At 42.5% G+C, this 60,948-nt stretch overlaps 1 protein-coding gene across 1 annotated transcript; it reads left to right on the top strand.

The window, feature by feature from the left end:
• The first annotated feature begins 518 nt into the window (after positions 1–518).
• On the top strand, positions 519–41,224 carry LOC134568691 (putative ferric-chelate reductase 1). Its single transcript, XM_063427343.1, has 6 exons — positions 519–614; positions 16,882–17,080; positions 18,095–18,231; positions 20,364–20,455; positions 32,705–32,786; positions 40,179–41,224. Exons 2-6 carry the CDS (start codon positions 16,882–16,884, stop codon positions 40,242–40,244), a joined length of 576 nt encoding a protein of 191 aa, XP_063283413.1. The 5' UTR covers positions 519–614; the 3' UTR covers positions 40,245–41,224.
• Positions 41,225–60,948: the final 19,724 nt, after the last annotated feature.

The following is a 60,948-nucleotide window of genomic DNA, read 5'->3' as shown; positions in this document are numbered from 1 at the left end:
GAGGGAGGGAATCCAGTATTCTGCAGTGCCAGGAAACTGGGTTTGTTTTTCTGGCACTGGAGAATCCCTTTAAGTCATCTGAAATCATCACCTTAATTCCCTTTCCTCAGATGTTAAGTTTAGGACTGTATCAAATATTCCATACTCTGCCCTTAGATTTTTAAGCCCAAGATGCACAAATTATGCACAAATGTTTTTTTTTTTATATATTTTGTATTTTATTTAAAAAATATGCTTTCTATCTTTACGCAGTTCAGATTATTTCTGTGTGAGGTAGAAAAGAATTCTGGTATAAATATATAATACATAATATGAGCTAGGAACATGTCTGTGCAGGGGGTGAATTACTATTATCCCAGGCAGTTCAAAACATTAGTTAAAACATGTATTCTTTTGTCTTCGTCTGGTTTTGTGTCACAATTTCAAAGTGAATATGCTCTGTCGGTTTTAAAATATTCCCAGAAAGGCGCAATTAATTGGCTTACTTGTGTAAACTGGGTGGAGAAAGCAAAGGAGAAGAATCCAAAATTGATTTCAGACTCTTGTCTAGAGGAGATTTTGCAGAAGTGGCACAACACCGCAACTTGCAAAAGGAAGAAGTACTGCAACAGAGGGTGAGAAAACGCACAATGGTTTATTGTCATAAAGGTTTACTTACTAAAGTGAAATTTAAAGTCAAAACAGCTGAACCGAAAAAACATTCTCTGGCTACTTTGGGCTTCAGTTTGAAATTCACTCTAGTAATTAAACATAAATAATATCATGAACTGTGGAGTTTATAAAGAATAGATGAGTTGAGAATCTTTTTCAGTTTGTCTGTTTCAACTAAAAATTAGCAATTTTGCTATTCTGGGTTAGAGAATAAGGTGTGTGTGTGTGTGTGTGTGTGTGTATATATATATATATATATATATATATATATATATACACACACAATCTGATTAGGGGGTTAATGGCCCAGATGTGTGACTCTTTTATCCCTGGATCTCTACAGTTAATGGAGGGAGCTGGAGAATATTAGTGTTTTTTTTTTTTTATTATAGTTTACATCAGGTAGCTGTTTTTTAAAGATGAAATATATTATAAAATGAAAGATTAGCAGTATAATGGTCTCCGTCTCCCTCCAGGGGGTGCTGGGGAACAGAACTTTGCGTGGTGGTATTGCATTGAATATCAGAATGTGCAGCTCATGCTTGTTTCTGGCTATGCTTTAATTGTGATCCTGGAGGCCACCAGCAGCACACTGTTCGTGGGTTAAAGAGGAAGGGCTATGTCACGCTTCTGTAGGGGTCTGAAGACCCATTGGTTTCTGAAACCTTGCAGTGGCCCTGAAATAAATCCTACATTTTTTATTTCTTATTTTTTTCTCTATTGAGTTTTCTAGTACAATGAATATATGCCTAATTTCTGCACCTATATGTCAAAGTAGTAATGTTTAATTTGAAATCAGTTATTTAAAGGTTTAGGTTTGTATATTGCTGAAAAATCTCCCAGTTGATTAGAAAGTATTTGTCTAGATACATGTTGTTTGGGTAAAAGCTTTGATCATGTTTATTATGTTTATTACTATAATTATATTATTGTTATTTGTATTATTATTAAGATTCAGGTTGGGGAATCTGTCCTTAGTGATGCCAATAAACAACAGTTACTCTAACAAAACTAAACAAACTAAACTAGAACTCAATATATAGATACATGATAATAGACAATGGGGTATACCGGGGCCACCCTTAAGAGGTGAGCAAGGCTTGTCAATCCCATCAGGCCCATTTAACTATATCCAGGCACCTGCTATTCCAGTGATATATTTTATTAGCTTAAAATCAAACAAAAACAACAACACAACTTTAGCCAGGCAAATTTGTGTGTTTTGAAAAATTCTTTGGGTAACTTCCCAGTTTTGCGTTATAATAATTTGACATTGAGTTAATTGTTCTTTTTTTCCATTGTGCCTATGGAAGAATATTGCTCTGCACTAGGATGGGGAGCCTACTATATGAATGTTACAGGACTCGTAATGTTTCCTGAAGAAGTGAGCCACAGCCTCACAAAACTATTACTAGGTTGATTGAAAGCAGCACTGGTTTGGGAGTTTCGCATGACTGAGGCAGCAGGGAGGAATTGTGCTGGCAATGAAGGTGTGGGAACTAATAATCTATTAGGCATGCAGATATCTGTGAATGCTCTTTGCAGATATCTGTGAATATGCTCTATGAATGCATGCAATAGATGGAGGTTATTGATGTGCAATTTCATAACTCTAGCAGCCATAATTTGTCAAACCCATGAACAAAATGTACCGTGTTAGGTAAAAAAAAAACGGCTCCAGGCCTTGAGATGTCTTCACCACAGACCTGTTTGAGGATGATACAATGTGTGTTGTTTACATTTGACTTAGTTTGCTTCTATAAATGAAGGCGGAGTGCTTGTATTAGACATTTCATAATTAGTTATTCTTACAACATGTTTATGTTTTGTGCGAGTCATACGAAGACTCTTCAGTAAACATGAGACATTCTCTGTGTGAAGAATTGGTTTTTTTAAATCAAATTCCTTTCAGATGTGTTAAAGTCTGGGGGCTTTTCTGGAAAAACAGACGATTCAGTGTTATAATAGTTATAAAATATAAAGAATGATACTGCACTCAAAAAGAATTTTGATATCAAAACAGTATAGATACATTTTATTTTATTTTTGTTATTATTCTTGCTTCGCCATAAGGTTGGAAAGTGCATATGTTTAATGTCTGAAGTACCACACCAAATTAAACAATACTTATTTTATAAAAAAAAATTACATATTCTCTCATAACCTATACCAGCACCTAAGTGAATATACATGCAAAAATAAAACTAAAAAAAATATATATCTAAGAATATGCAGGCAGACTGATACCCTGTAATAGACTCATGACAACTTGTTGCAATAGAATAGCATCCAATAATAATTATTCTCCTTTGGATATAATTTTTAATTGTTTTATTTATTAACTTTGGCTGCATGAAAGGGATTCATTGATGTAATAAATAAGTGATTGATATCATCTCTAACAGCAGCAGAAAGATCACGGTTAGATTGTAGCAGACTGATTAAACATAGGCCTGGTTCGGACAGATCTTGAACCAAACCCAATTCCAACGGACCTGGGGAAATATAGGAAATTTTTTGTCCCTCCTTTTAGTATAATATGGAACTCTCCTGGTTATGAAATATGGATTTGAATTAACTCAGCTCCTCTAGCTGCCAAAGCCAAAGCCAACAGAAAAGCCAACATAATAGCAGTCCATCTTAAATTAATCAAGGAATTAAGGAAATTTAATAAGAGGTCTACATCCCCTGTAGATGTGTAACGTGGAGTATATGGGCGGCAGACTGATAACCCTTTTAGTAATCTCAAATAGAGGGCATCCTGAGTAAGGTTAGGGATAAGGAAATTTAAAGCAGATCCATAGGCCTTGATGGTACTGACCGCTAAACCAGAATGGAAGTTAAGGGTAAGAAATTCTAAAGCTAATAGAATGGTATCAGACCCATGAGAAGAGGATAGTAAAGAAACCTACCATTCTTTATATTCCTCAATCATATATCTATATCTCACCCTATGTCTTAAAGATGAATTAATGATGTCCAGGACCTGATCCAATACCAGGGCTGCGATCCACATCAGCTGCGGAAGCTTGAGCAAAAAATCGCTGGTTCCCTGAAAGGTCCACAGTCAAGCCCAATGGGATCTTGGTTCCCTTGACTAACTGATGGATCAATGGGTACGAGGGTCTGGAGGTCTGGAGGTCTATACCAGGTAAACAAGAACTAAACTCTGTACCCTGTCCCTGCGGATCTTCTGCAGAACTTTCATCAATAAAGATGAAGGGGGAAAAGCACAATGGCCGGAACATCTGTCCATTGGAAAGACAGTGCACCCATTTTCCAGAAGTTTGGGATGGAAACAGGTCTACTTGTCTCTGGCCAAAATTGCTTTCTATCTGTTGGAATAGATCAATTTTTAATTAAACCGTTGCCAGAGACAAACTCTGGCGAGAGAGAGAACCTACAAGCTCATTCACCTCTCCCTTAACGTATTCTGTAAAAACCCAAACCTTGTTGATAAAGCCCAAGACCAAAGATGGGAGGAGTGTCTCACTAGCAGCCACTCTTGTGTGTTATTCTAATATGTCAGTTCTCATGAGGACAATTTCTACCCAAGAACATTCTATTTTGGAATCTGTAAATAATTGAAAATATAATTTAGTGTTTGTGTGTGTCGGGGAAAGGGGCAGTCTGAGAATCCTGGAGTTGTTAATGATAGCATTAATTTATTGACTGAACATTTTGGAAATTACAATAGCATATTCGAGATTTATTAACTTGCTAATGCCTGCTAAAAAGCTGTTACCAAAGTCGGCGAGATAACGGCGAGATTGCTACTGTTCCAATACATACTGACAGCATTTATTAATATTGGATTGGTGAAAATGGGCCCTAGATTTTATGGTAAACAAAGTTTTAGTGATCACAATCCTGCTGGAAAAAAAACTAATCTCAAAGGACCTGACTACACTTTTCTAATAAATAACTATTAACTAATACCCCAAATTATTTTCAGTATTAGCACATGAGCAAAACAAACAACATAAATACTAACAATGACTTAAGGTCAAAAAAATTAACATTAACTCAGAAGTGAGATCATGAGGCGCACAGTGGCAGGTCTTTTGTTTGTACCTCCCAAACCAGTTCCATACCTCTGACAGTTTGCAGGTCCCTTACCGAATATTTAGATTTTTGAGACACAAGCACTCATTGATAGTGATGTCGCGAACATAAAATTCTCCGTTCGCGAATGGCGAACGCGAACTTCCGCAACCGCCATAGACTTCAATAGGCAGGTGAATTTTAAAACCCACATGGACTCTTTCTGGCCACAATAGTGATGGAAAAGTTGTTTCAAGGGGACTAACACCTGGACTGTGGCATGCTGGAGGAGGATCCATGGCAAAACTCCCATGGAAAATTACGTAGTTGATGCAGTCTGGTTTTAATCCATAAAGGGCATAAATCACCTAACATTCCTAGATTGTTTGGAATAATGTGCTTTAAAACATCAGGTATGATGTTGTATCGATCAGGTAGTGTAAGGATTACGCCCGCTTCACAGTGACAGACCAAACTCCTTTAACGCACCGCAAACAACCGCAAACAGGCCATTTGCATAACCGCAAACTCCCCATTTGCACAAGGTTGGATACCAAGCTAGCCATGTCCCGTTCCTTGTCCTCACTGATGTCATTGAAGGTCTCTTCCTCCACCCAGCCACGTACAACACCAAGGTTCCCCGAAAGGTGACAACAAGCCCCCTGTATTTTTTTTTTAAATGTACACTACTGTTACACCAGATATGAGTTGCACTGGTGTGACACTGTGCCCTGGCAGGCCCTGAAACGCACACGTGTGAAGGAAACTGACTGCTATTATATTACAGTCAAAAAAGTTATTTTTTTTAATTTCACCCCAGAAGGGGATGACCCAGCAATGTTGCTCCTACCTGACCGACCCGACATGCTTAATAGCAGTCAGGTAGATAGTAATCAGTCACACGGGCAAACAAGACAGGAAAGGGTTAAATATAAATTCAGAGTCAAGAACAAAGCCATGGTCAATACCAAAATAAACAAAATAGATCAAGGAACGCACTAAAGGGTACTGACACAGAAACCACGATAGGACAAAGTGGATAGGGCTAGGGAAGTTTAAATATCCTTTAACATTTGATTGGCCCACGTCATGCCTACGCCCCCCAAAACGTTTGTGTGTGGGGGTGCTGGAATGACGTGGGCCAATGGGAGCCTAAATTAACTTTTGGCTCCCACTGCCCCTTTAAGAGCGAGCTCGTGACTCGAGCCGTTCTCCTAGTGCCAGGCGGGCCACGTGACCGATCACTGCGGTCAGTGCACGCGGCTAAGTCAGAAGAGGAGATCAAGCCGCATGCGGCTCGTGTGGAGGCAGGAGTGATCCAGCCACGCGCGGCTGAAGCTTAGGAGCCAGGTCGGTCCCAGGATAAGGTAAATACAGCCACAACCACTTATCCCAATCACACACCTTTCCTAACTTCCTATCCCATTAAAAGCATATTACCGCGTATTGAATAAAACAGTTAGACCCCCTACTTCATCCAGGCTGCCGATCGATGGTTCAATATTCTGAGCCCTCTCTGATTTACTGTACACGACTATTCGATATTCCCACAAATTTTATATAGCATTTTATGTTTGTATGAGACCACCTTAAAAATATTGGATATCGCTAAAAATCATGATCACTATATACTTTCTCTACAAACCTCTAAAACGAACCAAACTACTCATCCATCCGCTATACCACTTTATCCCACCTAGAACCAGTGCCCAGTTAAAATACTTGACTCTTACTTACCCACACTCAGTCATGCCACACACATTTCACCACTACTCTCACTGAATCCCTCTGACTATGGCTAAATTCATCTTCTACATCAGAACACTACTCCTAAGATTGGGTTGTATCCATGTCTCGGGTCTTTCATTTAGAATAGGGGCAGCTTGGGTCTCCTTCAACACTGACACTCCAGTGCATATTATTAAAAGATTGGGCAGGTGAAAATCCTCAGTCTACAACTGATATATTCCTCATCCCGAGAAAGAAATGAGGAAAGCTTTTAAAAGTTTGGCTTTGTAAATTTGATGCAATAAGTGTGTTTTTCTTTAATACCTTTTCACCCTCTTTGCATGAACCCGATTTACATATATTACTAATAAATTTCTGAACATATATATTATATTATTCACTCACTCACTCACTCACGCACTCTCTGGGCCGGCCTAAGACATCATGCTGCCTAGGTCCAACGATAAATGACTAATGACTATGGGGGATAATGTATAATAAACACAGGTTACTGGCTATGGGGGGGGGGGGATAATGTATAATAAATGCAGGTTACTGGCTATGGGAGGGATAATGTATAATAAACACAGGTTACTGGCTATGGGAGGGATAATGTATAATAAACACAGGTTACTGGCTATGGGAGGATAACGTATAATAAGCACAGGTTACTGGCTATGGGAGGATAATGTGTAATAAACACAGGTTACTGGCTATGGGGAGGGATAATGTATAATAAACACAGGTTACTGGCTATGGGGGGATAATGTATAATAAACACAGGTTACTGGCTATGGGGGGATAATGTATAATAAACACAGGTTACTGGCTATGGAGGGATAATGTATAATAAACACAGGTTACTGGCTATGGGGGGGGGGGATAATGTATAATAAACACAGGTTACTGGCTATGGTAGGGATAATGTATAATAAACACAGGTTACTGGCTATTGGGGGATAATGTATAATAAACACAGGTTACTGGCTATGGAGGATAATGTATAATAAACACAAACACACACAAAAAAATGAATGCAGCTTCAGAATTATTCTAAATTGTATGCTGTCTAGGAGGTGGGAGGGTCTGGGAGGGAGGGTCTGCTACTGATTGGCTGGAATGTGTCTGCTGACTGTGAGGTACAGGATCAAAGTTTACTCAATGATGACGAATAGGGGGCAGACCGAACATCGCATATGTTCGCCATCCGTGGCGAACAAGCTATGTTCGCCAGGAACTATTCGCCAGCGAACCGTTCGGGACATCACTACTCATTGATACACACATTAACAAGCAATCACAGACACAATTACTTACTGAAACAAGTGTTCACTGGTACACACTGATACAAACACTCACACACACAAGCATTGTGTCACACACACTTACACAAGCATTCAGCGTCACGGACACAAGCACTCCATGGCACACACTGATTCTAGCACTTACATACATGTCATACTTTCTTGTATATTAAGCTGTGGGCTGAGTTTGGTCACCTGGGTTTTTAGAAGTGAATTACATACATTTCATACTTTCTTGTATATTAAGCTGTGGGCTGAGTTTGGTCACCTGGGTTTTTAGAAGTGAATTACAAGTCGCTCCTCATGTTCATGCAGTCTAGCTCGTCTGCCAAGGGATGATGTCAGCATCCCAGCTGCCTTTAAGAAACCATAGGGCACATTGTGAGGGGGTGATTTACTGCTTCTTCCTAGCCCCACCCCACCATTATGCAGCCATATATGTTATGTAATTATTTGCATAGATTGAGGAAAAGTTTATTTGGCAGCTACTGTCCCATAATAAAGCAGCCCATTGTGAAATCTCCCTTTTTCCTGCTTAGCCAGTTTGACGCAGCCCTGGGCTCACCGGACAATTTGACTGATTCGCAGTACTGAGTAAAACTGCTACTTAGGCATCAGAGACTATCTTTCTCAGAAGCCGGTGGGGCGCCTCATCAGACAGAATTCCCTGTATATCACTTACACAAGGTAAAGGACAAATAGCACTGTAACTAAAATGTAACATCATTCATTTCTGTGGAAAGATTCTATTTTTGGAACATTATTATTTTTTGTAGAGACATGTCCTATTATACTGGAATGATTGTTTCTTGTATGCTTATTGTAAATGAATGGGCACAAGTATAGAGTGGAGTTCTTTCATACTCGAAATTTCAATTCTTGTACACAGAATGGGAGGATAAAGTAGAGAGTTAATTTTCCTTTTTTTTTTTTTTTTTTTTACCAATATTTGCTTTTATTGTTGCACAGATTAAACATGTAATACAATGGTACAGTCGTGACATTTTCAGCAAGAGCAACCAGGACATAAGTCCGCAAAGAGGCAAATATTGTACAATTATACTGTAGCTTATTGGGTAGACAAGGTCACTATTGGCATAAACAGGCCACTTTTATAAAAGAATAAAATTAGGTAAATGCCAGGATTAACATACTAGGCTAAGTAATAGTAGCAAAACTGGCAGATCAAACATGATGTTAAACAGGCTAGATTTGCAGTATAATGATACCACTGATACCCCAATCTGGCTCAGCACAGGATAGCACAAAGTGAAGTAACAGCAAAACAACAGCAAGCGATAAAGTAAAGTAAAAATAAGAACAGTTCAATCTGTACTGATTATAAGTCCGTCAATGTGGAAAGATAATGACCACCATGCAGGAAGCAATCGGGTGGCTTCCAGCAGTGAGCCTGTGATGATAAGTCCCAAATCAGCCAATGTCCTGGCTCAGAGGTAGGAAAAGGTAGGTGAGCAGCACTGTGAGACAGGAGCCAAATAGAGCATCCGCCCTGCCCTATGCCATTATGAGGGCCTGCATCCCAGATCCACAAACCTGGGAACTCGTTGGTGAGTCCAAGTTCTTCCCTAACGGAAGAAGCTCCTGATGAACTGTCGCCATCTGCGGTGATGGTTCTTCCGCCTAGTGTCACATATTCATCCTCACCTTGCAGTATCTATGCTCAGCGGCCATGCATCAGTGTACCTGACTCCTGCAACATGTTGATGTCCACACCAAATGGATCCATGCCAAATGATAGCCCCATGCCCACCCACGGTGATGACGACGTTGGCGTGCATGTGACGTTACGCGGGAGACGTGTGCACGTTCTGGAGTCAAAGGCTGGTTGTCTGAGAGTGTGTTTCTGAGCGTTTATTTTCTGGTTATTAACTTTGGCTTCGTTTGACTTCCCTGTATTCTGGTATCGGTGACTTTTGGCTTTCCCTTATCGTTGTGTTTCATTCTGTATCCCCGACCTCGGCAAATATGCTGACTATTCTCTGGTAAGTTAAGACCGGCCATTCTAAGGCCTAATAAGATGTTACCTTTTAGTCCTAGGTGTGATGCAGTTATACATGCTGGATCAACTTGTAATCCTGACCCTAGGTGGTCAATGCAATAGGAGTTTATCCCATCTGACCTTCAGTCCAGGTAGGCCCAAGTCAGGAGACTCTACTGCTTGTGGGGAAGTTGCGCCTGAAGGGGGGCCCCTGTCACTTCCCGCATATCTCCTCTTCGCTCTCTCTCCCGAGGTTGAGTCGGTGCTGCAAGAAACGAGCCCCTAACTGCTCTTGGTTAGGTGCATTAGTATATGTTCACCTGCACTTTGTTGGACTTTCAGAGGCTCATGCTCAAAAATGAACTGCGCGTCCGCCATTTTGAAGGGGTCCACTCCGGTCAAGGCTTATGCAAGTGCAGGTACTTGGAATCAGCAGAGGTATATGGAGCAAGTCAGTGGGGACTGGGATAACCCCCGGTCCAAAGGGAGGGGCAGCTATATTCAGTTGTTGCTTCAAAAGCCACAGAACTGGGAGGGCAGCCACCTCTCCCCTGCTCAAATTCGTGTAGGCCACAAGACTCGGGCCAGGTGATCTGGTGCTGGAAAGGCTTGTGTGAGGTATCCACTGGTGCACCAATGCCTGCTTAACAAGATGAGTACTGTTTGAGTTCAGGTTAATCAAGAGGCCCTTGATTAGACCTAGATTATCGGTACCCCACACTTGAGCTCTCACACAGCACGTTTTATCAGTTCAGCAGTCAAGCCCCGCCCCTCAGTAGAGAGTAAATTTTTTTTTTTGTAATTCTTTATTTTTGTAGTGCATACGGTTGTAACAAACGCTTAAGAGGTACCCCAAAGGCATTCCTCTAGCGTGATTTACACAGTTAAAACATAAGGGTAAACATTAGAACTTGCACATTTTTTTTTTTTTGCTAAGGAAATATACAGTATTGGTTTACGTTGTTTTGGTTCAAAAAGCAGATTATATTGTTATAAGCTGTTTTAACATTATAGCTTTAACATTATAGCTTCATCTGTACGTGTACAACTATGCTGTATACATGCTTGGTCAGAGTGTGGATTATGTTAGTATCACACGTTTTATAGGGATTTACAGTGTTAGGCTGATAGACAGGCTGATGCTGTGGATGTCTATATCTGTATCATGAAGTGAGGCGCTTACGCATTTCTTCGCTGGTGATCTGGCTTATACTTCCACGTTCGTAAAAAACAGTGGACTATGCAGGCGTGTAACCTCAACGAAGGAGTTTTATGCTGGTTAAGTGTCTGTGTGAGTTCCTGAGCTATCTGTAGTGCGAGTTATGCTAGGCTTACAGGTGATACACAACATTGCTAACAGGTGTATTCATAGTGGGTATGAAATTCAACATGGCATTTCAACATGGATATAAACTAGAGTGTGGGCTCGCTCGGCCAAAGTTGTCAATTACGCTTCTTACAGGGAGGTGATGCTGAATAATAGCACGTCCCCCAGGCCAAGAAAGTCCCGCTCTCATTGAGTCGGCAGGTATGAGTGTATGCCCCCAAGGTCGTGAGTTCCTGCTATAGCTTTGGGCATTGTTTTAGTGTCAATTGTTGTTGGGTCGTCCCTTGACATGGCAGGTAGTCGGTATCCGGTAGGCATGCTGTTCCCCACTCGGGGATTGTTCACCCTACTCCCTGTTTGGGCATTGCGTCAAAGCGGCTGGTAAGTCCTCCATGGGGAGATCTGTATTGTCTCGTGCATGAGGTGCCCCTTGGCTCACCAGTCGCCACTCGATGTCCTGTAAGCGGTTGCCTCCCCCCTCTCAGAGTTGTGGTCACCCGTGGAGGTATGTTGTGCCCAGGTGCTGCTCCCAGTTGGGTTAGTGAGTTAAAGCTGTTGCTGGTTTGGTGCAGCCTGGTAATCCCATATGCTGTTGCACGGCGCTCGGTGGTTAGCCGGTCAGGCTTGCTGTGCTCTGGGATGCTACTGGGGCTTTGGGGTTGGCCGGCGTGCTTCTTGCTGCTTGTGTGGGTGCAGAACCGTGCGCCCGGGTTGGCGCGGTCATCCTCCCGCCTAGTCACTTGCCGGGGCTTGCGTGGGTGGGTGCCCGCCTGGAATACCTGCAGTGGGGTACTATAGTGGCGTCTGCGGGTCGTCGGTCGGATCCACCCGGCCACTGCCCGTGCTGCTTGAAGGTTGGGCATACCCCTGCTGCACTGCAGTTCGTACATGGCTGAGCATAGTCGGTCGAGGGCCTCTAGGAAGAAAGGCTGCGTGTGGCTACTTGTGGCTCCCCTCTGTGAGCTGCGACGGGCGGCCATCTTGGACACGCTCCGCCTAACTCGTAAGTCTTTTGAGTTTCTTTGCTGTTTGGTGCCAGGGTATAGGCTAAGGAGGACCGGGATAACCCCCGCCGGTCCAGAGGGGGGGGAACAGGGCTGTGTTGCAAACTTGGGAGGGCACTAGGTCGCACAGAGCGGGGGATCGGCCGCCTCACCCGTCCGGCGATACTGCTAGGCCGCACTCCCAACACCCTCGATGAACGCTCCTCGTATCCGCGGGCGGCAGACCCGGGGCACTTCGGCTGGTTCCCAAGGTGGGTAAGTCCTCGTTTAGGTGCGTGTGTGGGTCCTGGCTGGCTGGCTGGCGTGCAAGTTAACAGGCGATTTGGGTAGATTGAGCTCGGAGCTCACACGAGGCACGTCCAGCCGCCATGGAATCCAGGCCCCGCCCCCCTCCAGGCCCCGCCCCCCAGAGTAAATTTTAAATGTTTGGACTAGGTTTCAACATCTTCAACTAAATTATTTTTTCACGTGGGTTATTATTGTGACCATTTGCTGCAGCTTCTGTTATGTTAGAGAAACTGCTATGTTAGAGAATCCAGCCTGTAGTGGCTGTCTTCCTGACAGCCGCTAGAGGCGCTTCCCCGGCGCTCAATGTGAAAATCGCATTAAGCACGCAGAACGTCCATAGGAAAGCATTCGGCTCCACTCAGGAGCTGTCGTTGGTGGGGAGGAGAGGTCACCAGCGCCGAGGGACCCCGGCGCTGGATATGGTAAGTGGCTGAAGGGGGTTTTTACCCCTTCAGTCCAGTGGAAGTGGGGACTTAAGGATTATATAGTGTCAGGAAAACAAGTTTGTTTTCCTGACACTATAGTGATCCTTTAATATATCAAGAAAATGGACTGAAACATTGACTATATGCAAATGCACGTCTGCTTACAATAAATCCGCTCTTTTGTTTATTTTGAAGCCCTATGAGTTCTTTCTCTCACGTCTGAGTGATAGTTTTACATAGTTACACAGCTAAAAAGAGACTTGCGTCCATCAAGTTCAGCCTTCATCACATATGTTTTTGCTGTTGATCCAAAAGAAGGCAAAAAAAAACAGTCTGAAGCATTTCCAATTTTACAACAAACTATGAAAAAATTCCTTCTTGACCCCAAAATAGCAGTCAGATGTCTCCTTGGATCAATCAGTTTTCAGTTTTCAGTTTTTTTTTTTTTTCCTGCTTCCATATCTGCACACTTTGCTGGCGCAATGCATTATGGGGCTGGTATAAAAAATATTTCCAGGGCTGCTTTTCATTCCCAGTCCGGCCCTGGTTGTCAGTGGTTATTTTGTTTGCGTAGTAGATTGACCATGGAAAGCTGAAACTTAGCACGAGACATAATAGAATTTTCAAACTGAAACTGATAAAAGTGTATTTAAAGATGAAGTTCTGTAGGCACAGCTAAACTACACACAATAAATGTAAAGTGCTTCAAAGGAAAGTAAGCAATATTCCCGTAATCTAGCACATTTCTACTTATTCATACCAGAATAAAAGTTCTATGTTTTTCTTCTTTAGTGCGTCAGTGGGGCTATTATGGCAGGAGTCGGCAACCTTCGGCACTCCAGATGTTGTGGACTACATTTCCCCAGAACCTTTGCCAGCATTATGGGAAATGTAGTCCACAACATTTGGTATGCCAAACACTGCCTACCCATGTATTATGGTATCACAAGATATCTAAACACATAGCATGCGGAGCTGTCCTAGTGTCAGGAATACAAAACGCAGAGTATAATAAATAGAAAGGATAAACATATACCAGACCTCAGAGTGGCTGGGCTAATGTACACAAGGACAAAGCATAGTTTGGCACAAGCCATTGTCAGGGAAGTGAGAAATTAGGAATAGCAATATAACAATAGCCAAGTCAAAGGAGAATAGGAGGTAGAATAGTCAAACATAGCCAAAGTCTGAACCAGAATAATACACAGAAATAGAACGCGCTATTGGGAACCAAACTGTACTTATAAATGAGACACAGGCAGTAAGAAGGAAGATCTGAGGAAGTAATTGTTACGGTGAAACGCGTCATTACGCTACCAACATCATCTCGCACGCAAGTGGAGAGTAACCCCGCCTCCCGGAAGTATCAAGGGATACCTGCACTTTAGTCCTGGGATACTGGCCACATACCGAGACCAACTAAGAACCTTGCCCGGTGAGGAAGAAAGGAAGAGGGTCTGCTTGCATACTGCTATTTTTTAAGGTTGTGTGAAATAAAGATTTGATCTACATGTTCACCAGCCTCAAGTTTTCTGCCTGCATCTCCTTTGGGATCACTGTTTGGAGCCGTAATAGTTAGCGCAGACTCAGAGTGTGTATCTCTCATGTTTTATTTTTTTTCAGTGTTGAAACAATATCACACCATATATATTTTCTCTATCCCCTCCCCCCCCCTTTTTTTTTGTCATTCAAAGTTTTTATTAAGGTCATGCAATAGTTACAGATGGGTGTGATCACACAGATGTCCGAGTACAGTGACACGTAGTTCAGCATGGTATACAATGCAATAATAGCTTGAGAGCGTACGGTGCATACATGGTAAATTTCATGTCTAACATCGGTTGCTAAGAGAAGTTTTTCCAGTTGATAAGATATTTATGAGGTTATGTTACTCAGTGGGGATAAGTTGTGATTGTGATAAGCCCTCGGGTCCAGCGGGGTTGGCCTTTCATTGGGGTTTCGGTAAGGCCACCTGGGGCCTAGTGTTTAGGGGTAAGGGAGGGGGGCCTGTGGCAGCAGGGGGGGAGTTTGTCGGAGACATTGCTGCGTCCGGTACGTAGGAGAGGGAGTTGGGGGATTAGCAGTCTTTTAGTTAGCGTGTGGTGGGGGGCCGTCTCTGGGGTGTTGTCTCGTGTGTGTGTGTTGAGTGGCGTAGTTGTGTCTCCGGGGGTTAGTGGAGTTGTGATGTGTGGTGTCCTTCCTATGTCCCGGGGGAGGGGGGGGAAGTGTGTGTATCTTGGTGTGTCAGTTGTCTTGTGCAATTACTTGTCTAGGCGTTGTTTCGTCCCTGGCGGGCTGTGTGTGGTCAGAGCCAACCTGAGGAGGGCGGGGGAACAGTAGGGAGGGAGAAGGGTAAGGAGGGGTGGATAGGTTTAAGGTAGGCAGGGTGAGGAGGGTAGGGGTGGGTTAGGGTGGGGTCCAGGTCCCGGTTCCACTCCAGCTCTCCCCGGCCCGGTGTCGGAGGTCGGGCTGGAGGCGAGCCAACGGAGCCAGTGGTACCAGGTGTCGTGATATCTCTGTATACGTCCTGCCGCCGAGAGGACGAGCTCCTCAATACATCTGATGTCCTCCACTCTGGTCATCCACTCCCTCATCGTCGGGGCCGTGGGTCTTTTCCAGTGTCTCGGAATGAGGCTTCGGGCCGCGTTTAGTAGGTGCGGTATCGCTGATTTTTTTAAATTTGTTCATGGGGATTGGGGTCAGTTGGAGGAGGTAGGTTTCAGGTGTGAGTTATAAGTTCGCTTCCATTACGGTCTCCAGGGTTGTGTGGATTTCTTTCCAGAAGGGTTTGATGAGTGGGCTGGTCCACCAAATATGGAAGAGTGTTCCCAGTTCTCTCCCACATCTCCAGCATTCCGGTTCTCGGGTGGCTTTCATAACCGATAGTTTCTCTGGTGTGTTGTACCAGTGTGAGAGCATTTTATATCCTGCTTCTTGGAATTTCGTGGCTATGGAGGACTTATGTATAAGTGTGAACACTGTGGTCCATTGTTCTCCGGGGAGTTCGTGCCCTAGGTCTTTTTCCCAGTATCTAGTGAAGTATGGGAGAGGAGCATCGTTGGGGGGTGTGATTTGTAGGCGGTAGAGGAAGGAGATTGCGTGCGGTGGGGACGGGGGGTTCGTGCAGACTTCCTTAAAGGTAGAGAGTGTTCGTGATGCTGAGTCCAGCCCAGGTATGTTCTTCAGGAATCTCGTCAATTGGTGGTGTCGGAAGCGGAGTGGCGAGTTTTGTGGGTTGTTCGGAACCAGGTCTCCCAGAGGCATGATCACCCCCTTTTTTTAATCTTGTACGATATAGATATCATTTACCTCTTTGAGTGGTTTGAGAAAATAACATTTTATAGATGTGGTAATTTTAAACATTTTTCTACACTTTTTTGCACAGTGCACTTTACACTTGTGTGACACTAATATCAAGAAAATGTTACATAAAGTACTATCAATTGCACTTTAATTGTTGCACTTTATTGTCATTGAAATGTTGCACAAAATAAGTATTGGATTTTTCACTTTAAAGATTTAAAGACACAGCGCACCTTTTTATTTTAACCTTTTGAACTTGCAAGTGTTTGGATTCACTCCCAAAAGGTGCTGCAATATATATATTGTTTTGTATGTATGGCCATGAAATAAGATTTTAAAAGCGCCATTTTCCACCTGTTTTAACGTACCATTTAGAAAACAAATCTGTGTATGATACCTTTTTAAAGGACCACAGTTGTGTTAGGAATAAAAACATGTATTTCAACAGTTATAGTGTCCTAGTCATTGTTTAGGTGACCTGGCCCCCATGGCAAGGGTTTAAAAAATGAGTGTATTTATATTTTTCCCTTGCAGCTATGGTCTCTTAGTTACACAGTTACATAGGCTGAAAAAAGACTTGCGTCCACCAAGTACAGCTATTCTCCTTGGTGAAGCTCCACCTGTTTAGTTGAGACCATCAAGAACTGCAGAACGGCAATGTTTTCAACTGCAGGATTAAAACAGGGTGGGCTGGGCAAGGCGTACAGACAGATTAAGTGGTCTGGGTGCCTATAGTGTTCCTTTTTAGAGTATCTGTGTTTTAATTGCATTTTACAAATTCATTATTTTTAGTGAAATTTACCCACAGATGGAGTCTTCAGTAAAGAACGTTGTGGTCATATTGGCTGCCATCTTCATCCCATGCACTGCTGCTTATCCAAACGGGCTAGTAACAGATTCCTGTAATACAATGGAGCCAAATCACCAATCTACAGCTCAGACATCAGCTGCCCCCTATACTTTACAACTATCTACTACTACATATGGTCCAGAGTCTATTGTCCAAGGTAAATGTACAGTATTTATTCAATAAACAGAACCCAGTCAGTTTTTTACTTAAAAAAAATTAATAAATGATATGCTTGCATATTTGCTTGGGTCTCCCTAATTTAAAACAGTAATACAGGTGTGGACCCGGTTCTCAGTTGTGCCTAGAGTGGTATCAGCTACACCTCACTGATGAGGCCCAAAGAAGGCCAAAAAAGAATGGAGTTACTGCAGAGGGAACTTGAAAGCTATTCGGATCTAGACTGCCCTAATGAGAGGGATTGGTCTGATATGCTAGTGCTGTAAATTCTCTCTGTAATGGCACAGTGGTTGTTATGGTTGTTACCACAATGCCCTTCTTCCTTTTCTCATTGAGTGCACTCACACATATTATGCAACCCTAACTGTCTGTCTGATTAGTGTAGCAGTAGCGTAGTGTAGTAGTGTGAGTAGTGTATTAAGGAAAGAGTTAAAGGGGCTACCAATATGGGAGTTATCTTATGAAATGAAATATGGAGATGGAGATGAAGAATATTAACTCCAGGCATTTAGGTGACAAGAAGGAAGTATTTTGTCTTGAAACAAGCAGCACAATGTCTAGGGCCGGCCAAGAATGTCTAGGGCCGGCTCAATTAACAACTGCAGGGCTTCATGGAAATGCCTAAGCTAAATCAGCAGGGCATAGAGTGCTGGCATAAAGTCTTTAGCGACCAGATATAAATAACAGCAAAGTGTGACATTTGGTCCCCGAAGGATAAATGTTATGAATCCAGTTGTCACAGATTGCTATAAAAATCAAGCTATTTGCCTCCAATTTCATTGTTTCAGTGTAAAAAACGTTGTAATCTAATCAACTCTGGTTTAGCATTTTGAAAGACAATCCCCATGTATACAGAAAACCAGCTTTACGTAAATTAAATATAAAATGAAAATGGAATTAGTTTACTGAATATGTCAGATTTAGGTTCAGATGACCAGTGCTTGATATCCGTCTTTCCACTTGCTCATGTTGTTTGTCTTCATTCATCTTGCAGTCACGCTCGTAGCTTCCAATGACACACAATTCAAAGGTTTTATGATCCAGGCCCATGCAGGAAACAATCCCACCCCTTTAGGAACATTCCGAACCAAAAACCGAGATGCACAATTGTTGAAGTGTACCACGGATGCGGTGAGTTGGCATTTTTTACTGGTGCTGGATGTTCTCATGCATACCAAAAGTCGCCTAATTACGTGGAAGTTCCTCTAGTAGTGATCTGGTAGACAGGTACTATAGGTGAAGTTAACCTTCTAAGGCAATTATTACAGTTTATCAAAAACTGCAATAATTATCATTGCAGGGTTAAGGGACCTGTGACATTGCACCCAGAACACTTCAATGAGCTGAAGTGGTCTGGGTGCCTATTGTGTCTCTTTAAGATAATCAAAATCAAGAAACTTCATAAACAATATTTGCAAATTTATATTCTCATATTTTGAAACTATTGGGGAAAAATAAACATAAAACAACAGGGAGTAGGACTCCTTTCATATATTTAAGTAAACGTAAAAAAAAAAGTGAACAAAGTCAGGGTTATTCAATAACGTGAGCATTCCAAGTGAATTCAGAGTGAAAGTTTAGCTGAACTGGAATCATAGCTGACTTTGAGAATTTTTCCAGTTTGGCTATTTCAGACTTAAATTTTATTGGAATTCTCACTTTTGTGAAAAATCCTGAATAGTGAAAAAACAAACGCAGCTTGCCCCCCAATTACAAGTTCAATAGTAACAATCCAAAATGCTTGAGAAATTCTCTACTGGTGATTGTCCAGATTTCAAATGTTTGTAGATATATGTAATGAAATAATAAATGACCAATAACAGTGCAGATATTCGAATATTAAATGTGAGACACACAACTGAAATATTAGGGATAGCATTTACATTTAATAGAGTAATGTACCAACTCTGATTAAAACATCATACAGCGGTACAATCACCACCCACGGATATATAACTCTAAGTTTCAGTCTCTCAACATGCAGATGAATATGCAGAATAAAAACAAAAGGCAAACAATATTGCTCACTGTAATAAAAGCAGTGTCAAATATAGAAAAAGTTTGATAGAGTAGTAGCACCAATCACGTTATTGTCCTTGGGTGGTATGATCCCCACCAAGGATATAATGTAGAGTAGATTCTTCAAAGATGTTGGTGTGCCAGGAACAATAAAAAATAACAAAGTTTAAAAACATAAACAAAATGTTATAAGTGGTCAGACACACTAAAATAGGTAAATGCCAAATATACTTTAATGCTAAAAACATACAGTTGCAAGAAAAAGGTATGTGAACCCTTTGGAATGATATGGATTTCTGCACAAATTGGTCATAAAATGTGATCTGATCATCATCTAAGTCACAACAATAGACAATCACAGTCTGCTTAAACTAATAACACACAAAGAATTAAATGTTGATATGTTTTTATTGAACACCGGGGAAGCTGCCGGGGAAGCTGCTGCAAAGTGGCAGAACTAACGTAGAGTGTGCCCTGGTACAAAAACTTTTGGGCCCCTGAAGACACATGCCCATCAGGTGGCCCTAATTACATAGGCCACTCCATGAGCCCCGGTATAACCACAACACCAGCACTCCCTGTAGTTCCACTGTTGAGCCTTCCTTATTACAGGCAAGACACCTCTTCACGGAAACTGGAAAACCTTTTCAGGAGATGCAAGATAATTTTCCATGGTGTTTAGAAGGGGTCGTGATGAAGTATGTGTATAGAGGAGTCTGTTTATGGTTTGCTATGTGTAACTAGGGTCTGTAGTGTGAGCGTGTGCTCATGTATAGGAGCTTATGAGATTGTATGTGTCCTGAGAGGGTCTGTAAAGTGTGCGCGTGTGCATCTAGGGGCTGCATTGTGAGTGTATGTGTATTGGGGTTGCATTGTGTGCTTATTTATATCTATATATATATATATATATATATATCTATATATGTTACACACCAAATATACATATATATGAGATTCAATGTGTAATATATATAAATATATAGATCAAGGAGCTGTAGTTAATATATATATATATATATATATATATATATATATATATCACAAGGCTTTCTTAAATAGCTTGACTACATATTCTGGGAGGGCACAAGGGCACCCTAACCATTAGAGCAGGCTGGAGTGGTTATGGTGTTTAGAGTGTTCCTTCAAGTCTCATCAAATCTTATAAATAACAATATGAGACATTTTCCAATATTTTTGTCTAATATATATTAATTCAGAATTATGTCTGCATTCTGTTCCTACAGGCCGCAGTCAGCCACACATCAAGTAGCCAGAAAACAAAGGTAGAAGTGGAGTGGGTGGCACCGAAGGCAAACATGTCAAACCTTCACTTCAGGTATCTGAAATCAAGCTGGTTTTCTACCTCTTCCCAGAGCTAAATCCCTAATATTTGAAAACATTTTTGTAAGTTGAGCTTAGTCTTCTGGATTCGAAAGAAAATCTACGCAGTCAAACATGATTTGCTATGTGAAGCAATTTAATTTTATCAGAAAATGTAAATATTAAGTTAATTTATCAATCCTTCTCTACATTTTCAGATGATATATGATAGGTTCTGGTAATATCAACTTTGAAGCAAATAGTTGAGTGATTTATGGATGTTTCCAGAAATACAGGATGGCTTTATTGTGCTCTACCTCATGCTTCACCATTTTGAATATTACATTATCTAATCTAATCTATCTATCTGTCTGTCTGTCATCTCATTAAAGTTTTGTTCTGCAGGAGGTAGAGTGCAAGTGACAATCTATTGGAACATGTATAAATGCAGAAACACATATAAACACCTGCTGGGCCTCTCTTCCAAGGTTAAAGCACAGCACATGTCTGACTATCATTGCTGTTGTTAATGCTTTCACTTTTCCTTTACTCAGTCTCTCTTACTCTCTCTATCACTCTCCAGTCCATATGAGAAAGGAAGGAGGTAAAGGTTAAAGGAATACACCAGGAGCCATAACAAATTAATGTCAGGCAGGCCGGGACTGGAAATTAAGGACCCATAATTTATGCCGCCGCACCATATGTCTGTCTGGAACCTTATATTACTGAGTGATTGTGTCACTCCTGCATCAAAAGTGACATGAACCTTGCTCCATATTCACAGCCAACATTTTGGCACACAGGAATATGCAAACCAAAAGCAACAAGCATTTAAACCCCTCTTACTCATAGCCAGGTGACCTGTTGTGGTTCTCCTTGACCTAATAGCACATTCCTTGTTTCTTCTGTTTATTTGTTGCTGACTTTGGTTTGTTATTCCTAACATGACTTTGTTATCTTAAAAAAGTATCACTAGTAAGGCGAACACCATTTCCTTCTTCCGTCCAGGGGCACTTCATCAAAACGAATCAGTGGAAACATTAAAATTCATCCACAGGTCCATTCTGAATATTTATTTCCATATTTCAAGGCAATTGTTGAATGTAGCCACATTCCCGAGTTCTCATTGCACACTTTATAGAATACCAATTCCTAGCATGAGATATCTGCATATTCATGATGTCACAGGATGCCAATGAGCATGATTTGTAGATTCCAAGAATGGTCATGTCCTGAATGCAGGTTTTTACTGTTTAGTACTATCGAGTACAGCAACACTGACTACAAATGGAGCAGGTAATACAGGGCTCGAGTCCTGCAGGAACGCATGGGAACGGCGTTCCTGCACTTTTTCCAAAGCAGGAAGGCCGTTCCCACTAGTGATCCTGCAGGACCTGCCCTGCTACCTGCACACAGGGGCCATCACACGCTGTGTTCCCTCTCTACCACTAACTCTTGCGAGACCCGCGGCTGTTAGAGCGTTGCCACAGGTTACCATGGCAACGCTCCGCACAGGCGAGTTTCGCGAGAGTTACAGCTGGAGAGGGAACACAGCGTGTGATGGCCCCTGTGTGCAGTGGCTGCCTCCCTCCACCGAACCACCAGGCGATCTCCCCCCTCCCTGACAAGGTAAGAAGCAGGGAGGGGGGAATAAAACAAAAAAATATAGAAACACAAAGGTAAAAAAAAATGCTTCCCCCCCATCATCCAGCACACACACACACACACACATCATCCAGCACACACACATACACACACACACACATCATCCAGCACACATCATCCAGCACACACACACACACACACACATCATCCAGCACGCACACACACACACACACACACACACACACACACACACACACACACACACATCATCCAGCACACACACACACATCATCCAGCACACACACACACACACACACTACAAACACACTACATTCATTATACACACTATGCACTCATTACAAACACACTACATTCACTATACACACTCTGCATTAATTATACACACTCTGCACTCACTACAAACACACTGCATTCAATACACACACTGCATTCATTATACACACTCTGCACTCACTACAAACACACTACATTCACTATACACACTGCACTCACTGCACACACTGCATTCACTATACACACTCTGCATTCATTATACACACTCTGCACTCACTATACACACTCTGCACTCACTACAAACACACTCACACTACATACGCTGCATTCATTATACACACTCTGCACTCACTACAAACTACATTCACTATACACACTCTGCACTTACAACAAACACACTACATTCATTATACACACTCTGCACTCACTACAAACACTACATTCAATATACACACTCTGCACTCACTACAGTCACACTACATTCACTATACACACTCTGCACTCACTACAAACATACTACATTCATTATACACACTACACACACTGCATTCATTATACACACTCTGCACTCACTACAAACACACTACATTCATTATACACACTCTGCACTTACTACAAACACACTACATTCATTATACACACTCTGCACTTACTACAAACACACTACATTCATTATACACACACTGCACTCACTACAAACACACTACATTCATTATACACACTCTGCACTTACTACAAACACACTACATTCATTATACACACTGCACTCACTACAAACACACTACATTCATTATACACACTGCACTCACTACAAACACACTGCATTTGATGTAGATTAATTTAGAAATAAACAAATATGTTTAAATGTCTATCTGTTCCTGTCCAAATCTGAGATGATTAAATTGCGTATACGCAGAAGTAAGTTCACACTGACACATGGAGTTCAGGTTAAAAGCACTTCAGAAAATTTAATGGCATCTGGGCAAAAAACAGGCTTGCAGGCCCTTATAAGACCAAAATGACATCATCATTGAATATCAGATAATAACAAATAAACATCATTAATTGGATTAAATGTTAAGTCGCTATGTCAATGTCCACCCATCAATATTATTAATTGGCTCAGGGATTTGAGTGACTAGTGGGGCACCCTCCCATCATGGGATGTCGTCTTTACTCGATGGGAGGGGGAATCTGGCGGCTAGCCATTTTGGGTAGTTAGTGATGTCAGACTCGTGATCAGGCTCAGGGTTCTTTTTATGAATAGAACATTTCATTAGTACAGTGTTCTCATGGCCTTCAGATTATACTATGTTGCAAATTACAGGAGATTCAGCAATTCCGGGGTTAGTCATGTCTTTATAGAAAATACAGTCTCTATTCATTATACTAAATGCTGTTAGGAAATTCTGTCATGTAATGTAGACAAAATGGAGGGTCTGTCATAATGTGAGGTTATGTGAGATTAAAATGGAGTTAGTACAATAATTCAATACAGGTGCAATAAAGATTTTTAAATAATTCTACATCAGTCCCCCCTATGAAATGTTAGATTCTAAAAAAGATAAACTTTATTGGTTAGTTCCAGAAGACAGGTTAGCCCAAAGGCACAAAACCCTATCAAGTAACGGTTCTTAAAGTCTTCTTAGTTCTTCAGAGGGACATCATAAAATAGACAAGCTTACATTACCATATGGACCTGTGTTATCTGGAGTATAGGCACAACAAGTCATGGTGACAGGTAAACGTTATTGGTTGCAATAGATATAATAAATGCAAATTAAAATATTATTATTAGCAGTGACGGTTGGGAAAATGGACTCAAACTTTCCTTTTACTGCAAAATCATCTGGTACCCCCCTTGGCACACCTATGGCATCAATATATATATATGTGTCAAACTTTCCCTTTAGAGGGGTGCTCCTCTTTGTGTTCTGAAGCATGAATGTGGTGTGTCAAGAGTACCTTGTCATGTATTATGTGTATGGACATAATAACCTTGGCTAGGGCACATTTGCTTATGCATCGTAGTATTAAACCTGTCCCACGCTACATCAGCGTAGGTGGACTCGGATCATTTAGTCAATATTAATATCACCACAAACTCAGGATGGGCAAATAATCCTGAGGAAGCTTGGCGTTTGGATCTCTTTAGCTTCACGAGGTCTCCTTTTGGGGTCCTCGGCTTTCCATCGATGGCAGGTGGTCAGGCATTATTATGGCCATCAAACACCTACTTGTTGGTATCTTTTTATTTTTTTTTAACAAGTCATTTTTCCTTTAGAGTCAAAAGTGTGTCAAAATCAACAAATGTTACTTCCCATGTTGCAGCGAGAGAGAGTCTTGAATCTGGAATAATGAATCCACTGAGTGATCTCTGCAACTTTCACAATGCACTATTGGGTATATGGTCTTGGTTGTCACATTGATGACCGGCTAGGCTTCTGGCCATCCTGACAAAATGTCTAATATAACAAGTGCATATTTGACCCAGCAGCTCTTTGTCACCTGGATTCTTGAAAGGGATAGTGAGAGTTAGCTAGGTGCTTAGGATTCTCCTCCTCTTCTGCCTGAGCTGTCCTTGGCACAAATAACACAGGACTACTGATGATTAGAGGAGTAATTCTAGGTGCTTTAGAGTATTTAGAGATCAAAGAGTTCATGAGGGTCTTGGATAGGTATAAAGTTCCATGGGCCCACTGCCCAGTACATGTTTTTGGGTAAACAGAACTTGAGAGTGTTGGAGTACAGCCCGTCTACAAGGGTTGCCCCTTTCTATTTTTCCAGCTTTGTATTTCTTCAGGGTCAGCAGCTGCTTGTCATTCTTTCAGAAGCTTGAGATCTGTGGGTAGGATCTACATGGTGAGTATAGAAGTTTCTTCAGCAGACACCCTTCTGTCCACTTCCCTTGGTGCACTTGTGGCTTGGTTGGCAGCTTGGTCAGCTGAGTGGTGCTTCTTATCTTCCAGATTGATCCAAAATAATGTGTTGCACCCAGGGCATATCTTGAGTGTAGATATTGGCATGTCTTCCTTCAGGCATTTTGTATGCCACTGAGAAGGCTGTCAATTCAGCGTCTTGAGCAGATGTGGGTGAGGAAAGTGAAGATGCTTGACGTACCTGATCTTCTGTAGCAACAGCAAATCCAGTATGGTACCTTTCCTCTTTATCCGCAAACAGAGTGGAGTCAGGATCTGGTAAAGCTACTGCATGCTCTGTTGAAAGGTGTCTTGTTTCTTCTTTCATCTGTTCAAAGCAACCATGAGGAGCAGTAGAAGAGGTTTCCTCACCTATTTCTGTGTGAGATTGGGGGGTATTTGTCTTTCTATTTACAGTTCTCTTGCTGACCCCCCTCTGTAGAGAGTTGTAAATTGATTGTTAGTGTTTCATGTTTTGTTCTAATGAGTCAGGTTCCTTTCATGAGATTTCTGGGGACTTAGTGAAGAAAAACATGAGGGACAGCCACCTCCCTTACAGGTGTCTTACTTCCATGGGAATCTGGGTCAGGACCGCACTATTTCCTTGAGAGTTCCCAAAACAGTTCTTTCATGATGAAGTGCACCTCCACCAGTCTGAATAATTTTTCGTTAGAATAATTTTTCGTTAGTGTGGTATTCCCCCCTGGGAAGTGGCGGAAGAGTGGCCAGAGCAACTTTTCTTCAAAATATAATATTGTCAGGTAGAGGCAGAGTTGTCTATGAGCGGAGGAAATTGGTAAGGAATAAGAAGGGAGGAAGCATATAAAGGATATAGAGATGGTAGTGGGGAGATGGAGGAATGAGTAGTGGATAGAGCGAGAGGGGAAGAAGGTAGAGTAGGAAGGACAGGGGAAGTAGGAAGAGGAGAAGGTGGAGTAGGAGGAGGAGTAGGTGGAGTAGAGGGAGGAGTAGGAGGAGGAGAAGGAGGAATAGAGGAGAAGTAGGAGGAGAGAGGAGAAGGTGGAGTAGGGGGAGGAGTAGGAGGAGAAAGTGGAGTAGAGGGAGGAGTAGGAAGAGGAGGGAGGAGTAAGAGCAGGAAGAAAGAGTAGGAGGAGGAGAAGGTGGAGTAGAGGGAGGAGTAGAAAGAGGAGGGAGGAGCAAGAGCAGGAAGAAGGAGTAGGAGGAGGAGAAGGTGAGAAGTAGGAGGAGAGAGGAGAAGGTGGAGTAGAGGGAGAAGTAGGAGGAGAAAGTGGAGTAGAGGGAGGAGTAGAAAGAGGAGGGAGGAGTAAGAGCAGGAAGAAGGAGTAGGAGGAGGAGAAGGTGGAGTAAAGGGAGGAGTAGGAGGAGGAGTAGAGGAGAAGTAGGAGGAGAGAGGAGAAGGTGGAGTAGAGGGAAGAGTAGGAGGAGTAGGAGGAGAAAGTGGGGGACTGTAGTTGAAGGGGAGGGATCGGTGGAAGGAGTAAGCGGGGGTGGGCAGGTAAGGGAGCAGACAGGTGATGTAGCAATGGAGGATACATCAGAAAACAAGACTAGGTAGAAATGCAATGGAGGCTGCAAATAGCCCATGTACAACAACTATTAACTGGCCCTATGCTTTCCCTAGAGAAAAATAATAAAAGGCTAACATGCTCATCTTGTCTGCACAGGCCTTGAACGTTTCACTTCGTGGGTGCCCCGCAGTGGCTAGCCCACCACTTCTCCCACACCAGACTTGTGCCCGTGGAGACAGACGCTATCCCTGACTCTCGTTCTTTATTTTATCAATTTATATCTAACATCTCAAAATGTAATTCTTACTTATATCACAAATATACATTATCACAATTTTTATGTCTCGCAAATGGGATAAAATTTATTCTACTCTTCACTGATAATGTATTTTTAAAACATACAAAATAGACAAATAACATTGTCTTCTGCAAAATAAATGAAAACGATAATGGAGATTTTGTTAAGCTTATAAATAGCTATACATTAATTCACATTTCTTGTTTTCCAGTTTCTGGCTGTTAATGACAATGTACAATGTAATAGAGCAGCAGGAAATGCTAGCAGAGTGCTTGGTTGCATAGGGAGAGGTATTAGCAGTAGGAAGAGCGAAATGCTCATGCCATTGTACAGAACACTGGTGAGACCTCACTTAGAGTACTGGATACAGTACTGGAGACCATATCTTCAGAAGGATATGGATACCTTAGAGAGAGTTCAAAGAAGGGCTACTAAACTGGTTCATGGATTGCAGGATAAAATTCACCAGGAAAGGTTAAAGGATCTTAACAGGTATAGCTTGGTGAAAAGACGAGACAGGGGAAATATGATAAAAGCATTTTAAATACATAAAGGGAAATAACACAGTAAAAGTGGAGACTATATTTAAAAGAAGGAAAACTACCATAACAAGAGGACATAGTCTCAAAAATAGAGGGACAAAGGTTTAAAAATAATATCAGGAAGTATTACATTACTGAAAGGGTAGTGGGTGCATGGAATAGCCTTCCAACTGGAGTGGTAGAAGTTAACTCAGTAGAAGTGTTTAAGCATGCGTGGGATAGGCATAAGGCTAAGCACTTTCTGCTAGTAACAGATCTAGAATCAATACACTATAATGCCCAAAGTCTCAATTCCTATGCATATGCAATAATAAAATATCTGGGCTTACAACAAAAATTCTGTTAGTCAGTCTTTTAATCTTGGAGGCAAACATTATCCAGTAAAAAAACAGATTGGAACACACTCCCACCTTATTCATTTGTTAATAGTTATGCTTATAATGTTAACTGGTTCCTTTTCAATTAGATCAAAACGTTTTGAAACCAATCCTTAATTGTATTACCATTTGTTCAAGAAATCTTTGTTTATTAGAAATTTATTTTAGTAAATGTTCTTTAAGATAACCCCTCTTCCAGCATGTTATCAATTTTTGTACACAAAGTTAAAACACACTTGTTACTTACACGTGAATCGATACACATATATATTCTATCTACATATTAACCATCACTTGTCACAGACACTTTCCTGATATAGGAAAACTAATAGCAGGATTATTTTAGTAATTGTAACTTTCTTGTTCATAATATGTGGGAATTAAGGAAGACAGCATGTCTTAGGATAGGATGAGCATGGTAGGAGTAGATCTCGTCAGTCTTGGATGGCCAGAATTGACACGATATATGGGCGGATATGACCTCACTAAGGGCAGAGTGAGGGCACTTAAGGACAACCTTCTTTTGTTCTAGGGGCCATTTTCTTTTAGGGCATTTCAGCTTAGCTACACTAAGTTATAGCCTAATAAAATAAATCAGAGAAGCAACATTCTGTTAGGCAAAATGAAATACTAAACTATGGACAGACTTGACGGATTAAATAAGACAAATGAAAACATTATACATTTAACAGCCCGTGAAGCTTTGGAATAACATGGTGCAAAAATAAACTCACGGGATGCAACTAACCTCCCCCATCATTCACCAGCTATTAATCACCCAACACGTCCAAATACATATACAACGCCACGGAACCTGCTGGCGTCACACAATATTTTTTAGCAAAAATTCCATTGCTAAGTCTTATCAGTAGTTCTGAATAACTCCCTTCCCCCCAAACCTCCGTCTCACAGAAGGCAAGGAGAGAGAGGCGGGGGAAGTGGGAGTGAGTAACAAGAGAGAGAGAGAGAGACTGCAAGCAGAATCTCTTTAACCATGTCAATGCTGTACAGTAGCAAGATAGAAGGATAGCTACATTACAATTATTGCAAAAGCAAAGAGACACAAAAACACAACATTTAGTAATACTCTCAGTGATTAAAAAAAATACAAAACCCCCACCCTCTACCAGGGTAATGGCTAACACAAAATACAAAAACAATTATTATGATATACATACATTCTTAACCCTTTGTGATCTAGTTCTTCCTCAACCCAACCTTCCTACTGAATAGCTCTTGCTACTCTGTACCAGTAAAGCATTATCTGTAAGCTTGCTTTCTTCTCTGTCAGCAATCTACGCCAGCTTTCTGGCTGCAATCTACCACATGAAGGCACAGCGATTTTACACACTTTAGCAATCTTCAACTAGATCACACGCTAGTCAGCCCTTACCGGGCTTTATAATCCCTGTCTCATATCCCCCTATAAAAGGCGTCCCAGATATAGGGGAAAGAAGATGAAACAGAGTGTCTACAATGGTCGGCTGCCACTCAGAAGGGTGGGTCCCCCCAAGTGCGTCTTCCCAAAACGTAGACTAGTCACTAATTCCGTGTACCCGAGGTGGTAGCCACGGATTGGAGCGGGGTGAGAAGTGTGTGACCAATCACTTCTCTCACAAGAGAAATAGGAGCGGATAGTGTAAAATAATACAGGAAGTATAGAAAAGGTAAAAGTTAAGTGGAATATTAGAGACAGACACAGGAGTTTGAATGACTCCCAATTTAAACAAAAACAACAATACAATTGAAATACAGTGCATGCATCACAGTTCAAATACAGTAATCCCTTTCCTTTACTCATGTGGCCAAAGCCACCTCCCTCAACCTCGTAGTGTCCCCGCTCGGAGAACAACTTTCGTAAGTCTCACTACCAGCGGCCAAGGATAACGACTGACACCGGCCCGAAATCCATATGCCTCCCTCGTTACAGCAGTCCACTAAGTGTGGCCACATCTATCCTCACCCCCGTAGCGCCCCTATGAACCCACTCATAAGTCTCACTACCCCGTGTTGATGGAGACAGCAATGCCTGCCCGAATCCACGCACCACAAATAACAATTGGAATGCCACCAGCCTCAGCGCTCGAAGCTGGATGGTACCACCTCTCTGCAAGCAGAGCTATGTGCACAATGAGGCTAGCTAGGCTATCAAAGTGACACCAGAAGGACCCCCAGGAAACTATGAGTCTACACAATCTCCACAGATCCAACACCCTCTTTTTCCTTACAGCCACAGCCACGAGGCTCCTAAAAGAGGTAAACAGGCAAAGAAGACCCCCAGGAAAACTTCCACAGGTCCACCCCCCTTTTTCCTTACAACCACAGCCACGTGGTTCCTAAAAGGAGTAAACAGGCAAACAGAGGACCCCAGGCAAACACCCCCAGGTCCACCCCCCTTTATCCCAAAAGGGGTAAACAGATAAACAGAGGACCCCCAGGCAAACTACCACAGGTCCACCCCCCTTTATCCCAAAAGGGGTACACAGATAAACACTCTACCCGGGCACTTAAGCTAAAACAGGCCAATACAAACACACCCAGGCAACAGATAGACTAAATGCAGGTAAAAAGTATTAACAAATAAGGTATAGGCTCTCTGGGCAAGATATTACCTGTCTTTGATGTCCTCTTGGCAGCAGTCACAGACACTTGAATAGATAAATCCCAAAGGGGAAAGAAACATACCGGGCTGCTGCAGTCAGTCTCCACCGTGTATTTAGAGGTGATCAATCTCCATCTTTCCCCTGGGATTCACATACCCAGGTCTTCTTGGACGGCTGCCAGATAGGTCATAACCCAGGCCCCACGTTGGATGCGTCAAATTGATGTAGATTAATTTAGAAATAAACAAATATGTTTAAATGTCTATCTGTTCTGTCCAAATCTGAGATGATTAAATTGCGTATACGCAGAAGTAAGTTCACACTGACACATGGAGTTCAGGTTAAAAGCACTTCAGAAAATTTAATGGCATCTGGGCAAAAAACAGGCTTGCAGGCCCTTATAAGACCAAAATGACATCATCATTGAATATCAGATAATAACAAATAAACATCATTAATTGGATTAAATGTTAAGTGGCTATGTCAATGTCCACCCATCAATATTATTAATTGGCTCGGGGATTTGAGTGACTAGTGGGGCACCCTCCCATCATGGGATGTCGTCTTTACTCAATGGGAGGGGGAATCTGGCGGCTAGCCATTTTGGGTAGTTAGTGATGTCAGACTCGTGATCAGGCTCAGGGTTCTTTTTATGAATAGAACATTTCATTAGTACAGTGTTCTCATGGCCTTCAGATTATACTATGTTGCAAATTACAGGAGATTCAGCAATTCCGGGGTTAGTCATGTCTTTATAGAAAATACAGTCTCTATTCATTATACTAAATGCTGTTAGGAAATTCTGCCATGTAATGTAGACAAAATGGAGGGTCTGTCATAATGTGAGGTTATGTGAGATTAAAATGGAGTTAGTACAATAATTCAATACAGGTGCAATAAAGATTTTTAAATAATTCTACATCACATTCATTATACACAATGTGCACTCACTACAAACACACTACATTCATTATACACACTCTGCACTCACTACAAACACACTACATTCATTATACACACTGCACTCACTACACACACTACATTCATTATACACATTCTGCACTCACTACAAACACACTACATTCACTATACACACTTTGCACTCACTACAAACACACTACATTCTTTATACACACTACACTCACTGCACATACTACATTCATTATACACATTTTGCACTCACTACAAACACACTACATTTATTATACACACTGCACTCACTACAAACAGACTACATTCATTATACACACTCTGCACTCACTACAAACACACTACATTCATTATACACAATCTACACTCACTACAAACACACTGCATTCATTATACACACTGCACTCACTACACACACTACATTTATTATACACATTCTGCACTCACTACAAATAGACAACATTCATTATACACACTCTGCACTCACTACAAACACACTACATTCATTATACACAATCTACACTCACTACAAACACACTACATTAATTATACACAATCTACACTCACTACAAACACACTGCATTCATTATACACACCCTGCACTGCACTATATGCATAGGAGTGTAATTTTTTTTTTTTAAGGGAGGAGGTGGAGGGGGGGGGGGGGGGAATCTTGGGTGAGTTCCCACACTTTTTTCCCCAGGACTTGACCCCTGAGGTAATACAACTCTTACAGATGGTGTGAAAACTATTGCATTTGCAGAGCAATATAAGGAGAACATGCCACAGATAAATAGTGCAAAACAAACCACCCAAACTGGAACACTTTGCAATATTGGAAAAGAAAATGAGGGTATATCCCCAAATATTTGGTCAAATCCTTAAGAAAACAGAATAGTAAAATAAGAAAAGAAAAGCAATAAACAGCCATAGCATAAGAGTTAGAGTTTGACCTAAAACAGGATAAAAACCAGGACTATGGGAAAAGCAGGAAATTAAGATTACCAGGTGTGAAAACAGTGTTGGCTTAATCCAGTTCTTGCTGTTTTTGTGATACACGTGATTGTTTAGAGTATTTTATACTCCAGGACATGTAATCACCACAATTAAGCCACAGCTAGCATATCTTCTATTATTTAAAATATACAAAAATATACAAATTGTTTTAATTGATTTCTTTCTTTCTTTCTTTCTTTCTTTCTTCCCAGGGCCACAGTTGTGCAAGTTAGACCAACCTATTGGATGAACATTGCTAGTAAAGAGCTTAATTATAATGATGGATCCCATCTGGTAAGTGAGAAATTTAAACAAGGAGTTTGTTTTGAATATTTTCAAGAAGAAATTCAACTCAAAATGAGTTTGATATGGTGGCTTAAATCTGATTTGTTAAAACGTAACCATGAATCCATAGTGGTCCAAATTTGCAGTTATGGCAAATTCAAGATGTGGGTAGCATAGGTCCAGGTTGACATCGATTCTCTATTCATTATCTTATTCTACCTTCTAGCATTACCAAAATACCTAGTATACCTCAGATGTAACCATTCTTGAGGATCCCCAGAATTGGGATAGGAATGGTGGAGAAGTGTCCCTTTTTTTTTTTTTAACATTCTTTATTTAAACCATAGTCCGACATGGAGAATGCCTTGTAATAGAAAGACAAGATATGCATCCATCGAAATATGAGTGGTATATAACATACAAAGAGTATAAAACTAAAACAGTTGAACAGACTATGGGGTTTTGGTTTGTTTTTTTATAGAGGAACGTGGCTATGTTAGAACTTGTAGACAGTAGGCTGGTAAGTATTTCTGTGGTGATTGGGGGTGAAGTGCTTGCTTTTGGCTATAGGAGTTTGGGGGGCCCTTTGTACCCCAGAGTCTCAGGACAGTGAAGGGGGACATCCTCCGAACTGTCTGTAGAGTCCCATATCAGACCCAACCGCTTAATGCATCCGCCACAGTAAGTCACCAATATCTGCCTTGAGCCAGGCTGATCTTGTCACTGCTTTTTACTTTTCTTCCCCATCTGTTTAGTGTTTAGGAGCACATAGTTACCATAGGGCTCAATTTCAGGCAGATTAATACCACAATACCGGAGCGCTTGAAGCTTGTGATCGTCCAGGCCGAGAGCTAGCTCCACCCCCTCCAGAAGTGTGATTTTTAACAGTTGTTAACCCTCTTTTTGTTTTCAAAATTTTAAGAGGGAGGGGATGTGGGGTGTGAAAATGTATGTGATTGGAAACATTCAATTATTCACTATCAGTTTAGATGTACCGTATATACTCGAGTATAAGCCGACCCGAATATAAGCCGAGGCCCCTAATTTTACCCCAAAAAACTGGGAAAACTTATTGACTCGAGTATAAGACTAGGGTGGAAAATGCAGCAGCTACTGGTAAATTTCTAAATAAAATTAGATCCTAAAAAAGTTATATTAACTGAATATTTATTTACAGTGTGTGTATATAATGAATTCAGTGTGTGTGTGTGTATGAATGCAGTGTGTATATGAATGCTGTGTGTGTATGCAGTGTGTGTATATGAGTGCAGTGTGTGTATGAGTGCAGTGTGTATAATGAATGCAGTGCAGTGTGTGTATGAGTGCAGTGTGTATGCAGTGTGTATATAATGAATGCAGTGTGTGAGTGCAGTGTGTATATAATGAATGCAGTGCAGTGTGAATGCAGTGTGTATGTATGAGTGCAGTGTGTATGTATGAATGCAGTGTGTGTATGAATGCAGTGTGTATATAATGAATGGAGTGCAGTGTGTGTATATGAGTGCAGTGTGTGTATATGAGTGCAGTGTGTGTGTATGAGTGCAGTGTGTATATAATGAATGCAGTGTAGTGTGTGTATATGAGTGCAGTGTGTGAGTGCAGTGTGTATATAATGAATGCAGTGCAGTGTGTGTATGAGTGCAGTGTGTATATAATGAATGCAGTGTAGTGTGTGTATATGAGTGCAGTGTGTGAGTGCAGTGTGTATATAATGAATGCAGTGCAGTGTGTGTATGGGTGCAGTGTGAATGCAGTGTGTATGTATGAGTGCAGTGTGTATGTATGAGTGCAGTGTGTATGTATGAATGCAGTGTGTATGCAGTGTGTGTATGAATGCAGTGTGTGTATGAATGCAGTGTGTATATAATGAATGGAGTGCAGTGTGTGTATATGAGTGCAGTGTGTGTATATGAGTGCAGTGTGTCTGTATGAGTGCAGTGTGTATATAATGAATGCAGTGTAGTGTGTGTGTATATGAGTGCAGTGTGTATATAATGAATGCAGTGCAGTGTGTGTATGAGTGCAGTGTGTATGTATGAGTGCAGTGTGTATGTATGAGTGCAGTGTGTATGCAGTGTATGTATAAATGCAGTGTGTATGCAGTGTATGTATGAATGCAGTGTGTGTATGAATGCAGTGTGTATATAATGAATGGAGTGCAGTGTGTGTATATGAGTGCAGTGTGTGAGTGCAGTGTGTATATAATGAATGCAGTGCAGTGTCTGTATGAGTGCAGTGTGTATGTATGAGTGCAGTGTGTATGTATGAGTGCAGTGTGTATGCAGTGTATGTATGAATGCAGTGTGTATGCAGTGTATGTATGAATGCAGTGTGTGTATGAATGCAGTGTGTATATAATGAATGGAGTGCAGTGTGTGTATATGAGTGCAGTGTTTGTATATGAGTGCAGTGTGTGTGTATGAGTGCAGTGTGTATATAATGAATGCAGTGTAGTGTGTGTATATGAGTGCAGTGTGTGAGTGCAGTGTGTATATAATGAATGCAGTGCAGTGCGTGTATGAGTGCAGTGTGAATGCAGTGTGTATGTATGAGTGCAGTGTGTATGTATGAGTGCAGTGTGTATGTATGAATGCAGTGTGTATGCAGTGTGTGTATGAATGCAGTGTGTGTATATAATGAATGCAGTGCAGTGTGTGTATGAGTGTGTGTATGAATGCAGTGTGTGTGAGTGCAGTGTGTGTGTGTGTGAGTGCAGTGTGTGTGTGAGTGCAGAGCATTGGTGGGGGTGGGCATTTTATTAATTATTATTATTATTTAATTATTATTGTAATATATATATTTTTTTATGTTATTATTTTTTTTTATTATTATTATTTTTTATTATTATTATTATTTTTTATTTATTTTTTCGTCCCCCCTCCCTGCTTGTTGGCTGGCCAGGGAGGGGGGCTCTCACTCCCTGGTGGTCCAGTGGATGGGCTGTAGGAGGGGGGCTGTCAGGAAGCTGTAACTTACCTTCACCGCAGCTCCTGTCAGCTCCCTTCTCTCTCCTCCGTCCGTGCAGCTCCCAGGTCAGCTCCCTCTGCAACTCTCGCGGCCACGCGGAGCGTTGCCATGGTAACCCGTGGCAACGCTCTGACCCCGCGGCTCTCGCGAGAGTTGCAGAGGAAGCTGACCTGGGAGCTGCACGGACGGAGGAGAGAGAAGGGAGCTGACAGGAGCTGCGGTGAAGGTAAGTTACAGCTTCCTGACAGCCCCCGGTCCTTGTCGGTATTATGGCAATGAAAATTGCCATAATACAGACAACTGACTCAAGTATAAGACGAGTGAGTGTTTTTCAGCACAAAAAATGTGCTGAAAAACTCGTCTTATACTCGAGTATATACGGTATATTGTATAAACCATTGTTTCATTTCTAAGCCCTTGATGTTGTTCACTCAAACTATTTCTTTAGTACCACTATACTCACATACTACCTCTTAATTCCCATAACAATCATAGAGGAAAACATGCTTTGAATCACTCATTATAAAACACTTACATTAGGGAACAAGAGATACTGAAAAAATCATCTGGTAACATACTAAGTAACTCATACATGCAAAGTGTATCTGTTGTGACCGTGGCTTAAAGGTGAATACTAATCTCTTAATTAATATATAATAATTAAGCAATAGGTAACAACATTAATATTTTTATAGTTCTTGGTATTATGTGGATAGAAAATACACAAAACCTTGTAATATTAAATGTATATTTAATATGATAATTATAGCATGTAACAGGTGCTAGCAGAATGTCAATTTACTACAATAATTATACAATACAAAACTACTAAACTACAGCATATTACTTACAAAAAGTTATAACAGTTGCCAAATGTTACAATGGATTAAAATGGTGCAATACAAAACATAAACAAACTTAGACAGGCCCCAGCCTGTGGGACTGGGGCTAAACAGTCAGCTGATGGTAGTCTACATTTTACAAAGGGCAGAGAGACTGAATCCCTCCTACATCTGTTTTTTATTCAGTGTATTCCTAAAGTAGGCTGGTCTGTAATGTCACTGCCAGAAGCACATGGCTTAACCCCTTAAGACCGCAGGGCGTTCTATGCCTTCCCTATTTTGGTGGCTCTAAATGTCACAATTCCGGGAACCAAACACGCTAACACACACACAGAAAAGGTGCAGTACCAGACCTTAGAGTGGCCGGGCTAAGCACACAAAGAATAGTCAGGAGACAAGCTGAGTAAGGGGAACCAGAAGACAGAATAACGAGAAACAAGCCGAGGTCAAAGGGTAGGAGAAAGTCACAAAGTCAGATAAACAAGCCAGAGAGTATGTAACCAGAAACACAAGTTCAGTAGCAATACTAGCAAGCAAAGACCACAACAGGGCAGAGAGGAACAGGAAAGGTACGTATTTAAATCCATAGGTTAATTCTGATTGGATAATTTCCAATCAGAATTAACAATCACACGTGGGAGATATCTAGACCTCTCACTGTGATTGAGGCACTGTGCCTTTAACGCCGGGTCAGGTGTCTGACCCCGGCGTTTATTAAATTGGGCGGTCTCCCAGCGTGCAGCGTAGAGGAAGACGCAGGCAGCATCTGTGGCTGGGAGGATGGGAGGATGCCGGCCCGCCGAGCGCACGCCAGGAAGGGGACCGCGGACGGCTGGAGGGTGAGTGCCGCGAGCGGACTGCAGCCTCCCCTCGCAGCCACCCGCGGGATCCTGACACTAAACGCCGCAGGGCGGCATAGAACGCCCTGCGATCTTTTGTACTTACCCGGTAAGTCCCCCCTTACCCGGTAAGTCCCCCTCCGTCCTCTTCGGCCCCCCTGGGCCATGTGATCGTGAGGTCCTTGCGAGGACCCCGCGATCAAATGGACGGCATAGCTGTCCAAGGCATTGACAGCAGGGGGAGTGCCTGGAATGACAGGTACTCCCCCTGCTGCCTGAAAAAAAAATTACAACATGTTAAAACAGTGTAAAATTAAATTATAGATCTAAGTATATATATACACATATACACATACACATAAATATACAGACACTGTCTACGTGTATTTTAACATTAATATATACATAATTATATATATATATATATTAATATCAAAATACACGTACAATGATATTGATTAAATATATATATAATTTTCAGTATATATATATATTTATATATAATAAAAAATAAATATATAAATACGTAAAAAAATAAAATTTTAAAAATAATAAAAAATAGATAAAAAATATATATACATGTGTAATTTCGTTCTAAATGTATTTTAAAATTAATATATATATATATATATATTGATATCAAAATACATGTAGAACGAAATAATATATATATCTATATACATAAGTATATACGTATATATCACTATATATATACCTATATATATATATAAAAATAATAAAAAAATTATATACATATTTATATACATATATATATATATATATATATATATACACACACATATATATATATATATATATATATATATATATATATATATATATATATATATATATATATAATTCTACGTATATATTTATGTAATAATTTTACATAATTAGGTCATTTTATTAATTACAATTTGCAGGACCTGCCTGACAACCCAGGCCGAAGGTTCAGGGAATGTAATTTTCTAGCACTATATTTAACCCTGTAACTTTCCAAGATACCATAAAACCTGTAAATGGGCTTACTGTTCCATACCTAAATAGTTGATGTTAAATGAAAGCCCTGTTTCCCCTGAATAAAATTATATATAATAAGTGTGGGTGCCTTTAATATGAAAGAGGTAAATTACGGTCGGACAGACATATAGCGCAAATGCCAAGTTTTTTTTACGTTTTGTTTTGATCACAACTTGTACATTTGGCTGCGGTCTTAAGGGGTTAAGGAAACCATGTAATGACGTACTGCCCCTAGTTGTGTCTCTAAAGCATTAAACTCATCATGCTTTATTTTATGTCATAAATCTTTATTTTAATATAATTACAGTATCTTTGTATAATAGAGCAGCTAAATATCCATAAAGGTATATACTGGTATATATAAAGTAGACTGCACTCTTATTAGTTACTTTTCTGGCAGAAGAATACAGGCAAAAATATAGGATAGCACTCTCCGGTCTCTTTAAAATAAACTTAACTTTTATGTATGGTCAAAGTTTCAGTTTAAAATAAAATCCGGATAAAAGTTTTGTACTGGGTTTTATCTGTTCTGGCCTCAATTTAATATTTGTGGATAATCTTTTAAAATATTTTTTTTCAAAATATTAAAGTATTAAAAAATATATCACATAAAAAAAAATATCAAAACATTAATATATTACAGAATTAAAATATTTTTCACAATATTAAATCATTTTAAGTCAGTAATATTCCCTTTCCAAATTAAATACTCCCCAAATGGTGAATAAAAACAAAAGCAAAGAGATGGAAGTTAATTGGATGTATAAATATCTAGTTTAATGAACATCCACAAAATATATACAAAATTAATTAAATAATAGGTTATCATTATAAACACAGTCACTGTAGAGCAGAATGGTTTGTGCTTATAAAGCACTGAGTTTGTTAGCCTTTGTGAATTGAATGTTTTCTTTAATATAAAATGCAAAATGTGGATCTAAAGGAGATATCTATTTTGGACTGTATAGCATCCTTAGTATACACTTTTATAAACATCCTCTGACCCTTTGCTGGGTTGTGGCCCTTTCTGTGCTGTTCATTTGGCTCAGATTTTGGAGTTTTCTGTGTTCCTATTTTACTGTTTATGAGCTGGCTTTGTTCTGACTATCCCAGATTGCTGCCTGCCCTGACTTTGGCTTGTCCAGCTGCCTGCTTCCAGTACGATTTTTGCTCGACTGACAACATATTAGAGAATAACTGCCTGGCTGAGTTTTCTGTGCAAATTATCTTCTGGATAAATATAAGATATATTATATGATAATAGTGTGTTGAGGACACACAGGGAGCATAGAATGAATGACACACCAGACACGGTGTTTACTGTGCCTACAGGAATATCACTCTCCCCCAATAACAAACCTATGATGGGCTGAGGGATAATTTCAGAATTGCTAACCCTCTCATGCAGAGTGAGGTTGCTTGGCATTTCTTTACTTTGATCCATTTCTGTGAGCATGATACATCTAATATACTAATGAATATGTTCCCTCTAGCATACTGTAAGTGAGGATAAAAGCTTGTAAGATACTCCAAGGTGGGCACCAACCCATTGGCAAGAGTAATAAGTTATGTCTATTCTCAGAAGAGCTTGTCTCAACCCTTTAACATTGGTCGTGGAATGAGTCCTGGTGCCCGACACCAAAGTTTGTTAAGTAAACACAACTCCTCTATTACATATGTATTCACACTAATTTTATTTCATAGTGTTAACTTTTGTATTTGTTTTGCAGGTGCCTGCCCTAAATCAGATTCTCATTGGTACTGCAATAGTGATCTTTACTCTTTTACGGGTCTAAGGTTGAAGACTCCAGTGAATCGATACAAATTCAAGACAACCAAACAGAACCCCTAAAAATTTTGTTGTTATATATTGTACTTTTATGCCTAGCTAAAGATAGCCCTTTATATATGCCAATAGTTCCATAAAAAGCAAAGCAACAACCATAAAGTAATAAGTGCGGTTTGATTTATTTGATCTAAGTTTGGAAGGACACACTCGTTGGTAGATCCTAAAAAATAAACAATTATAAAAAGTTTAAAAAGGACATTGACATATGTTCTGAGATCAGAATTACTGATGATCTCTGTCCAAGCCCACTTATTGTAATACTTCTCATTAAATCCAATACTTTACTAAACAAACAACTTTAATTGGATGGCTTCTAGTTATTGAAAGGCTTCACTAGAAATTTCCTCTAGTGGCGGTCTGATTGACTGATTCATTGTCTGATTGGCAATCACCACAGGCATTCTGGCTAACAAATGTAAGCACTGTCATTTCTCTCAAACGGCAATGTTCGCATTTGACAAACTGCACTGATGTAGTGGTTTTGGTGCTTAGATTGTCTCTTTAATATTAAATTTAAATGATACAAAAATACATAAACATATTAAAAGCCCTTGGGTTTTAAACATAACATTCTAATATGTGCTCTATGACCAAGTAAAAAAGGTAAAAACGCACACAGTGATTATATTTTACCTTTAGTATATGACAATAATATTTTACAACTTATTGTTAGACCTTATATAGCATAAACATAAAGAGTATCATAGTGTAGTATGTAACACACAATAGTAAGTTTGTAAGGTTAAAATGGAACACTCCCAATTTTCAGAGCCCTTAAAAGTTGGCTCTGAACTGTAGGTGCAGTTCACCCACAATAGTGATTGTTGGTAATAGATAAGGTCCCAGTGGAGCTGAAGGATATCCAGAACAATCAGGAACCAAATAAAATAGAATAAAAGTTAGATAAAACAATAATAATAATAAAAAGCCAGCACCACTCATGTGCACTATGAGCTCACTGCTGGAAGATCTTTCTGTTTACCATGTTGGTGGCTTCTAGCACTGTGTGATGCTGCACATTACACTGTTTCACTAGTTATGTCTTTGTCAGGTGAAAAAACCTGCAAATTCTGCAAAACCTATGGTGCAGGGCAGGGATAGACAAAGAGAGAAACACAGATGTTGTAAATCTACACCTTCCATGATACATTGCCAGGCTTAATGAAGCCTAAACAAACCGACTTTTTAGTCCCACGTTTACTCACTCAAAGCCTAAAATTGAAAAAAAAAAATTAACAACTCTTAAAACCTATACACCCTATGTACCCAAAATCGAAATCTAATCCAAACTCTAACCCTAGCCCAATAGTCCTCAACACCTCTTATAACATAACTGTAACTCATATCAAGCTTTTAATCTTCTTAACATTAAATACCCTATGTTATCTAGCTCTGACTTAACCTATCTCAAGAGCAGGGCAGATTAACTCAGAAAGGGTTACTCTAACCATTTAAGCTTTTCTTTGGCTCTCTCCTCTAGATCCAGATTAGTGCTCTATGAGTTACATAGGAGCATTGGCCATGATTCCCTCAGAGAGTCAGATGAGCACATCACAGATTGAGGTGACCTGGTATCTAAAGAACATGAACCCCTAATTATGAAATATCATTTTTTGAGGGTTAGTTCATTTTACAATTTATGCATTTGGAAGATTTCACAAACAAAATAAGATTTTTTTTTTTAACACACACTCAAAATTATGTAACTTTCCTTTCTTGTATTGGGTCACAATTGGACCTTAAGACAAATAGTGGTAGCATAAATATGCTACTCTGGGTGGAGTAACTATTTGCAACCAAAAATATCATTACTGAGAAACCCATCAATAATTAATGTGTACATTTCCAGCACACAAACGCTTCCCATTTCCCTTAAATATAACCAGTAATCTGTCTTCCAGTTTATTCTAGTAAAGTTACCAAACCAGTTTATTGACATACCTTGACAGTGGGGAAATTATGTAAATGTGTGTTTAATTTGAGCATAGTTACCATTATGTACATTTATTTAACCATCAGCGTTGCTAATGCCAAGTCCCTGTTCCTCCATACTCAGAACATGAGATCAATGAAATTTAAACAGTGCGTATAGGGTTTCTATTTACCATTGTTTGCCCGACATTATATAATGGCAAGACATTACCAGAAACAGCTTTAACATGACCTAATATGATAATAAAACTTGTTCAAATAAGTAAACAGATTTTCTACCATTGCTTGGGCTCTTACTTAAATTAAAAAGAATAGAATGCTTATTGTAAAAGCAATATTAAGCAACTACTTAGAACATCCATTGACTTACAGGGCCAGTTTAGATGATGCATCTTTACATATGAAATTCAGACATGAATAAAGGATATCTTGCTTCAAATAATTAATTAGAAAACTACACATTACAGATTGGTTGAGTAGAGTGTTCCTTAATGGGGACTCAAAGAATCAAAAACAGTACAATCGGGGGGGGGGGGGGGGGGGGCAAACGAGCAAGCTGAGCGGTCACAAGTTAGATAGGCTTCTGCTCTAAAAGCCGATTACCGGGAAAAACTCACAGTAATCGACAATTTACATGGACCGGGGCATAATACCTGGGCCCAGGACGCCCTGACGAACAGCCTGATACTTTACACGAGTGACTGCGGTGATTGGAGACCCAAGGAGGTACAGCACGGCCTGCGGGTGACGGTGCTGGGGAGAGACGCCCGCTCTCCTTGCCCGCACCACGGGGGGTGTGAAACCACTGAAACTCTACCCGTCCCCCTCCTGGACCGGTGGGGGATATCCCGGTCCACTTCTAAGAGACGACCCATCTGCCATTGCATCGAATTATGGTGTTGTACGAGCGGAACAGGCGGGCTGAACCAAGCAAAATGGCGGACGCCACGCGGGATCTCAAGCTCAATGAAGAACAGCCTGACTTGCTGCCTAGGATAGACGATCTATTCAATGCCTTCTGGAGAAAACGTGCACTTAGGGAGCAACAGGCTATGGGACATAAACAAGAGGAACACCCGCCAAAGGTACAACCGACACAGTCCCTTCACGGGCGTACACACCCTCGAATACAGAGGGCCCAAACATGGTGCCGAAGACGGCGATGCCCCGCACAGGCATATCAGCATGCAGGACGAAACCCAACGCTGGCTAAGTTCCAACGCAAGAAAATCTTTAACCCACCTACACCCAGAGAACCGCAGCTAATCCAGAGAAACACAGCTAATCCAGACTCGGTTGGCGCAAAGAACCTGCTTCGCATTCCAGCGCGGGCCTTAGGACAGTCCCGACGAGCTCCACAATGCCCGCTCTATGCCCACACTAAACCTTCGGGTCCCTCTGCCGGAAGGCTTCTGAACCCGACAAAGAGACATTCCTGGCTGGTAACACCGAGACAGGGGGCCGGGAGGGACCTACAATCAAAGGTTCCCAGGGACTGCACTAGGCACTCAGAGGGGATCGGCTAAGCGTAGACACACGGCTGGGGGCTTGCCGGGCATACATCCCGCTAACACTGGACTCCCTCACCGTACCCCACAGCATAAGACCTTAATTTCACATGTTAGATAAATGTGCAGTAATAGTCTTTAACCTGCTGTTACTCTATTTTATTTTACTCTACTCCCTACAGAGTTTCTGCCTATGTTTCTCCTATGTGATAATAACCTAAACTGACACTGCACCCAGGGGTGCATTAACAGCACTCTTGCCAGGTCTGCCAATACGCTAGACCTAGTACACTGCATTTTATACTAACCTTGCAACCCAGCCTGTTTAGTAATTGAAGATTATACTAGCTTTAGTGTACTAATTAGTAATGACAGGAGGCGAATATTTGCATATCTTTCTTTACTGAAAACTCCAGCAGCATAGAAACAGTAACAACCAATGAGAAAAAAGATATGCTGCCCATAAAAGGGCCTGTCTATGACATAATTTCCTCTTTCTTTGAGGCGAAAATAAATAACAGTCAACATATAAACAGATCAAGCTAACAATTCAATAACATGGTAGTAGGATAAACTTTGGTAGATCCATGATATGGCTGTGTTGAAGGTGATTCTTCATCCCGCAGGAGAGATTTTCACGCTGAAAGGAAAAAGAAAAAGGTGAAAGGTTTCTGGCGTGGCAGTATGTCCGCATATCAAAACATTAAATATCTGAGCACTAATGTCTATTAGGTTGTCTAATCTACAGCTAGATATAGTACTGTATAATACAACGTGTGACAATATAAGAAACCCGCCCTCTAGTTGACGAAGTCTGATAGGTTATACAACTCATACATGGTAATGAAACAGCGTATAGATCTGAAAAAACATATATAGACAATCTTCAGTATGCTTTCCTGAGCACTAATACCTGATCCTGTCAGATCCGAGATAATCTGGGTGGGATACTATAGGGTGGGAAATATTCGCCTCCTGTCATTACTAAAATTAAGATTATTAGTACACTAAAGCTAGTATAATCTTCAATTTTACCACATGACAGGAGGCTTCATATTTGCATTTTTTAAAGCTTAGAATTAATTAGTGTGAAGGAAGCATGAGATGTTTGACGGAAGTAGAACGTCCTGAAAGTACTTTCTCGTGACCAGTCTGCGCAGCGCATGATGTTGGTTAGCGAGGCGCCCGCCGTGTGTGCCGAAATGAGCATCAACTCCTGCCAGCGATAGTAGCCAGCGAACCCATCTAGCCAGTGTGGTCGTAGACACCAGTCCGTGAGGTCTTACGTAGGAAATCAAAAGTTGACCCTTCGAATTGTTTCGAAGGGGGGGCTGTGCTTTCGGTATGTCATCAGCGTCCTAACGACTCATAGTTTGGGATCTGATCCAAAGTACGGATATGATACAGAGGTGGAGTCCGATTTTGTCCGTCTTGTAATGGAGAAGGTAACTCCTTCTGGAGTGAGGGAGAAACCGTCCACGTCGAATGCTCTAACGTCTGACACTCGTCGGAACGAGACGAGGCATAGCAACAGGGTCAGCTTGGCTGAAAGTTGCTTCAGTGACAGATAAGGGTTATCTGGCCATGTCCTAAGAAAATCCAGCACCACGTTTACCTGCCAGAGGTTAGAGTATTTGGGTGCTGGTGGTCTCGTTAGTTTAGCGCCCCATAGTAATCAGCATACTAGTGGATCTTGACCCACTGGTCTGCCTTGTACCGGGACGTGTGCCGCTGATATGGCTGATCTGATCACGTTGAGGGATCGGTATGATCGCGCTAGCGCGAATAGCTGGGCTAAGTAGTTAAGGATCAGTGTGATAGGGGCATTAAAGGGATCGGAGTCCCGTTCCATACACCAATCACTCCAGGCTGCCCAGGCGGATATATAGCATTTCCTGGTGCCTGGAGCCCATGAGTTCCATTGGAGGTCTTTAGTCGATTGTGATAGGCTGTGTACTGACCAGGAACCCCTGAAATCGTTCAGGCCACCAGTTCTAGTTGTCTGTCCAGGATGAGGGGGTGTGGTTCTCCCCGAGGCCCTGTCAGAAGTAGTGGGAAGACAGGGAGTAGTAGGGGGTGTCCGTGGGACATCTCCAGGAGATCTGGGAACCACGGTTGGCTCTGCCAAAGGGGGGTTACCAGTATGAGAGAAATCCTGTAGGTGCGTACGTATCGTATTACTCGTGGTATCATGGAGAATGGTGGGAAGGCGTAGGCTCCTAGGGTGGGCCAGTCCTGTAAGAATGCGTCTGCGGCTTCGCCCTTCGGGTCTGGAAGCCAACTGTAGTATCTCGGTAGTTGATGATTGGTCCTGGAGGCGAATAAGTCTATTGTTAGCGGGCATGTCCCCCGTTGTAACTCTTGGAATATCTCCTTGTTGAGTTTCCAATCGCTGGTGTCTCGCCAGTGGCGTGAGAACCAATCCGCCGTCAGGTTGGAGGTTCCTGGTAGGTATTCCACCTGTAGTGTGATGTTCCGTCGCAGGCAGAAGCTGTAGATGTCCTTTGTGGCTTCTGTCAATGCTCGAGACTTCGCTCCTCCCAGGCGGTTGATGTATTGCACCGCTGAGATGTTGTCCATGCGGAGCAGGATACAGCAATTCGACTTGTCCTTGGCCAGGCTGCGGATGGCGAAGGATCCTGCAATCAGTTCCAGGCAGTTGATATGAAGGTTGGTCTCCTCCTCCTGCCATGGGCCTCCCGTGGAGGCGTCTGTGCAGTCAGCTCCCCATCCCAAACAAGCTGGCGTCCGATTCCACGATGAAATCCGGGGATGAGCCGAAGATCGCCTTGCCATTCCAGGCTTGTATGTGCAGTAACCACCACCGAAGTTCCGTTCTCACTTCCGACGACAATGGGATCCAGTGGTCGTATGAGTGTCCGGTGCGGAGGTATGCCGCCTTCAGCCGTTGCATGGCCCTGTAGTGTAGCGGGCCTGGGAAAATCGCCTGTATGGAGGAAGAGAGGAGCCCCACGATCCGGGCGAGCATCCTGAGTGGTAGTGTGTCCATCCTCAGAACCCGTCTGATCTCTTTCCTTATTGAGGCTATCTTTGCTGAGGGGAGGCGTAGGACACAGTCTTTCGAGTCTATGTCGAAGCCGAGGAATTGAACTGACTGGGAAGGAGAGAGCGCCGATTTTGCCTGTTCACTACGAAACCCAAAGATTCCAGCAAGTGAACGACAAATTTCGTCTGCAATCGTAGTCTGGAGGCCGATTCGCTGAAAATTAGCAAATCGTCCAGATATACGAGACATCGTATGCCTCGGGTTCGGATGTGAGCCATCACCCGTCTTAGGAGCTTCGTGAAGCACCACGGGGCCGAACTGAGACCGAATGGCAGACATGTGAACTGGCTCATCCGTCCTCTCCATAGGAAGCGGAGGAAACGTCGGTAGTGTACGTCTACTGGAACGGACAGGTACGCGTCTTTTAGGTCCAGACGTGTAAACCAGTCTTCCTTGATGAGGTGGTCCTGTAGCAGGTGGATTCCCTCCATCTTGAAGTGTCTGTATATTACAAATGAGTTTAGTTGTCGGAGGTTGATAACCGGTCTGTAGTCGCCTGTTTTCTTTTTGACCAGAAAGATGTTGCTTATGAAGCCTCCTCCTTCTGGCGCATCCTGAAGAGTATGTGGATCTCCTCGTCTACCAAGTGTTCTTGTTCCCTTGACATGTGGATCGGAGGAGGGGTTCCGATTTGAATGGGATCCTCGAAGAAGTCTATGACGAAGCCTCGTACTGTCTGTAGTACCCAGGGGTCCTTGGTAATCAACTCCCAGTTCTGAAAGAAAAGGGACAGGCTGCCTGCAATAAAATGTGAAACATTTTGGGATGTATGTGAACTCACCATTGGAGAAGCGGCCGCGTCCTCGGCCTCGAAATCCTCTAGATTTCCCAGTTCCTCGGAACGCATAGGGCCTCTGCGTCGTGGATGGGAAGAAACTTTGGGATTGTGTGAATGGTCTGGAACCTGAGGACCAAAAACGGCTGGTGGCACGGGTCCGCTGCCGACCAGCCCTTCCAAAATCACCTCTTGTAGTTGGAGTATGAAAAACCTGTTTGAGTGATGTTTGGGCTTTATTCAAAGTGGTGAATAGGTTTACGTGTTTTTTCGGCTTTCGGCCCAAATTCCTTCGCCCCGAGATCCAGGAGCTTGCTATCGATGCGGATTAAATCCGATTTGCGTCTTTCTATGCATAATGCGGCGTTAGCGTTGCCCAGTAGACAGACCGATCTCTGAGCCCATTCCTGTATGATATGGGGATCTAGTTGGGAGCCCTGGCTGAGGGCTAGGTCTGCGAAATAGAGTATTTTTGCAATGGGGCCGAGTAAGTCCAGCAATTTATCCTGTGCCGCCTTCATGCCTTTCTCCACCCCTTTACGGGGATCTCGGCCCGAGCGGGACATGAAGACCATCACTGTATTGTCGAATTCAGGCGTAAGTGCCACCTTATCGGGTAACAGAGGTCTGGGGCATTCGGCCCGGAGGCGTGCTCGCACTTCACGTTCCAGCGGTCTGCGCAGCCAGAAGTGGATGAATCTTGTCAGGTGTTCTGGTAGGTTCCATTCGGAGGACCGCGGGTGTCGGATGGTACGCGGGTCAAAGAGTGGATTCCCTTGGTCATCTATAAACACTCCATCTTCGGTCATATCGGTGAGGGTATTGTAATCCCTGTCTCCGTCGGTGGTGTCAAGGAAAGTCTCTTTAACATATCTCGAGGAGGTGGGAGGTAGGTCCTGCCACTCCTCTTCTTCGGAAATTGAGTCATCCCCTTGCCACTCGTCGATCACGTCTAGGGTGCGCGGTACATATGATTCCTCTTCGTCTGAGGATTGAAGCGGTTGGGGTGCGGGCAGTTGTCGGCCCGTGTTCTTGCTCCGTTTGACGGGTATTTTGCTCTTAGTCTTAGTGGACGGGGGGCTCGAAGCCTTGCGATGTCGCTTCGGCTTGGGTATCTCAGAGCCCGAAGCTTCCATCCGTTCTGGGGGGCTCATGTCGCCCTGACTTAGGGGTCGAGCCTTCGAGAGGGCTTTTTCAACAGATGCCGCTACTGCAGCATTAATCATGGCTTAAATGTCTTGACTGGTTTGTGTGTCTTCCAGGATGTTTAGTGTGGTTCTCGTCCTGTAGGGCGATAATGAAAAATCAGCGGAGGCAGTGGAGAACAACTGGGGGCCGCCCAGTTTGAAATTTGTAAGAGAGGCGTATATGTATGGGCTGTCGCCTAATATAGAGGCCGCCCTCAGTATGAGCTCAGTGGTGGTGTATAGTTGGGTTCGCCACAGTTGTACACCAGAGCTGTGTGCACGTTATGTTAATAATCAGGGTAGGATGCCAGTGCGGTAAATTCCTCGTGCATATACTCGGGGTTCACCCCGGGTGGTGTGCCGTGGTAACCAGAGGACACCCACATTAGATAATGGTCAGTGACCTTGCATGCATATCTGGGGGGTCAGCCCAGAGGACACCCACATAAATTTGTACAGTCAAGTACAATGATATAATGTGACCCTTGATGGGTGTTATAATGTAATATGCCCTTGGCGGGAGTAGTGGTACAATATGACCCTGTGCAGGGTATGAAAGTATTATGCCTCTTATGATTGTATGGTTATTAGCATGCAATATGTATATCCTGTGAAGTATAACAGTAGGTTGAAGTCCTGACATTCGTTCAAAACCAAGTTAAACTCCAAACTTTATTATTATTATGCAGAGAGGTCCTTAGGAGGGTCCTTATAAGGATTGATGAGGGAAAGAGCGGAGATCGGGTGATTCCCGATCCGCTGCACTGAATAGAGAGGCGGCCGCTGAGGATCTAGCGATTTGCGAGGTCCAAGATGGCCGCCGGCCGCGAAATTGCTTGCGGTCGCGGGAGGAAGACGCGGCGATTAAAACCAGAATAAAAACACAATTAAAACTACCCGGTCTCCCCTACCCGTCCCTACACAATCCACTGAGCATATGTAGAATCGGTCCGCGTGGCGAGCGCAGCACGGGCAGCCGTGCCGCCCGCGGACCGTCAGACAATATGAGGAGAAAAAGTATCAATGGAAAAACTTATCAATACAGGAGTAGCACGAAATTATAACATAAGGAGGGGATCAGGGGACATAGGAAAAGAGAGCCAGGAGTGGAAAGGTTATGAAGAACAGTATAACATGAAGAATATATAGATAAAATATAAAATGGCACAAAGAGGTAAAAGGGTACTCTGACCTGTAGGCTGGAGCAGCAAAGAAAGAGGAAATTATGTCATAGACAGGCCCTTTTATGGGCAGCATATCTTTTTTCTCATTGGTTGTTACTGTTTCTATGCTGCTGGAGTTTTCAGTAAAGAAAGATATGCAAATATGAAGCCGCCTGTCATGTGGTAAAATTAGTAGTAGCCTGAAGCTACTACTAACAAGATTGCAATCTTGTGAGTTCTATATTATCATCCTGCGTGTCCTCTATGTTTATCTTATAAATGTATTTATTTTTATATAGATATCGCCTACTTTGCTATCATAAGGTTGTATATATATTTTTATATCTGCACCTTAGAAGTGTTCATCTTTTGTTCTGCATCCCTACTTATCTATTTATTACATTATTGTTTTTGGTGTTGTAAGAGGGCACACTTCTTAGTAGGTTTGCTGTTTTTTGTATTTTAGTGGTTTGGGTATCTCTATTGATTTATATATTTGATGCAATTGCTCACAATCAACCTTCCAGACAACTAGGCTCGAATTCTTACAACCTTTATTTCAGCATAAGTTCTCAAGCATGCTAAAAATGTAACGTCAAAGATTGCAATCTCTATGTTAGTCACTCATTTCTAAAGAAATCTCACAATTGCCGATACAACTATGTTATTTGCAACGATCTCACTAACGTTTACAACCTGTTTCATTTAAAAAATGTGCAACTGTATATTGTCACGACCATATATGCATTAACCTGCCTGTGTCTGCTGTCGTGGCACCATGGGCCTGTCTGTAAAATCTATTGCACCAAAAATAAAGATTTATAAAAAAAAATCAGTACAATCACAACACTAATGCTCTTCCTATTCATCCTATTGCTGATGTCTAAAGTTGGATGGATTCATAAGGACAATGTGGAAGGGGCGGAGCTTGACCACCATCCTGCACGGACGCCATGCTTGTGAGCTCCTCAGCGCAAACACCCAAAAACGCAACTAACCCGAAAGTGGGAACCCATACTGACCGCAAAAGTAGCCAGCCACAACGAGCATCGACTCCTGAGGCGATAGATGCCCTTTTTTCAACCAAAGACCCAGCCAAGACGGAAGAGGAGAACTGGGGCCTACCCCGCGTTATCCCTCTCAGGCCTGGAGACGCTGCTCACGCGGCAGGTGAGCGACGACTACCCTCACATCTTACCCGACACCCTGGCCCACATGCCAGCTATGGGCCGCCGCTCACAGAAGAACACGGCGATGGATAACAGGGATATTGGGACTATGTTTCAGCGGCCAGCGCCACCCCAACCCGCTCCTTCAGAGGCTCAGCGGCCTGTCACTACCCCGCGGCCTAACACCTCTACACACTTAGACGAGCAAACTGGGGCTGATAGATCGGTAGCCACTCACCCGATGGCGCCTGCAGAACCCGCCGACTGCACACCGACAACCAGACACGACCTGAAGGTCCTCTTAACGGACTTTCATAAGATACTGGCGAAAGAACTCGCTCCCATAAAAACGGACATGAAAGCAATCACGGACCGGGTACAGACCTCGGAGAGAGATATTGCAGATCTCCAACTACAGGTGACCGAGCTCCAAACTACAGTGCACCAGGTCCGGTCCCAGCACAGGGCCATCACTGCTCAAATCACGGCCATGGAGGACCGTCAACGCCGTACCAACATCAAAGTAAGAGGCATCCCAATGACAGTTACGGTAGACGAACTGCCCCACTATGTCAGACGATTGCTGACTTCCATCCTGTCCCAGACGGTTGCAAAAAAAATAAACATTGCTGGAATTTACCGCCTACCGGGTCCTGCGGGGGCTTCCACCCAGGTGACGAGAGATGTCATTCTTCGATGTGCCACAGCCCATGACAAAATCCTGATAATGACGGCGATTAAGGGGAAAACACCTCTGAGTTTCGAAGAGGCGTCCCTGACATTTTATCAGGACCTCACAAAGGCGACTCTCTTATGGCGTAAAACGCTCACGCCTGTGACCAGCACTCTCCGCTCCGCCAACATGGCCTACAGATGGGGCATGAATGGATCCCTGACAGTGACCCTGAATGGCAGCCCACTTACGCTCACCTCGATTGAAGACGCAACTCCGTTCCTGACAGCCCTGGGCCTAAACCACTCACCGGTAAACACACAAGCAAGAGCACCCCACCCCACTTCCATCTGGGACCCGATACACGCACCAGCCTTCATTCCGAGATCGACAGCTGCGGGAGCTGCAGCACCAGGAATCAGCTCGAGTGACGACCCGACCTGAAGGACTATTTGCCAGATTGGCGACCTGCTTGCATGACCTGCTGGTCCTCAACTTATAGGACTGTCTGATTGGGACTTTATATACGGCTCTCAACCGATGATGTTTTATTCTATGATATTATTATCCTTCTCTTCCCCCATCCCAAACTCACCTTTGCGTTACTGTACCCCATTCACATAAATCTGGAGACACGACAACCCCCAGGCACCACAGCCAAGGCTAGGGTCTCAGCAGTGGCGAATTCCCTCATAACTAGAGAATGTTAATTTACTGCCACGCACAGTCACTGAGGGAACCCTGAACCTCTCCACACACCTCCCCCCCTCGCTACTCCCTAGGTAAGGAGAAACCAAACCCAATACACCGGGTGACTAAACACCTCACGATCATGAGGCCTTAGCTCACCCCCTATGGGATACCCAGCTCTTAGGCTAACACGACATATGCAGCATGCAACCGCACCACACGTAGACATTGGTCCACAAGCTGACCATTACAGTCATGGGTCCCATGACCACAACCCCAGCGTATGGTGCATTCACGCACTTAGCAGCAAGGATGCATCCCTTTTGAAACCCCATCGTACCACAGACGACCCACCAGCTGCCGAGACTCACACGAACCAAGCCTAGCATGTGAATTACCCTCTTTAGCATAACAAATGTACACAAAATATGGCCCCTCTTTATTGGCCTATCGTCTTAAAAATGTGCAGCACCATCATATGCCACAATTCTCACGCTTTACTGTTTGTAACTGTTGCGGCATGGCAAATATTATGTGTTTAAACCCTGCGCACAAAAACGGAAAAATTATAAAATGAGGCTAACAAATGTCTAGAGATGATATACATGGTATTGTAACGACCCCGATATGTATGAAACTTTATTGTCTCCACTCTTCTTTTCTGTACCCTCAAACTTTTATGCCTCAATAAAAAAGAGATTTACAAAAAAAGGACAATGTGGAAGTGTACAACGTTTTTCAACTCGCTCCAAAATTATTTGACAGCAAACATTTTCTACAGCTACATTAATTTAAATAATAACAAAACAAGCAGGCCCTGTTAGCAAAATATATTTTTTTCTAAATTAGTACTTCCTACACTGATCAGCTGCAACATTAAAACCACTTACAGGTCAAGTGAATAACATTTATTATATTGTACAATGGAACCTGTCAAGGGGTGTAATATACTAGGCAAGTGAACAGTCAAAATTTCGTCTATAAGAAGTAGGAAAAATGGGCAAGCGAAAAGATCTGACAGTAAATCTTGTGGGGAGTTCCTGGTATGCTGTGCTTAGTACCTACCAAGAATAATACAAGGAAGGACAACTGGTGTACCAGCATTCTGGTCATTGGAACCCAAGGACCATTGACACACATGAGCAGCCAAAGCTTCCTGTCTTGTTCGGTCACACAGAAGAGCTACTGTAACTCAAATAGCTGAAAAACCTCATAGTGGCCATGATAGAAAGGTGTCAGATCACACAGTGCTTTTAAATTTGCCGCGTTGGAGGACACAGACCTTTTTCTGGTGATAGAACAAAATACAGGTCTTTCATTATGACCTGTGAATTAATGTTTGACTTGAAACCACGCACATTCTAAACAGAGTTCTTTCCTTTCTGTCATCACCCTCCTTTCCAGTCCTCCTCAGGAATGGGAAAACAATCTCCTCTGTGCCGTTCCACCAAGACCATCGGTGTTCTCTCCTGGTTATCAATCTTCCTCTTACACTGCTCAACCTGAAGAACCTATGCAGGTAGGGCTGGTCGTCGCCTGGACCCCATATGAAGCGGTGGAATTGCTGAAGGTGCAGCTGCACCGGGGTCCGCACGCTTACGAGGCCCATTGGATATATATTCCAGTTAAAAATGTCAGCCGCACTGCAAGTAGTGCTGGGAGGAAGTGACGGCCTGTCACTTCCTTCCAACTTACTCCATGTGGAAGGAAGGAGAGACAGGCCATGAAGGGCTATTGCTTCACTTCATCAGAGGCTGCAGTGCCCTGAGTATCGGAAAAGGATCACCATCTAAAGAATCACTAGAACAGGTTGAAATGTGTACTGTTCTGAGTTAGTCTATAATGATTTTATGCTATATTCACTTGTTGGATTTTCTATTGTATCTATTAATTAAAGTGTTTTAGGAAATACTTTTTGCTGAGAAATCTCTCTTTTCATTTGGAATATCTATTTTAGAATACAGTCTTTTTTCCCTAATACTGTTTTGATTTTAGGATATTCTACCAGTTATATTTAATGTGCATCAGTAAATTATATCAGCATTAACTTAGAGGTCACGCCATACGTACATTATCCATACATATAGACTTTGTGTGACTATCCCTATGTTATACACCTTGGACTGATCTTTTACCAACATTTACTGTATTTTTTGTGGACTTACTGCTCAACACTATATTTTTCAAGTATCTTGTGGACTTATTTTACTTCAGTTATCACAGATTGCCTTCTATATTTGTGGACTTATGATTTGATTGGACTCTTAATTTGTGTATTTTATGCATATAACTGTCTATTATTTTTTATACCATTGTCTACTCTAGCTCCTGGACACATTCTTTCATCTTATTTTTATAAGGGTTACTCATTGTTGTATGTGTGTATGTGGCTGTATGTATGTATGTATGTATGTATGCATGTATATATGTATATGTCAGTATATATGTATGTCAGTATGTGTGTGTCTGTATGTGTGTATGTCAGTATGTATTTGTCTGTATGTATATATGTATGTATGTGTCTGTATGTATGTATTTCAGTATGTATGTATGTATGTATGTATATGCATGTCAGCAGGGCCGGACTGGGAAGAAAATTCGGCCCGGGCATTTTTTAATTACAGCGGCCCACTAAAAAGGGGGCGGAGCCAGATAGGGTGTGTTTTGTCATCTCCAATGACAAGCACGCCCCATCACAAAGTGAGCATGTTGTTTCAATGCTCTTCCAGGGTACACCATGTGCAGAGCTCTGCTGAAGAGCTCTGGCATGAGAAAAAGACCCTGTATTTGTTCTGCACAGTGCAAGCAAATGTAATAACATGCTTGCACTGTGTTTGCTTGAAATTTGTCTCTGGTGTCTCCATAGTTGGGATACCAGGAGACAAAAATGCTAGGAAAGCATATTTTGCAGTGTGTGTGTGTGTGTGTGTGTGTGTGATGGGTGATGTTTGCTCGAGGGTGCTATGTGGGTAAGGGTGCTGTGTGTGTGATGGGTGCAGTATGTGTGTGCTGTGTGTGAGTGGGTGCTGTATTTGCGAGAGGGAGCTATGTGTGTGAGTGGGTGCTGTGTTTGCGTGAGTGTGCTATGTGTGTGAGTGGGTGCTGTGTTTGCGTGAGGGTGCTATGTGCGTGTGAGGAAGCTGTGTGTGAGGGTGCAGTGTGTGCGTGTGAGGAAGCTGTGAGTGTCAGGGGTGCTGTGAGTGTCAGGGGTGCAGTGAGTGTGTGTGAGGGTGCTGTGAGTGTCAGGGGTGAAGTGTGTGTGAGTGAGGGTGCAGTGTGTGTGTGTGTGCTGTGAGTGTCAGGAGTGCAGTGTGTGTGTGTGCTGGGAGTGTCAGGGGTACAGTGTGTGTGTGTGTGCTGTGAGTGTCAGGGGTGCAGTGTGTGTGTTGTGAGTGTCAGGGGTGCAGTGTGTGTGAGTGAGGGTGCTGTGAGTGTCAGGGGTGCAGTGTGTGTGTGAGTGAGGGTGCTGTGAGTGTGTGGGTGCTGTCAGTGTCAGGGTTGCAGTGTGTGTATGTGTGAGGGAGCTGTGAGTGTCAGGGGTGCAGTGTGTGTGTGTGTGGGTGCTGTGAGTGTCAGGGTTGCAGTGTGTGTATGTGTGAGGGTTCTGTGAGTGGCAGGGGTGCAGTGTGTGTGTGTGTGGGTGCTGTCAGTGTCAGGGTTGCAGTGTGTGTATGTGTGAGGGTTCTGTGAGTGTCAGGGGTGCAGTGTGTGTGTGTGTGAGTGAGGGTGCAGTGTGTAAGTGAGTGAGGGTGCTGTGATTGCCAAGTGTGCAGGGAGTGTGTGAGAGCAAGTGAGGCTGAAGTGATGTGGGTGATTATATCCCCCCCTCCCTGCTTACCTTATGCCTGGGAGGGGGGAATCCTGCTGCTGGCATCCATCCCTGGTGGTCCTAGTGGTGAGTTAACTCTAGCCTGTGAGGCTAGAGTTCACTCCCGCGAGACCCGGAGCGTTGCCATGGCAACACTCCGAATCTCACGAGAGGAAGCCGGCGGAGCTGTAAGTAGGAGCTCCGCCGGTTCCTCTCCTGGCTCCCTCCCTCTCTCACCCGCCGGCCGCAGGATACTGTATGTGGGCCGGTGAGGGAGATCTCCCCACGGGCCCGCCGTGGACTACGGCAGGGCCGGCGCTCTGATAGTGCCGGCCCTGCAAAGACCGGCAGGAAGATCCTGTGATCTCCCTGCCGGCCTCTGCCCCATGGCCATCGCAGCCCACCGGGCAAATGGCCAGTCCGGGCCTGTATGTCAGTATGTATGTATGTATGTATATGTATGTATGTATGTGTTTGTATGTGTCTGTATGTCAGTATGTCAGTATGTATGTATGTTTGTGTCTGTATGTATGTCAGTATGTGTCAGCATGTATGTATGTCAGTATTATGTCAGTATTAATGTATGTGTCTGTATGTATATGTACGTCAGTATTTATGTATGTATGTATGTCAGTATGTATATGTATGTATGTATGTCAGTGTGTGTGTATGTCGGTATGTATGTCAGTATGTCAGTATATGTATGTATGTATTTGTAAACATAAAAAACACTAATTCACCAACACAAACACCCTGGTGGTTGTTGTGCCAGGAAAAAGAAGTACAACCCTGTAGAAATGTACTAATAAATCAAAAAATTATTTACAACATTATTTATTTATAAAGCTAAAAATCATAGCCTCCTTATTAATAGGTACTCAAGGTAGGTAGGTACTGTAGCCTATAGCAAAATATAAGGCAACTATCAGGGATAGAACAGGAAAGAAAATTGCAATGGAGATATATAACCTGCACTAAATAAGGTTAGTAGAATGTCAAGAGAACCCTATAATATGTATCAGGCAGGCATAAAGCTCTCCATCCATATATAATACACCAGTAAGGGATCCAGAGACCTCTCTACCTATTCCCCCATTCTGAAAACTTATTGCTACCTTAAATCAATCCCTGTTACCTCGGCATCGCATAAAGCTAATGCCTACCAAAACCACTAATCCTATAGTAGAGCTAAATAAACAACAAAGTGCTAACACCCACAAACCAAGTGCACGGTGAAGAGAATAAAATAAAAAAGAAGAACGCCCAACGCGCGTTTCGGCATATCAGGACGCCGTCGTCAGGGGCAAAAGCAAACAAACTAGCCACATCTCCAACTTCCTTAAATACCCAATATGTAATTAGCCATATTGGTATCGGCTGATTCCCATAGAGAATCCTTGCATACCGTTGGTCCGGCCGAAGAACCGCCCAACTGACGTGCGGCAGCTCCCAGTTCAGCCCAAATTACCTCTGTGTATCCTACGTATCCAGTACGTCATCGCTAGGGGCGGTATCAGCCGGATCAGGTGGGCGGAAATCAGCCGCTACTACCACACTCCCCTCTCTGCCAACACGAGTGAGTCATAACGACATCACTAAATGGGCGGAGTTACTGCAACATGTAAATACAGTACACAGAAAAGGGGGTTTAAAACCGGACATACATGCCGTTGCCAATCATCCCTAATCCGACCCACCGAAACGATGGGTCTATGGGTGTCCAGATATTGACCTTTATTCACTGATGCTTAGTACCAGCTTATATCCAATAGTATTTATTCATAGCACATAAATGTGGGATCCATCAACAAGTAATAAGAGAACCTCTTTCATACACAGTATATAGATATGGGTATATTAAGATCCATGACACTAATATTCACCCATCACTTAGGGTAACTAGAGGCAGTGTCAAAGGGTGTTGCTGGTTAACCCATACCTAGCCATAACCCACACTACTTATGAGTTGGAAGAAATTGAATGGAATCCCAAAATATAGTGAGGATAAAGCATGAAAAAGCAGTAATGAGTCCCATAATGTAACTGTCAGATGACTTGTAGTGACCCATATGGCATCGCTGAAGTTATATACGAAGACGTCAACGTGGCTTGATACTCCCAAAATAATAAGCACTAAACAAAAAAATAGTGAATTAATAATAGCTTAAAAATAATAATTAAATAATGATAGTTGATCTTAATTTACATTTGAGAAAACCCACATAGTTACCAAATTAGTATCCCAACCACCTTTCCGTGGGGGCCGAGGGATATGTTCTATCCCCATAAAACGTATACCCACTGAGGAATGGTTATGGCAAAGGTGTAAATGTCTCGATATAGGGGTTTCCAGACGTCTCCTCACTGAATTTACATGTTCCCTGATTCTAAATTTGAATGGGCGAAAGGTCTTACCCACATACTGTCAGGATCGGGACAGGGATCCAACACGCAGAGTACAAACAGTAGCCAGATACGTATACCGGACCTTAGAATGGCCGGACTAACGTAAGTAGTTACCAGGGTGTTTGTGTTGGTGAATTAGTGTTTTTTTATGTTTACAATTATCATTAGGGTTTCCCCCTGTTTATCAGTACAACCCGGTGACTTTCTTTTCCCTTGACTATGGTTCCTTGGGGGGACATCCACTCTTCTTAGCCCAAGTTTGGGGCCGAAGGGCAGTGCACAACTGGACCTGGAGTCAACCTTTAGATATATATGTATGTATGTATGTGTCTGTTTGTCCTTATGCATGTGCGTATGTATGTTAGTTTGCGTCACTATGTATGTCTGTGTATGTCTCTTTCAGCACGTGTGTGTCAGTATTAGTGATGTACCGAACTGTCCGCCGGCGGACAGTTCCCGGCGAAATTAGCTTGTTCGTGTTCGCCGCGGCGGGCGGGCACATGCGCAGTTCGATCCGCCCCCTATTCGTCATCATTGGGCAAACTTTGACCCTGTGCCTCTCGGTCAGCAGACACATTACAGCCAATCAGCAGCACTCCCTCCCTTCCACACCCTCCAACCTCCCTCCCAGCATCCATTTTCGATTCATTCGGAAGATGCATGCTTAGTGAGAGGAGGGAAAGTTTAGCTGCTGCTGATTACATAGGGAAATTGATAGCTAGGCTAGGGTATTCAGTGTCCACTACAATCCTGAAGGACTCATCTGATCTCTGCTGTAAGGACAGCACCTCAAAAAGCCCTTTTTAGGGCTAGAACATCAGGCTGCTTTTTTTTTTTTTTTTTTCCCTGTGTAATGTAATTGCAGGTGCCTGCCTGCCAGCCTGTGTGTCAGGCTCACAGCATATACTGTGCCCACTTGCCCAGTGCCACCACTCATATCTGTTTTAACAATCGGTTAAGCTTTACATTTAAAATAAATATTTTTTTTTCACTGTAATAGAAGAGCAGTTGCCTGCCTGCCAGCTTCTGTGTGAGGTTGGATGCCTTGCCCATTTGCACAGTCAGTGCCACCACTCATATCTGTTTTAACAATCGGTTAAGCTTTAGATTTAAAATAAATATATTTTTTTCACTGTAATAGAAGAGCAGTTAGTTGTCTGCAAGCATCTGGGTGTCAGGCCTACTTCAGCGTGTGCCCTGCACAACCCTGCCAGCGTGCTTTGACAGTTGCCAATCATATCTGCTGTCTCTTTAGCGTGCTTGTACAAAGAAAAAAGGTTTCCAGTGTAAGCTAATAGCAGCCAGTCAGTGTCCTTCAAGCGGCTCTGTCAGGCCTTCCTTCAGCGTGTGCCCTGCACGACCCTGCCAGCGTACTTTGACAGTTGCCAATCATATCTGGTGTCTCTATAGCGTGCTTTTACAAAGAAAAAAGGTTTCCAGTGCAAGCTAATAGCAGCCAGTCAGTGTCCTTCAAGCGGCTCTGTCAGGCCTTCCTTCAGCGTGTGCCCTGCACAACACTGCCAGCGTGCTTTGACAGTTGCCAATCATATCTGGTGTCTCTTTAGCGTGCTTTTACAAAGAAAAAAGTTTTCCAGTGTAAGCTAATAGCAGCCAGTCAGTGTCCTTCAAGCGGCTCTGTCAGGCCTTCCTTCAGCGTGTGCCCTGCACAACCCTGCCAGCGTGCTTTGACAGTTGCCAATCATATCTGGTGTCTCTTTAGCGTGCTTTTACAAAGAAAAAAGGTTTCCAGTGTAAGCTAATAGCAGCCAGTCAGTGTCCTTCAAGCGGCTCTGTCAGGCCTTCCTTCAGCGTGTGCCCTGCACAACACTGCCAGCGTGCTTTGACAGTTGCCAATCATATCTGGTGTCTCTTTAGCGTGCTTTTACAAAGAAAAAAGGTTTCCAGTGTAAGCTAATAGCAGCCAGTCAGTGTCCTTCAAGCGGCTCTGTCAGGCCTTCCTTCAGCGTGTGCCCTGCACAACCCTGCCAGCGTGCTTTGACAGTTGCCAATCATATCTGGTGTCTCTTTAGCATGCTTTTACAAAGAAAAAAGGTTTCCAGTGTAAGCTAATAGCAGCCAGTCAGTGTCCTTCAAGCGGCTCTGTCAGGCCTTCCTTCAGCGTGTGCCCTGCACAACCCTGCCAGCGTGCTTTGACAGTTGCCAATCATATCTGGTGTCTCTTTAGCGTGCTTTTACAAAGAAAAAAGGTTTCCAGTGTAAGCTAATAGCAGCCAGTCAGTGTCCTTCAAGCGGCTCTGTCAGGCCTTCCTTCA

Source organism: Pelobates fuscus, chromosome 7, assembly GCF_036172605.1.
Source record: "Pelobates fuscus isolate aPelFus1 chromosome 7, aPelFus1.pri, whole genome shotgun sequence".
NCBI lineage: Eukaryota > Metazoa > Chordata > Amphibia > Anura > Pelobatidae > Pelobates > Pelobates fuscus.
The sequence above is the reverse complement of the archived record's forward strand: the minus strand, read 5'-3'. Positions and strand labels throughout refer to the sequence as shown.

What these genes read in the sequence shown, in the direction of transcription:
- LOC134568691 (XM_063427343.1), top strand. Translation starts at nt 16,882, where the DNA reads ATGGAGTCTTCAGTAAAGAACGTTGTGGTCATATTGGCTGCCATCTTC. An exon ending in TGAAGTGTACCACGGATGCG is followed by an intron (nt 18,232 to 20,363) that starts GTGAGTTGGCAT and finishes CTGTTCCTACAG; the next exon opens with GCCGCAGTCAGCCACACATC. An exon ending in ATGTCAAACCTTCACTTCAG is followed by an intron (nt 20,456 to 32,704) that starts GTATCTGAAATC and finishes CTTTCTTCCCAG; the next exon opens with GGCCACAGTTGTGCAAGTTA.